Source organism: Mya arenaria, chromosome 1 (genome assembly GCF_026914265.1).
Source record: "Mya arenaria isolate MELC-2E11 chromosome 1, ASM2691426v1".
Classification (NCBI taxonomy): domain Eukaryota; kingdom Metazoa; phylum Mollusca; class Bivalvia; order Myida; family Myidae; genus Mya; species Mya arenaria.
Genome location: NC_069122.1, coordinates 20,359,036 through 20,419,983, shown reverse-complemented (window position 1 = coordinate 20,419,983; position 60,948 = coordinate 20,359,036). Strand labels below are relative to the sequence as shown.

Sequence of the window (60,948 nt, the reverse complement as noted above, 5' to 3'; positions counted from 1 at the left end):
CTGTACTTGTAATTTGCCATAGTCGTACAAAAATACAATGAAAAAACAACAACATCTGGCTGGAAAAAATAATAGGGATTGAAAAGTCTTTGATATAGGGGTTAAAAAGGTCAAAGAGATAGGAGTTGAAAGGTCTTTAAAATAGGGGTCGAAAAGTCTTCGTTTTGAGAAGGGGTTGAAGTCTTGGGGTTGAAAAATCCTGCTCCCAGTGTGCCGAGGTCCCTTTGAAATTTTGATGGAACGTTAAAGATGGCAGTCGTCGGCGTAGAGGTGTTAAAAAATATATAATCATTTTAGAGAAAAAAGATGAAGGGTACCAGTTTAGGAATCAATCGAACGTTGCGAAACCGTTTTATCCGAAGACCGTTATTGCTAAATGTTTTTGTACTTCCGGGTGACCTAGTTATTTTACTCGCCATATTTGTAGGATTGGGCATATTGTGAGTCATTTTATGGTAAACAAAGACATAATTGTGGATATTTTCAGGTGCAATAAGTTGGAATATTTATTCATATAACTGATTATTGTATTTTTTTTAAAAACTGTACAATTGTATACTGTTTCTTGTCGATTTACAGAGGTACTGGTAGGTAGCTTTGTTAGTCCAAATAATTGTACGTTTACGTTTTTTTTTAAAGATTTTTGGTATGGCAAATCCTTCACGTACAAATTGTTAAGTATCAAAAGTGGGTAGTTATTCCGATCGAGATTCTGGGTTAAAGCATTTAGCATCTAAAAAATATCACATAAACAATAAATGTTACCAGATTACGTTATTTTATATCAGTTCTAGGGATTATTCTAGAGCGAAATAGCGGGGCGCTCCGCCCTGCCCTATTTCCGGTCCCCCACGCTGCCCCTATTCAACCTAATTAGCGCCACGCTGTTTTAATCCCATCAACTGCCTTGATTGACACTCGATAATCAGCAATTATGCACAGCATGTGTCTGTCACTGGCTTGTTTACAACTAGCGCGTGTAAAAAATCGATACACACAGCACGCTATATGCTTTAAGCGTGGTTCCCGGTGTTAATGCTGTACTAATAGCGTATAGCGGTATAAGTGTGAACAACATGTCGGCATATATTGTTTGATGCCGTAGACAGAATTAAGAAGTTAGGAAAGTAATTATCGAAGCGGTATTTAATGATAGAGCTGGGGAGAGATGAAATAGATTTATAATGAGGTTAAATAACGATAATTAGACCGAATTACCTCGGCTACTTTTTAATGTTTTTAAATTACTTACACTCGCTAAAAGACGAAAATGGAGTTGAGGAAAGGTATAAGGAAAAGGTAAGAAAATGTGAATTACTGTCCCATATATTGGATTTAAGTCTGATAGATAACACTACTTGTACGTACGTAATACGATATTAAGTTCTAGTGATGCCTTCCTCTAAACGGAACCTTGTGCAAAAAGATCGTGATCTATCTAAAATAGCTAGGAATAATCGTTCGATTTCGGACTTTGTGAACAATGTGAACAATGTAGACTATGTTTTTCATAATTTTTAGTACATGTCTCAGTCAGTACAATTATATCCCACATTTTCACATAAAACACTACAGGCATGAATATTATGGGAATATATATATACTTGAAGGGCACCTGCAAGGCTTCAGTGAAAAAAGGGTGATGTTAAAATTTAAGTTAAACCGAAAAATTTCTTTTAGAGGCTGTCATACCGACTGACACTTTTTTTTAACTTTCTGATGTCTGTTTTAAAAACTTGATTTCATTATATGTAAGTATCGAATATTTAAAGTCAGCTACTCTACTGATATTGCTTTGCCTTGCAGTTTGCATGGTTTATATTATGGTTACCAGGTAAGATTCAGCCAGACAGCTCAGTCAAACCAAATATGTTGCACAGACTACGGACCACAGTCTATGCAATAGACTTCAGAATATTTTTTTTATGAAAAAGATGTTATTAGCCATATAAGAGATTTCAAAGCATTTTCAAAAAGCTTTTCGTTTACTTGCTTTCGTCAGTCCAGTGCTCCAGCTAGGCCTAAATAGCAGGGTGGGGCACCCCGCTGCCCTTTTCCAGCACCCTGCTGCCCTTTACTTCACCCTGCTGTGCCCTTTTGTTTGACAGGGTCAATTTTCAGAAATAAGTATGAAAATGATAAACATAAATAGTTTTGACACTAAATTAAAGAAAACAGCTAAGGTATTCATAACTAACTATTAGGATTGAAAGTATTTACAACAAATACACAATAAGAATCCAACATTGGCCCTTGCAAGTGCTTGATCAAGGCTCATTGAAAGTGCCCTTTTTAACCTAGCACCCTGCCCTTTTCAAATCCTGGCTGGAGCACTGTCAGTCCTGCTTATTTTTTGCTGCCTGACCAGCGAACCAATGGTATTGTAATCAGAATGCTTGGTATCAGCCTATCGGCCGAATAAAATGTAGGGCCTCTCAGTGTTTTTCGTTTACTTGCTTTCGTCAGTCCTGCTTATTTTTTACTGTCATGCATACATGTGATAACGTCCCGGACGTCCCGGATTGTCCCGGAAATCGTATCTCTGTCACGGAGTCACGGAGGGTGCATGTTTGTCCCGGAAAGTCATAAAAAAAACGAAAAAAAATAATAATCTTGGAATCTGAATCGATTATCTTAATTTTACCAATGTAAGTCAGCTATTTTGCCTGTCCGGGACACTGGTCGTAAAACACAGGACATGTTGACACTAATCCGTTAATTGGTACGTGTGTCGTCGAGGTCATCGTCAATCACCCGATAATTGATCTATCGGCCTATTGTTGTGCTTAACGAGTGGGGGAGGGTTCTTGTATACAAATTCATTGTTTTCATATGGATTTGTTTGGTCTTATGAATGATAGCTTTTAATTAATGAATTGATATTTTTCACACATTTTACCAACAAACGAGCATGAAGGTAAGTTCAAAGAAAGTGACAAAATGAGTAAAAAAAACAAAATTAAAACACGGAAAACATCCCATATTCCTTTCAAATTTCAAAGTCGATACGTCATTATACTTTTAACAACTTATGCGTCCATAAGGAATTTTAGTGTTTTGACCTTTTTTCCGAACTATCGTGTGTATTTTTACGCCGAAATAAAACTGACGATATGGGGTTTACAGGTGGTTATATAGAGTGCTTTAATCACGTGACCATGGTAAGTCACGTGATCGCTTTATACAGCCGATTGTTGACACGTCTCTATCAAAATTATATGCATCTCCAAACGGAAAAAAGCTCATCGACTGGAAAATCTTCTTTATCGTCTGAAAAATATTGTGTGTCATAAATTGCAAACGTTTTAAATGTGATGAAAAGATAAATATTTTGTAACGCATGTTCTCAAAAGCGCGGGAAAACAGGTGCCCGTATAGTTGTTTATTTCCTGTTTTGATGAAACCGAAAGTAGACTGCATATCCTCCTGGTTAGCACTTCATTTAAAGCCTGGGAAAATATCTGGTGGTTTTATTTTTTCAAGAAAATGCAGAAAAAAAAACAACCATGTCAAGTAAAAAATACGTCTTGGAAGTCAAAATAGGTACATTCTCCCGACGTTAAAAACGACTAAAATAGCCCCAGATATGCTATAGAATGCACCACAGACGTTCCCCATTTAAAAAAATTTTCGGGGGGGCATGCCCCCGGACCGCCCTAGTGTGCGTTGACATTACGATGGGTGTCCCGGAATCGACCCAAGAAATTATCACATGTATGGTCATGACCAGCAAACAAATGGTTTTTATTTAGGGTGTCTGGTATCAGCAGATCAGCCAAATAAAAGTGCAAGCGACTCTCAGTGTTTTTCAAAGGTTTTGACAAGTTACAGGGTACAGAAGGGCAATTCAGGGATACAATAACTGCCCTTTGTTTTTCCAATATTTTCCATATGTAGTCAGGGGAGATTAGTGCCCAGTGTTAGACACTCGCTGTTTTGAAGCAGGGGTATCCCACTTAGAAATGATAGGAGACCATGTCCATATCAAGGAGTCCAGTGCATAAAGAAAAATTCATTGTCCTAGAAAAATAGAGAAGTACATGTATAAGCTTCAAAACAATATAAGAAAGTATAGCTATATATAATATATATAGAAATATATAGAAAGTTTTCAGAAACTCCCAAGAATACTTATATAGATCTTCCATCATTTGTACATTGTGCATTGAAGCTTAAGATAAATATACAACTTTGGAAACTGTTTTGGGGCATATATGATTTATCTAACATAATCAAACAGTCAAGCAATATTCAGGAGTAATAATTACCAGCTGTTTAGATCCAAATCGCAGTCATTGTTACTGTCTTCAGAGTCTGATGGACTCCTGAACTTCAAAATCTGACAGAGCCAACATTTTGGTGTCACAGACACCTCCCCCACTGGAAAAAAACAACAACAAAAATAATTCAAAAACATTTTAAATGATTAAAAAAAGGTAACTGGTTGGATTTGATTGTTTCTGTATGTGTTGTAAGTATTGACAATCTCCCATTTGCTTCAAGTATAAAGGGCTTCTTAAAGCAAGTGCTTTGCCCCTTTGAATGATGACCAATGGGGGGCCTAAAGCGCCCCCAAATCCCCTCTCTGAAATGTTATGAGCCCTTTAGCTGCCTGGTCTATCAGAATGAGGTTTTTCAGAGATTAGCAATTTTGACAGACTCAGAACAATGGAATTACTCAGATACTGTAACAGTGTACACCTAATATGGTAATATTTTATATTACACCTGAAATTACATACGTGATGGTCATGTGCATATAATTTATTTTCAGTTGAAATGTGGAAGCTTAAAGGAGCAGTTGTAGTTCTACTGGTGGTTGTATACATCACACATGGACAAGGTGAGTTAGCTGTGTCTGTGTGGGTCAGAATTATGAATATATAGTGCTTTTCTGCTGTCCAATTTGAGTCAATACTATGCCTTTTCCCAAGGGTTAAAGCAGTGAAAGCATACTTTTTCCCAATTCAAAAAAAAAATCTTTGATTTTATGTTTAAATTTTTTTTTTTATAAAAATGGACCTGACCACTTTTGTATGGGAGATTTGGTGTTTTCTGAACAGACATTATAATTTTATTTTTTGTGTGTTTGTTTAAGTATGTAGTTTAAAACCTTTTTAGAAGTACAGAAGATTACTTTATCACAATTTGCCAATGATGACAATAATGTTCTTACATAAAGCCTATTAATAATAAAAACAGACTATGGTGAGTACTTATCCTACCTGTTTTTGAAAAGGATGTAACCCTAACCAAACCATTTTTCTTTGGCCAAAGGGACATATTTTGACACAAAAATCTAAATGTCCATTTATATGGGATGAAAATAATACACAATGTCATGTAAACACATGTCACACTGTATGACAATTGAAAGCCTAGTCTGGTTTAAAGTACTGACTTTGTTCATGAAGTTTATATTAAACCCTGGTTTAATGCTGCTTAGAGTTTCTAATTTCAGTGCCCCAATGTCAGTATGGGTCATTAATTTACCATTGAAGAAAGCAAAAGTATTTTACCATAAAACAACACAAGGAGTTAAATGGGGGGGGGGGGGGAGCATGGGTTACTCATGGTTTCCTGTTTCAGCTTCATTTAGATTTTATTTTGAAAAATGTAGAATGGAATCATTGTCATTTTCTCGAATTTGCTGTTTCACTTCTCTTGGCTGAAATATTGTGAATATACTTAAGTCAAATCTCAATCACAGTTTCAATTTGTTTTTGTCACATTGCATCAACATGTATTGAAAAAAGTATATGTTAAAGTTTTTAAACCTTTTAAAAACACATATATCTTTTAATATGATGATTAAAATGTTTGGTCTAGATTTTACGGAGAAAATAAATATACTTGTGTACAATTCATTGTTTTTTAACAACTACTCAAGTTTATTTTTTTGTACTAGAATTTTAAGTTTTCTTTGAAATATTGACAACATCTTTTATTAACACATTCCATGAAAGAATGTTTTTGAAAAGTACAAAATAGATTTTTAATAATTATATGCTTTTTGTAGGTAAATTTTATTGCAATTGAGATTTGACTTAACTATTTTTGACTCACAAAGAGCTTGAAACCCAGAAGTTTTTAAGCGTCTCTGGCAGTCATATTAATATTAATTTTATTTCATAACAAAATAAAGGATACAGAGGTAAAATATAAGCCTACTGGCATACCCATACTTAAAATTGTATCCGGTAATGCCTAACAAAAACTATAAGTTGTGGCCTTAGAATCTAAGCTTTCTTGCATCAAGCTTTGACAAACAGTTGAACTTTCAAGTTTTTTTCTTAAAGCTGTTCTCTTACAGATTAACCGTTTTGACAACTTATTTATATTTTGTCTTGGAAAGAGCCAATTTTTGCGTACCGGGTAAATGTTTGAAAACCAGTGAAACAAGTCATCTTTACGTTCGAAAATTTATGATTCATGGCGAAAAGCGTTACTAATGCCTTATGAATAATGATTTTTTTTTGGCAGTTTTTCAAACAACTGAGATCTGTTCTTTTGTGAGTTATCTTACATGTATATGACTTAATTGAAGGCTGTGCTACCAAAACCAGCTGATTCTTAGACAAAAGAAAAATAATGCCAACACTCAATCTGTGAGAGTGCAGCTTTAAGCCAGTTTGTTGGGACTTCCTAGGGAGAAATAACCTGGATTGTAATGCAACTTGATAGGGGTATCACATCACTGTTCAGCATTATATTAACCCAAAAAGTAAACTGAAATAGATTATAAATGTATGTACTTGAAGTCAACTATTTGTAGTGGGTGAGATTTGAATTTCTGGCTTTATTAATGTGCTTTACAAATTAACGACTTGATTATAGAGGTGATTTGCATTGATGTCGAAAATGCTTCATATTATAATTTAGGAAAACAAAAAACATTCCTAATGATGCCAACTTTATCCAAAACAGTGGCTACTGGCTAGTGTGAATATATATACTTTGAGATGGCTCATTGACAGCCAGATGGGCATATCAGCTGTCTCACCATGCCTGTCCATTATGCTTCACTGAAAGTCTGACTGCTTTGTCTTGAAGCAATTCCCTTCTTAATATTATTTTCATAAAACATTAGGTGAAAGGTTGATTTATTCTATTACACAGTAAGTCCTAATGTCCTATTTTCAAGATGCATCATGTACAGAGGTTTGGGAAACAAAGAGCAGTATTGTGTTCAGCTATTTACTATTACATGAAGATGGTGTTATGTACCTTGATGTACAATTTCCAAGTAGTTAGATCCTGTACAAGGCGTAATTGTATGATAAAATTTAATGGAAAAGTATTACAACTTTCACATTAACCAAAAGTTTATGTCATTAAATATGATATTTAAAAAAGAATAAAATAATATAATAATATAATAAAATCAAAATATATATATAATATATATATATATATATATATAAAAGTAAATATTATTAAAAAATTCACCATCTATTTCTCGGACCGCTACTGCCTTTAGGCTGAATGATAACCTACGAAAATAGTTATTATAGTCTTTTGGATGATTTTTTTGGTGTGTGCTTGTTTTAATATGTAGTTTAAAAAGCTTAATAATTTTGGATAAATACTGATTACTGATTATTACTTTCACACCATTCACCAATGGTGACAACATCATTCTTACATAAAGCCTTATAAAAAAAGCCTGCCTTCCTTACCAGTGTGGCCTTATTGCAAATAAAGTCACCTTAATGAGAAATATAAAGATGAATACTTATAAATTGTTGGCTTCAGACAATGGAAACTGAGAAATCTGGTACGCAATGAGAAATACTCTCACTCCTAAGATTTCTCATTGAGCTTGAATAATTTTCTTTTTCTCTCCAGGTAACCCTGGCAGTGTTATATCAAATATAAAGATTACAATGCATAACTTCTTCTTACCAGATACCAGACAGTCATTGTCTTTGTGATTGACTGTAATATGCAGTATCATAGCAAAATTAGTGTATTAATTACAATGCAATTAAAGATGGGTGGTGAGGTCTGTTAAATGTCTAGTAACTCTAGTTACAAAAAATGTTATAAGGGTTTTAGCCTGGTTTTGAAAAGTACAGGGTGCTGCAGAAAAGGGACAGGGTTCTAAGGGAGGAAAGGGCACATTTTGTCAGGCTGTGAACAATTTGAACATGATGAATTTCACAGAAAATTTTAGGAATTGTGCTTTTTAGTAATATAAGTTTGTAACTGTCAATGTTGTTCGAACTTATAATCATAATTTAAGTTTTTTTAAAGCAAAATAATTGTTTGATGATCTGAAGCATTAAACTCGATAAAGGCAGAAGGGTGCCCATGCAGGTCTCCATAAGGGCCGAAGGGTGCTTCAAGAAAAAGCGCAGTTGCAGTACCTCTCCATAACTCTTGAGCTAAAACCAGAGTCATCTTTTGTGTACTAACAGATTAAAAGAAACCTTCTGTTTCTTATTAGCCATATTTACACTGTACAGTACTTTATGGAGACATCTCTATAGTTGATAACATTTAGATTGAATTTGGTGAATGCATATTAATGTCTTTAACACAAATTTCATTAGGGTTCTTAGCCTTTTTACACAGTTTTTTGCCTGAGTCCCTCATACTGGCAATAAATTTACAGGATTTGCAGGATTGATTTTTTCAATCTGTAGCCATTTCTGGTCTTATCATCTTGTTAAACATATATTTTCTCTGTTTTCAGTGAGCGAGCAAGTAAGCAATCCCTGTGTGGTGGCAAAGTCATGTGGGGAGTGTATAGCGATATCGCCGAAATGCGGCTGGTGCGCGGACACGGGGTACGATAACACATACAAGGACAGATGTGACCTCCTCACCAACTTTAAGGAAGAAGGATGCTCAGCGGCCAATATTTCAAACCCACAAAATAAGCTTACGTTCCTTAAGGTATTGTTTTTATGTCACAATGGCAGACATATAGTACATCTTTAGGGTTTTAGCCAGGTTTTAAAATTGTCAGGGCACTGCAGAAAAGGGACAGGGTGCTGAGGGACAAAAGGGCAGTGAATAATGAAAGCTATACAATTTTCATAGAAAGTGGTTTTTAGTGTGTTTTTTTTTCATGTAATGTTAGGTTTCAACTACCAAATATGTAATGTTTGTTTGTATTCATGATAACATTTCAAGTTTTAATCAAAACAAATAAAACATTTGATTTTATTAAGCATTTAATTCATTGAAGTTATGAGGGTGCCCATTCTGGTCTCCATGAGGGCTGAAGAGTGCCACCAAAAAGGACAGGGTGCAGCCCTCTCTCATTACCCTTTAGCTAAAACCCTAATATGAGATATTATCCTTCAATGTTGTCATCTGTGTGGACCCATTTTCATGAACGCTCTCCAACAAATATCCAGCCCTCCCAAACCTGGTCACAATGTTGATTATCATTATAATATCTTGACCAAAATTGATGAACAGTCTGGTGACGCTATTCATTCTTAAGTTATGACCTTGGATTGTCTTAATTCTATGAAATTTACGTAGTCTGCTACATGTACCTTACTTAGGCATTTCTAATCCATTTTTACCAAACTTGGTCACAACGTTTATTTGCATAAAACCTCAACTGATTTTTATCACCAGTCATATGCCATTATTAAATTAATTATTGTGCTTGTTAATCAGACATCAATTCACTTAAATTGTTTATTTCTCTCAGCAATTATTATAAACTTTGACTTCTGTAATTACAAATCTTTTAACAGTACAATTACCATGTTCTTTTTACTGGAGTCAAACCATAGCCTCTTGCATTTAGAGCAGTTATTTATGTACAAAATAAAGCTCTGAAGCAACTTCCTTGCTAGTTAATGTATAAATGTTTAATATAGAGAACAAACGTTTATATGTTAACATATATATTTCTAGGATGACCCTGTTCAGGATGGCCAGAGAGTCGGAGATGCCGTCCAAATACAGCCACAGTCTATTAACATCAAGATACGACCAAGTGGGTGGCTTCTTTACTATTGAATTTATAATTTTTATGCCTGTTTGGTGTGTTAATTTCACTGGAATTTAACAAGATTTTCATATTGCTTGTTACCTAAGGTAGCACACCCTAATGAAATCCTCCACTTGAAACTCTTCTATTTTAATGGTTTAGCCTATGTTGTTAAGCACAGGACTTTAAATCCTTAAGGGTTTCATGGTAGAAGGTTATTAGGGTTTTACTATCTTAAAAATGTTTTGTGCACTGTGAAAAACAAATACATGGAACTGAAAAGGTTCTAGTGTGAAATATGCAAATTCCACAACTTTCATACAATTTGATGAAATAGAGCACAGGAGACATACTGAAGTCCATTAGATTAGTTAAAACCCTCCTTGAATGCTTTCTGCTCCATATTTCAGATACTCCGGAGACGTTGACACTGACCTTCCGTCTAGCTGAAAACTACCCTGTAGACCTCTACTACCTTATGGATTTGTCGAACTCTATGAAGGATGACAAAGACAACCTTGCTTCTCTCGGAAATAAGATTGGTAAGATCTAATTACAGTTGTAACAGTGACAAATACAGACTGGTTAGTTCTATTTCAGTAGGTTGCTGGTTAGTTCTAGCTACAGTGGTAACAATTGAATGTTCAGAAAGCTGGTAAGTTCTTGCTACGGTGATAAAAATTGAATGTACAGAAGGCTGGTTAGTTCTATCTACAGTGGTAACAATTGAATGGTCAGACTGCTGGTTAGTTCTATCTATAGTGGTAACAATTGAATGTACAGAAGGCTGGTTAGTTCTATCTACAGTGGTAACAATTGAATGGTCAGACTGCTGGTTAGTTCTATCTATAGTGGTAACAATTGAATGTACAGAAGGCTGGTTAGTTCTATCTACAGTGGTAACAATTGAATGTACAGAAGGCTGGTTAGTTCTATCTACAGCAGTAACAATTGTATGTACAGAAGGTTGGTTAGTTCTATCTACAGTGGTAACGCTTGAAAATCAGATCCTTGACTATATTATTAACTCATATACAGTACACTCAACGAGTTAGACCCACTTTCCGTTTCCCTCCGCGGAGTTTTGCTATCGCGGCCAACACAATGATTTTATCGACTGTCCGCGTTCCTCGGAGTTTGAATTTAAGGCACTCGGAGAAGATCAGTCGACCGAAGAATAACGAACTCGGCGTTCCTCGGAGGGGTTAACTCTGCGAAACTCTGCGGACACTTGATAAGAATCTACGCTAAAGTTATTTAATTTTATTAAAATTTTCAACCGATTACCACGGCTCCAGTAAATTGCTATTTTTTTTTTTCCTCTGCCCGTTTTGCATGAAATTAGCTTACCACAAGAATGCAGATGTATTTCACTAGTTGCACATGCATCTTATAAACGTGTTTTTGCTAAGGTAATGATAAACACATTTCATCCGAGAAATTCTAGGTTACACATTTTCGGAAAATCAGGAGGTCAAACACGCGTTCAAAGTTCACAGCGCATGGTTTTGAAGGCCTTCTTGTCTCGTTTTCTGTGGAAAATTCCATTAAACGTCATAGCTATTTTTAACCACCAATAATAAATAGTATATTCTACATTGTATTGATCACGCGCTTGACGTAAGAAGTCATGGTTCAGAATCGTGTAAATAGTTGGCTGCTTTATGATGCAATAAAATAGTGGCAATACATTAATGATTCAATGGTTATTATTCAAGACAATATTCAATTGGCGTTTAAAAATTAAACGTTGGTACATGTAAGAATCTTTTACGCTTAACAATGTGCATAAGCATGAAAATAAATAACTTCTAAACAAGAATGATTTCTTGCTTATCTGATTAGACTCGGAGTTCCCCCGCACTATAAAATCGGATGATTCTCAACGCTATGGTTCATATTAAACTTGGCGGTAAGCCAGCCACTCGAAGGAACTCGGGGGGGGGGGGGATTTTTACGAGGGCAACAGTTTTACCCTCGGAGGAAACCTGCGATCATGGACTTGATCCCTCGGAGTGAGCGAGGAAAGTGGGTCTAACTCGTTGAGTGTACTGTAACTTAGAATTGCGACAATAAGAAAACTTCCTGTAGACCTTTATTTCCTTATGAATTTATGGAGAGGCACTAGACATAAATTCTTCGAAAATAAAAACAATGGCAATTGTAGTAAAATTGCACATGGCAAAGACTCTTAAAATATCATTTTTAACTGCCATTTGCGATATGATAATTATTTAAAGTAGGAACTGACTTTAACTACCGTAAATGACTGGGTATTAGACGCACTTTTTTCCCTCAGATTTTGATGCAAAAAAATGCCTGCGTATAATACCCAGTAACAATTTTTGGAACTTTTTTTCTGAGGTCAATTTTTAAGCCGAGAGTTTGTTTAGATTTATGTAGAAAGGGATGTTACTCGCGTCATATTGATCGAGTATATACGGGTTAAAACGGCAGTTGAAGATCGGGATACGGTATATCGTAAGACGTTTATAATTTCAACAAAAAATATTTTTCGATTAATGTTACCGTAATTCACCTAAGAGTTCGGACACTCTAAATATTTGGACACCCATAATTGTTTCCCAAAATAATTTATGTTGCGTACCTAATTTTCGGACACCCAAAGGACATCAATCATAACTTTCATAGTTACCAAGTTTGACAGACGAAGATTATTGATTTTTATCTTTACAATGCCTGGCTAGATTACCTAACCGTATACACCACTGTGACAATTTAATTAGTTACTACCCATCCTAAACGATGTATTGCCTGTTGAAAAGGAAGTGTGATATATTTATTTGAGGATTAAACAAACAACAAGGGCAATCAAGGGATTAAGAAAACATCGACATGGCATGTTTGTAAAACGATCTGCCAATAAGCTTTCAAACTTGTACCACACTTATAGACTATATGAAGCAATAATCGTACAGTTATACATTAATCCTGCATAGCAATGTCTATGCTCTCCACGAGATCCTCGTGGGTATAACTGTAAGTTATGTGACGTCACACAGTGTGACTCTTTGATCTGAAGCCGATAGAATGTGTTTATTCAGTTCAGTGCATGGTGTTTTAATTAACTTCATGAAGGATTTACACTTATAGGCGTAATAAATAAGTTTATGACCATTGATTACTACGGATAAATTAATAAGTGGTAAAAAAGCAAACATGAAGAAAAAAGGCAGGTTAAACAAACATGTAAATAAAACGTAAAAATGATAATTTTCTATGTATTCTGAGAGCGAAAAAAAAATTAATTTATGGTGTCCGAACTCTTGTGAATTACTGTATTCAATGTTATTTTGAATAATAAATTGAATTAAACAATAATCAAACTTACATATAAAAAAGCAAAGTTGGGCACTGTCAAAATATTTTTTGCATAACATAGCTTTTCATTCTCGACAGTATGGTTTTATGGTTTTAAAGATAACCATCGCCATTTTCACGAAAAAAAAATATTTGTCACTGTCAACAAACATGGTGGCTGAAAATGCCGGACGATTTTGACATTTTTTCTATGCGTCTTTTAACCAAAAACATAGATTAAAAGTTTTTTTCTCGGATTTTTCACAGTTTTTTCCCCTGCGTCTAATACCCCCTATCGTCTTATACCCAGTCATTTACGGTAGTCTGTTTTCCAAAAAATAATATTGAGATATTGTCATATATCCTTCATGTCATCTGCATAATTATGCAAACTTGGTGCACATATTCAAACTTGGTGCGCTTGTTCAACTAAAACTCATTTGCATTAATGTTTTTAGCCCCGCATTCAGGCAATATTTTTTATTACTGTAGGTTGGGTACATTTTGCATAGGTTTAATATTTGGGATTTTCACTAATGGATCAGTTCACGAATGTCCAAGTTGCATACTTTATGATAACTCTGAAGCTCGCCCAAAACATTTACGTGAGTAAAAGAGGATCTCGAATAATTATAGTATATACCAGTATACAGTATGTGAATTTAACCTTCCAGCTGCGGAGATGTCCAACATTACCAAGAATTTTCGTCTTGGTTTCGGCTCGTTCGTGGACAAGGTGGTGATGCCTTATGTTTCAACGGTTCCTTCCAAGTATGTACGGGCAAACAGACAGGAATCTTGAGATATTATAAAAAAAGACTGAAAAAAATAACTGCGATTATTGTAAAAAAAATAGCAATTGTGATTGTACAAATGGCATATCTCAAATATGGACTTAGTTTATTGGTCATTTATAGTTGTATTAATGAAAAAAACGAAAACAATAACTAATATACATGCATTCAAGTGAGGTTATCATATCATTTGAGGAAATTAAATAACCGTAAGAAATGATGACACATCACTGTATATTAGTTTCATATTAACATTGTTCACTTAAACTATTGGTTACTGTTACACTGTTATAAGTTTGGGGTATTTACCCTTATCAGCTTTGTACTGCAGAAAAGTGAAATATTTACATAAAATTACATACATTTACATAACATTGACCTTTTACATAGATAGCTGTAGTGTAAAATGTATATGCTATGCACAGACTAGTGGAGCCTTGTCCGGGTTGTGAGCCACCCTACAGCTTCAAGAACCAACTACGTCTAGATACAAACACAGACTTGTTTGAGGTAGGCGTGGGTGTACACTCACCCACACTGGAGTCCCTTGACCCCCACCCTTTCACTCCCACTGCCTCCCCCGCAACCACTGCTTCCCACACCCTCCGTTGTCCTACTATACACATACATGTACAAACAATTCCAGTTGCCACTCTGAGTCATGTGTGAAATACAAAGCTTCAGAAACCTTAGCCACCACTTGAAGAGCACTTACACACACACACACACACACATGGACACATGTCATCTACCCCACTGTTTCCTGTTCTGTAACACCCCAAACGTACTTCTGTCTTCTTTTTGAAGGCTGCAGAGACTTGCATCATCAGAAGCATGTACACAAATATTTCTTCCACCCTCTTCCCTCTTGAACACACACAGCAAAAAAGAAGCTTTTGTTCTTTGTAACATATAAATGTAACCTCCTTCTAATCCCCAGCTGTTCGCTGCCATGTTGCCCAAGTCTACCCCCTTGAAACAATCTTGGCCGCTTTGTCTGACATGTACACAGCATGATTACACTTATAAAAAACAACTCTCCATCCTCACTTCAATGACAATCCCCAAACAACCTGTCCCTTGTCTGTCTCACCTATACACTGTATGTCCTTGTTTGCAGGTTTCAAGGGTCTTGCCTTCCATGCCGTCCTTCCCTATCCCTACCCCCCCCCCCCCCCCCCCCCCCCCCCCCCCCCAGCCAAACAGCCTTTGTCCTCTGTCTTATGTGTACACCGCATGTCTTTGTTTGCAGGTTTCAAGAGCTCCACCTTCCATGCTGTCCTTCCCTATCCCCACCCCCAGCCAAACAGCCTTTGTCCTTTGTCTCTGTCTTATGTGTACACCGCATGTCTTTGTTGGCAGGTTTCAAGAGCCCCACCTTCCATGCTGTCCTTCCCTATCCCCACCCCCAGCCAAACAGCCTTTGTCCTTTGTCTCTGTCTTATGTGTACACCGCATGTCTTTGTTTTCAGGTTTCAAGAGCCCCACCTTCCATGCTGTCCTTCCCTATCCCCACCCCCAGCCAAACAGCCTTTGTCCTTTGTCTCTGTCTTATGTGTACAACGCATGTTCTTGTTTTCAGGCTTCAAGGCCTTCCCTCCATGCTGCCCATTTTTATCCCCCCCCCCCCCCCCCCCCCCCCCCCCCCCCCCCCCCAGCCAAACAGCCGTTGTCCTTTGTCTCTGTGTTATGTGTACACCGCATGTTCTTGTTTGCAGGCTTCAAGAACCGTGTCTCGGCTGTGAGCCCCCGTATAGCTTTAAGAACCAACTGCGACTTGACACTAACACTGACTTGTTTGAGGTACCAGCACTTCTTATGTTTTATTCACTCACGCATCTTAGACTGTCCATCAAACTAACTAAAATTTGTCCGTTGATTGGCAAAAATTTCACCGTATCTAATGTCTTTGGGGACCAAAAAATAATAAAATTTATATTTTATTTGTCATACCCTTTGACCCCTTTTAGGGGGACTAAAGCACCCCAAAACACTTTGCCGAAAATATAAATAAACACATGCCCTTATGCCCATGTGCCCTTCTAAGGCGTTTGTAAAACTTGCTCAAAATTTTAACACTGAAGCACAACTAGCTTAAGTATCTTATTTCAGTTAACAAAGTTACATAATTTATGTAATCATGATTTCTAAATATAAAGAATAGTTTATCAAGATTTTCATGCGGACAATTTTCTTGAAAAGTTTCAGAACTCTTATAATAATTAAGGGGAATATCACACAAATTATACCAAATCTGAACTAGTGTGCTTTCTTTACAGGACCTTTGTCATAACTACATTAATCTGTATAAATGCCACAAATGGAACCAAGCTGACTTTTTTTAAATCTTCAACTTTATTATTTTGCTCTAGAAATGGTTTTCTTTGAAATATTGTCAAAATCTTTTATCAACACGTTTTATGATTTATTTTTTTAAAAGAAGTATAAAAGACATACAATCATATTATGCTTTGAGATTTGACATGAGTATTTTTGCGAAATTTGGGCCAGGTCTTGTTACTTTAATTAACCCTTTCCCTGATACATACGCCATTCTACTCCTCTATTGATAGCCTGATAGATACGCTTTTCTACTCCTCTATCGATAGCCTCATACATACGCTATTCTACGCTCTATCGATAACCCTATAGATACGCGATTCTACGCCTCTCATTTTCAATTGTCAACATAAACATCATCAATGATCAAAAACGCCTATTAAATGTTACTTATATCACTAATGATACAAAATAAAGTGAATTATGCAATAAAATAACATTATGTAAAGTTGTTGAATAAATTAATCCATTCGCGACATGAGTAAAATCCATACAACAGCACTAAAACATCGATGTTTTCTTCCATTGTTCCAAAATGTGCCATGCTTATTTACGGTCATTTAATAACATATATGTTGCTTATTTTTTCTCAACAAATACATTTTTGTGTTATATAAAGATGGATAATTATATAAATAACAATGAAAAAAGATGATGTTACTATTCAAGATTAATAGAGCAAAAATAATCCATACAGACTTGTTGATGCGAATGTCCAAATGATAAATTTCTCGACTTCCACAGTTGCTCTTCCCTTATGTTCTGTTTACATCCAAGATCCTCAACAATAGAATAAGATGGACAGTCTAACTCATTTTTCACTTTCATTTCAGAAAACGTTGAACACCGTCATGCCTCGTTTTTGTATCACCCTATCATTTCCTTTGTTATATGACAGTGTTTTGTTTATGTATCTTCATGTCTGTTTTGCATCCATCTTGTCATGCTTTATATCCCATACTTTCCTCATTTTGCATGTCACAAACCTTAAAGATTCTCACTAATTTACATTTGTTTAATCTCTAGACTCAAACTTTTGATTTGTGACTCATCGATTTTTCAATTTTTTATATAAAATAAAAAGTATGGACTCATGGTTTATCTCAAAATCACCATTTGAACTCATACTTACCACTCTGGCTTATCACATTAATGCTGCACTCTCACAGATTGACCATTTCGACAACATTTTTTATTTTTTGTCTTGTAATGAACCATATTTTGCGTAAATCTCTTAGAACCAGTGTTATAATACTGGTGATACCTAGATATTTCACCAACAAACACTTTCATGAAGTTTGGTGGAAATTGGATGAGAAATGTTCAAGTTAGAGAGCGGACAAAGCTAAAATGGCCAATTTTGACAAATTCAGGGGGCCATAACTCTGGAGTGCCTAAAGCGATTTGGCTGGTTATTGAACTTGACCGAGATATTTCACCAACAAACACTTTCATGAAGTTTGGTGGAAATTGGATGAGAAATGATCAAGTTAGAGAGCGGACAAAGCTAAAATGGCCAATTTTGACAAATTCAGGGGGCCATAACTCTGGAGTGCCTAAAGCGATTTGGCTGGTTATCGAACTTGACCTAGATATTTCACCAACAAACACTTTCATGAAGTTTGGTGGAAATTGGATGAGAAATGTTCAAGTTAGAGAGCGGACAACATTGTGGAGACACCTGCCCGCCCGCCGCCCGCCCGCCATGGGTGTTCCCATAATGCGGCCATCGTAAGATGGGCGTATAAAATCAGATCAAAGATTTTAACAATTGCGTCGAAAATTGAAGTTTTATGGATAAAATGCTTTAAGAATAATGAGTTTTTCAGCATAAAACAAATTTTTGAACATAAAATGAAAAGCTGCGATCTGATCTTTTGTCAGCAGTCTTATTTCACTGGTTTCCAGACCTTTATGCAAAATTTTGCTCATTCTTAAAAAAAATAAAAAAAAGTGTCAAAACGGTCCATATCTTTGAGAGTGCAGCTTAAGTTTTGATTACAAGCATTCATGGCCTATACGCAAATTTTTCATGTTCATTGATAGTATGAGCTTAAACATCACAGCAAAATCAGTTGATTTCATGAATGTATACATTATAATCTTCTTTACACTTTTGTCATATGCATGTTATAGGAATATGTGAAGAAAGCACGTGTGTCTGGTAACCTTGACGCCCCAGAAGGAGGCTTCGATGCTATCATGCAAGCTGTTCAGTGCAAGGTACGATTTCTATTGTTTTGGTTCCTATTTTCCTCTGAAATGGTAAATATCATGACTGTCTCTATTCTACTGTTTACCTGACGAAGACTTGATTAAGTAAAAACCCTTAGTCAAAAATTGGATTTTTGTTCTTATTTGTAATAGCTATCCCTAAATATTGTGCCATTTTTAATCAGTGTCAATTTGGTAAAATTGTCACAGTCCTTTGATGTATCTGGGTAAATTATAAAATATGAGTAAAAACATTTTCCATATAATGGCAGTTTAATTGTATGAACTTATATTTGTGTCCTTTTATTCATTATTTTATGTTTTTACCAGTACTCACTTTTTACTTTCAGCTTTGCACACGCTTTTCAATTTTATTATCTGATAGTTTTGTGGAAATAATGACACTTTGAACTTTGCAGTGCAGCCTATGTATGATACTATGTGGCTGTGTTGATCTCATTAGTTGAAGCTTACAATACATTTACATTTTCACCATATGTAGGAAAACATAGGTTGGCGCAATGTGTCCAGAAAGCTGCTTCTATTTTCAACTGATGCGGGCTTTCATTTTGCTGGTGATGGAAAGGTCTGTTTAAGCCCAAAGACCCATGTACCGGAATGCCTTGTGTCTTGTGCCCCAAAATTATTCCAGCATCTAAACACGAATGTGCTTGATTCTTCTTACACCACTGGTCGTTTAACTGAGGACAGTTTGCTCACACTCTTGTGACCAGAGGTGTATAGCACTAACTATACACAAGAATGCTCGCTTCTACTCTAAATTCTACACCACTGGCCATTTTACTGAGGACAAAGCTTTATTTACATTTGTTTGGCCATCATCCAGTGACCATAGGTGTATAATATGACTATACACAATAATTCTTGCTTTTACTTTAAACTCTACACCACTGGCCATTTTACTGAGGACAAAGCTTTATTCACATTTGTTTGACCAGAAGTTAACCTCGTTGATATGTATACCAGAATGTGCTTGAACCTACCTACACCAATGGTCACTTAACTCAGGACAAAGCTTGTTCACACTGATCTGGCCAAAGTGAATCTTTTTACACCAATGGTCACTTTACTATGGACAATGCTTGTTCACACTGATCTGGCCAAAGTGTATCTTATTACACCAATGGTCACTTAACTATGGACAAAGCTTGTTCACACTGATCTGGCCAGAGTGTATCTGATTATTATGTACACTAGAATGTCCTCAATTATGCTGTCATGTTGAACATTTACCAATGCTGATAAATGCTTCTGTGAAATCATTTGTTTCTGGTTTATCCGAGATACACCAAAGCAAGTGTTTTGTTCACATCTCAGTGTTTTATTCGATCGTTTGTATGTAGCTTGCAACTAAACAACTTCAATACCGCTAGTATAAATAGAGATTTTTTCTGTCTTATACTTGTAACTTTCAATGATTGTTTGATTTTATTGGTATAACCAAAGTTGCATACATGAAAAAAAACAACAACAGAAAATGATGCAAAGCAAAAGATATCTAATAACAATTTAATGTAGTTAGTACCAGAAGCCATGATCTCACAGAAGAATGAGAATGTGTATAACCCTGAAATGTGCTTGCAAGATTACCCACTCCTATAGAAACCTTGCTAGAACATCTTAAGGCGTTTATTGGGCATAACTAAGTTACTACCAGTACTTTCAGAAACTATTTAATCTTACTGTTAGATATAAATCTATGAACAAATTGAAAGAGTTAAGTCTGTCTTGCTCCAAGCCATTGACAGCCACATTTAGGTACTTGAAATTTATGAAATTCATATTTGATTGTATTTATTGTTTGAATATTATTTTGAGTATCTGGTATTTGTGATATCTTGAATTGCCGATCTAGCAATTTTATTAATTATGGTGAAAGAATGAGTAGACTGCATCTTAAACTTGCTTGATTCACTTGAGGTCACTTCACATTTAAACATAATTATTATGGATTGTGTTAACTCAGAATTCACTCGATTTGATTAAGAAATCATTTGAATTTTAGCCCAGTTTATGTCATGAGAAAATTTGTAAGGTTGCAGATAACTGATGAGATGTGCTCCAGATCGATGTTGCTTTTTCTTGAAATGTTTGTGTCATTGTTGGCCACTGTTATAGCTTTTACTTGCCAGTCTAATATACTGCTACAGTAAGGTAGAAAATATGTAAAAAAATCACATTTTTTTATCAAATGATGAAAAATTCAAGCAAAGAACACCACACAAAAGTCTTGAATGATAGTTTAAGTGACAGAAAATGGTCTGAAATGGTTGTTATGTTCATTAAATTTTCAAGTACTCAAATATTTTTGATGAAACATATTTTCTATCAACTGCTGTTATGCATTTCCTTTTCAGCGCTTATGAAACTCCTATACTTGCTTTGTGTGTTCTGAAAAACATGGTTCTATATGGCACATGTTTATGTGACCTCGACATAGTCCTTTAACACATGTGGATTTTTGCCATGCAATTTACTAAAGCATAGAAGTTCTGATTTAATACAATAATTTACTTATGAGCTGTGAAACATGCTGTCATACGGACCAAAAATCATTATTGACCCGAGGCATAAGCTAAATAATTCTCCCCTTGACCATGACTGTTGACCTTGATAGCTGAGAAACTGTCATAAATAGTCTGTCCTTTCAACATGACCTATGACATTATATAGACATTTTTACAAATGAATCCCTAGAATTCTTGTCTAATATAAGAGCAAATCATGTTTACACTCATGTCAAGGTCACACTCATGTGCTATTTTCTAACCTCTGCTTTGTACATGTGTTATATTATAAAATGTCTTGTGCAATATGCATGCTGAAAGATTGCTAGAAGTTATCCCAAATTCATACTAAGATGGTACTCCAAGATTTCATACTTGTTTGAATTTAGTGCAAAATAAATAGTAAAGCAGTAATGTAAACTGAACAATTGATATACTTTGCGAAATAAACAAATGTTTCATGGCAAATGCTGAAATCTTGGAAAATATCCATCCTGTATGAATTTAAGACCTTGGCTAGTATTCATAAAACATCTTATTATAGTAGGTCATTTCTTATCTTAAGTCTGTTTTTCTAATTTAAATATCTCATTGGTCAGTTTGATATAATTTCTTAAAAATGTAAAAAAAGGTTTATTTTTAGTCTTTAATCAAAACTTCATACCTTTATTTCAAAAACTCTAATTTGCGTCAGCATCTTTTGAGTATGATACTTTTCGGAATTTGACTAAAGTTATGAAATGACTTGGATGTTTTATGAATTTATTACCTGAAATCCTACCAAGAGGCAAGATACTCTCATCATGGTCCCATACTCCAGTACATGTCCCAGAATCCTCTGTATGTTGCATGTCTCTACCATCTGTGTCGCCTATGGTTACAGGATCAAATTGGCTGGCGAAGCCAGTCACGAAAAATGTTGCTGTTCTCTACAGATGCCGGGTTTCATTTCGCGGGTGACGGAAAGGTAGTATAAAGGCCACTTAAGTCTGAGAGACGAAGGAGATTTTTACTATTTTCATGTCAGTAAACAGTTGATTAAACTGAATAAGCGTTGCAAAAAATTGTACTGTGTCCAAGAAATAAAATTGAATGCAAATGATTTGAATTATTACAACTAAATGGAATGGTTTGAGTCAATGACCTTATCTGAAATATGTCCTAGTAACCAGTAACATGCATGGCTGCCTAGATAAATGTATTTGGAACTCTTCCAAGATTAACCAAACTATGTGTCTAGTCCAGAACGTTCTTTTCATATCAGCCATTACTGAACCCATACATGTTTAAAATTTGTAAAAGATTTATATAAAATGTATGTTTTATTTTTGTAAAACAAGTATATGTTTTCAAGTTTTATTAATAATATTTAAGTGAATTAAAACGATTATTTACATACACATCGATAATAAAAGATAAGAATTATTTTGAGATTTAGCCAGATAATGATGTTTATGTAATATCAATCTTTTCTTACCAGTACTCTTAAGTTGCTGCTGAGGACCAACTTCAATTAAATGAATTCAAGTTTTTCCAGTTTTCGTTTAAATTTAATACATTTTCAATTTAATAAAAAAAATGTTTAGTTTTCAATTGAAATTGAAAATAAGTTTAATTTTTAATTGGAATTAAACACGTTTTTCAAGTTTTGAATTTTTAAATCAAACATTTTTTTCCATTTTCAATTAGAATATTTTTTTTTAGTAACTATGATATTAAAAATAATGAAAATTTAGCATATAATGCCGATTTTAACCTTTAACCTTATACAGATAAATTGATAACAGCACTATTGCTATACATATAAACCATTAAGTATTTGTGTTCATGTATATTTTAGCTGGGCGGTATTGTGAAACCCAATGACGGTGACTGTCACTTGGACCCTGCTGGCCGATACTCCGAGGCCGAAAATCAGGTCAGTATACCTTGGAGGCTGGTATAGTAATTCATTGGGGTAACTATTGGAAAATATTCTGAAGGCGAAATGCATATGGGGCGTCTTCTGGAAAACATTCTGAAGGCGAAATGCATATGGGGTATCTTCTGGAAAATATTCTGAAGGCGAAATGCATATGGGGCGTCTTCTGGAAAATATTTTGAAGGCGAAATGCATATGGGGTATCTTCTGGAAAATATTCTGAAGGCGAAATGCATATTGGGCATCTTCTGGAAAATTTTCTGAAGGCGAAATGCATATGGGGCATCTTTTGGAAAATATTCTGAAGGCGAAATGCATATTGGGCATCTTCTGGAAAATATTCTGAAGGCGAAATGCATATTGGGCATCTTCTGGAAAATATTCTGAAGGCGAAATGCATATTGGGCATCTTTTGGAAAATATTCTGAAGGCGAAATGCATATTGGGCATCTTCTGGAAAATATTCTGAAGGTGAAATGCATATTGGGCATATTCTGGAAAATATTCTGAAGGTGTAAGGCATAGGTTTATTCTGGAAAATATTCTGAAGGTGTAAGGCATAGGTATCTTCTGGAAAATATTCTGAAGGTGTAAGGCATAGGTATCTTCTGGAAAATATTCTGAAGGTGTAAGGCATAGAGGATATTTGTTTATTTCAGTGTAAGATCGTATTTTATTTCACGAGTGTCATAGAAAAACATATTTTCACGAGTGGCGAAGCCACGAGTGAAAATGTAGTTTTTTTATGATCACGAGTGAAATTAAATACGATCTTACACTGAAATAAACAAATTTTCTGTTTCTTTTATGCTTATTTTCGGAGTTTTATTTGTTTTTTATTTATTTCTGAATTACCCCCTTTTTTGAAAAGGGTGGGCTTTACGCCGCTACCCGTGGGGCGCCCCTTATGCATAATTATAGCCGTCAACTTTTCTACTTTCGGTTTGCTGAGAAATAGTTCTTTGCTATTCATTCTTATAGCTTAATATTCGCTCGTTTTTTATTGCAAAGCTTTATGAACAGTAAAAAATGAAGTATTATAAGTGCACAAATGTTCCAAAAAATAATGAAAACACTTTTTATTTTAACCAAATTACTACGCCGCTATTTATAGAATGAAAATTTGGAAGGTCAAATGTGTTAGCAAAACAAATGGATACTCATTGGATTTTAACCATTCTTCTTAGTTTAACTAAGACTGCATATACGCGTGTTTTTATAGTAAGTTAATATTCAGTCATCTTACTGTCAGAGACCAGTCTGTTTCGCTTTAAAATGTTTTAGCAGAAGAGTAAATGCCACGCTAGTTTGTTGACACATTTTGAGATGTGGGTGGGGTAAAAAATATCGGATCTATCTGTAAATTGTTGTGTGAATTCTCCAGGAAGCTCATTTTACGTACTACAACGGTTAACAGTTCAAAATACATTTGAACGATGCTATAAAATTTTATTTATGTTCGAACAGTTGTTTTTGTCTGTAATTTGTTTGGAATGAAAGCAAATGTTCGAACATTCAGCTTCAAAGATCAGTAAAATGTTTGATAAACGGGATAACCGGTAATAAACGGTAAGTTGTTAATTTCCAATTATATATTTATTTAAATTTATAAAATATTTCTTTATTTTTTTTAACATTTTTTGACATAATTTACTGAAGTCCAGTGTTCTGTTTTGACCAAGGCAAGAACATGTAACAACAAAGGATTTTAAAAGTAGTTCTGAAAATTGATATTTTCACTCCTTATTTTGCAGTGAAAATATCAAATTGATATTTTCACTGTTGTTATTTCACTGTTAAAACCCCATATTTCATCGTAAAGCATGAAAGAAATAGGTATATTCTGGAAAATATTCTGAAGGTGTAAGGCATAGGTATCTTCTGGAAAATATTCTTAAGGTGTAAGGCATTTTGGGTATCTTCTGGAAAATATTCTGAGGTTGAAATGCATATGGGGTATATTCTGAAAAATATTCTGAAGAAGTAAGGCATATGGATTCAATTTTCTATCTCATCATATTATATATATTTATATATATATCGTCAAACTTGATAGTAAAAAAAATCAAATATTATACAAACCTTGACAAGAGACGTAATTTTCATTTTCAGGATTATCCATCTGTGAGCCAGATATCCACAAAGATTCGGGAGAACAGCGTGAATGTTATCTTTGCTGTGACGGAAGATCAGTTGCCCGTGTATAACAAACTGTCGCAGTATATCGAAGGATCGGAGGCAACTAAACTTGCCGCGGACTCGTCAAACATTGTAACCGTCATCAAGAACAACTACCAGGTATGGCAGAGGGTTAAAGTGAATCTTCGAGATATGTTGCGTTGTCATAGTGATGTGACATGGGTCATATATAAAATACATATTGTAATCATGAAAAATTAATGCATATTCTTCGCATGAAATCACATGCATAGCAAATCTTGTAACAAGGGTTGAAAAGACGGTTAGTTCAATAATTAGCATGATGCCGAACCACAATTATAGAATATACATACATATTTACAACCAATGGAGAGATTTACAAGTCATATGATAACCAAATGCAAGAGGACTTGGCTACTAAATATTGTTTTGTTGAAACACAGTTGGTGGTTATTGAGAACACTCTTCATCTGATATACTGCATGTCAATTGATATGAACAGACGTGCGTTGCGCTCAACTCTCAATGCTCTTGTTAAAAACACAAGGTTGTCACATACACAGTCGTGTATTGACGGTATTTATATGATGTAATTGAATGATTATGTATCAAGTATATCCATGAGATAAAACAAAACATTGCATTGATTCGTAAATGTTCATGACTTTCTGTTTAATAAAAAAATATGCTCTTTATATTATAGCAAACAATATTTTTTTCCAATTTGAAAATTTAAATTAATATCAATATGTGTATTTATAAAAAAACATATTTTCTGATTACAGAGAATCACATCGAAGGTTGAGATGAACACTCAGTTCGCAGAGAACATCACGGTCAAGTTCAAGAGCAGCTGTAAATCTGGGTAAGAATGATTGATGATTGGGATGTACATTTTTTTTATGGTGTCTTTGGAAAAATCTATGGGTGTCGGCCCCAGAGAGAGTAGTAGTGTTGTTAGGTTGTGTGTAAGTGCACTGAAGAAGTAACCCTGATTCGCCAACCAAGTTCTGACGGATTGCACTGACTCACACAGGACACCTTTTTAACATTCCTTTCGCAGGACAGTTAGTATTTTCAGTGTATTTCATGATGTCACCAAAACAACTCGGTCTCAGAGAGAGTATTAGTGTTGTTAGGTTGAGTGTAAGACAAAGTGCACAGACGAAGTAACCCTGATAAGAGCCAACCAACTTAGTTCTGGTATATTGCACTGACTCACACAGGACATAGTGCAGTGCACAGACGAAGTAACCCTGATAAGAGCCAACCAACCTAGTTCTGGTATATTGCACTGACTCACACAGGACATAGTGCAGTGCACAGACAAAGTAACCCTGATAAGAGCCAACCAACCTAGTTCTGGTATATTGCACTGACTCACACAGGACATAGTGCAGTGCACAGACAAAGTAACCCTGATAAGAGCCAACCAACCTAGTTCTGGTATATTGCACTGACTCACACAGGACATAGTGCAGTGCACAGACGAAGTAACCCTGATAAGAGCCAACCAACCTAGTTCTGGTATATTGCACTGACTCACACAGGACATAGTGCAGTGCACAGACAAAGTAACCCTGATAAGAGCCAACCAACCTAGTTCTGGTATATTGCACTGACTCACACAGGACATAGTGCAGTGCACAGACAAAGTAACCCTGATAAGAGCCAACCAACCTAGTTCTGGTATATTGCACTGACTCACACAGGACATAGTGCAGTGCACAGACGAAGTAACCCTGATAAGAGCCAACCAACCTAGTTCTGGTATATTGCACTGACTCACACAGGGCCCTTATATAACATCCCTTTCGCAGGAGAGTTATAGGGTTTTAGATGTAGAGATATGGAAGGATGCTGCACCCTGTCCTTTTTCAGTTGCATCCATCTTCCCTCATGGAGACCAGCACCCTTGTGCCTTCATAGAATTAAATGCACAAACTGTCAAATATTTCGTTTGTCTTGTTTAATACTTTAATATGTAATAAAAACATACACACTTTACATATATTGCAGATGAAACCTAATATTACTTCAATCTAACACAATTTCTAACATTTTCTGTCAAATTCATAATGTTCAAGTTCTTCATAGCCCAATTCAATATGCCCTTTTTACCCTGAGCACCCTGTCCTTCTTTTGCAGCACCCTGTCCCTCTTTTGCAGCACCCTGTCCTTCTTTTGCAGCACCTGTCCTTCTTTTTCAGCACCCTGTCCCTCTTTTGCAGCACCCTGTCCCTCTTCAGCACCCTGTCCCTCTTTTGCAGCACCCTGTCCCTCTTTTGCAGCACCCTGTCCCTCTTTTGCAGCACCCAATCCCTCTTTTGCAGCACCCTGTCCCTCTTTTGCACCACCCTGTCCCTCTTTTGCACCACCCTGTCCTTTTGCAGCACCCTGTCCCTCTTTTGCAGTTTTGCAGCACCCTGTCCCTCTTTTGCAGCACCCTGTCCCTCTTTTGCAGCACTCTGTCCTTCTTTTGCAGCACCCTGTCCCTTTTTTTGCAGCACCCTGTCCTTTTTAAATCCTGGCTAAAACCCTTAGTATTTTCAGTGGTGAGCTGGGTATCAATCTTGCAACCCCTGGGTTGACAGTCAAGTGTTATACGACTAGATCATATATGACTAGATCATGGGTTTCCCACAGATGATGATCTCTTAAAGCTACACTCTCACAGATTGACCGTTTTGATAACTTTTTTTAATATTTTTTTTGTCTTGGAATGAGCCAATTTTTCCTTAATGTCTGGAAACCAATCATATAAGACTGCTACCTAAAAAATTAGATTGCAATTTTTCATAATTACATTTGAAAATGGAATATATATTTATTTTTTAATAGGAAAATTAAAAAAAATATTAAAATGGTCATTCTGTGAGAGTGCAGCTTTAAAGGGCCAATGATGTAGAATTTTAAGAATTCATTTGCCTTCATAACTTGTGACAGAATTATCTGGCTTCATTTTAAACTAAATATATCTAATCAATGATCCAAACAACAGGTCATATGTATCAAAACGCATGAATTCTTATAGATTGGCATGCATTTTGGCCATTAAAGTCGTAAAAAAAAACTTCCCTTGTAGGGAGAAATTTGTAGGCTTGTATTGGCATACATGCGAGGCTGTTTTCAATGGAAATGGCCGAGGTGTTAAAAATGAGAAATCATTGCTTTAAATATAATTAATTTACTTTGATACACTCTGTTGAAATATTCTTTTTTTGTAATTACTCTTTTTTGCATTTGTATAAATACTCTTCCAAACAAAATGAAGATGTTACATTCTCTTTGAAAACAATTATCTGGGTGTTAAACCCATTTTATCCGAAAGCTTATCTTGAGCTCTTTACTAAGTACCTTGTATAAAGCATTACAATATCTGCCCATCAAATTACAGAGGTGAGATGCAGGAAACAAAGGTCTGTGAGGGTCTGTCAATCGGTGACAGCGTAACATTCGAGGTGTCCGTCATGGTGACAGATTGTCCGACAGAGCCAAGCAAAAGGAGTCGAACATTCTCCATCTACCCCATTGGTCTCTCAGAGTCCCTTGACATCAGCCTCGATCTGATTTGTGAATGTGACTGTGAAAAACCGGAGAAGGAGGTATGGAGGAGTTACTTCCAATGACCTTGGATAAAATTTAAATAACATTTATTTATTGCCATTCTTCAACAAGATTTTGTTTTAGTTTACAGTAACTGACAAAAACAAAAATAGATGCAAAATGACATTTATAAGTCTTTCTTTGCATGAGCTGGCAGTCTGACATTTAAGAGTCATAGATTACTGGCAACAATTTTTCGGACATACTATTCAAATTTTGTTATGGTAAACATAGTGTATTTATCTCATTTTAAATAGTTTCGTGACCAGTGTTTTTTTTCTATCGGATCAATTTGGGGCCGAAGTGTGATGCTAAAACATATGGACACAGGTTTTTTTCTCAAATGTTAATATTAAATTCCCAATATTTGCCTCGAAAAAAAAAACCAAATGCAAAAAAATCTTTTTTAAATTTGTTTCAGAAAAAAATGGGAAGAATTGTTGTATTCCTAAAATTTTGTTCATTCTTTTATCTTACCTGTTTTTGTTTTAAAGCATTCTAGTTCACTCCCTGTATTGTCAGTATCTTTAGGGATATGTGATCCATTTATGTGTCATCTGTTCTCAGACCCCTTGTAATAATATGTTCAATGATATTTACTCTTGGACTGGAATGTATATCTGTATCTTCCAAGGTTTCTTTGGTCATAACATGACTGTAATTTACCAAAAATAAGATAAGTGAACTTTTTTCCTGCAGATTGCAAACAGCGACCAGTGTAACAAAATGGGAACGTTCGAGTGTGGCCAGTGTACATGTGATAAGGACCGATACGGGAACAAATGTGAATGTGACGGCACGCAGAGTACTAGCGAGGAATCCCTGGCAAAATGCAGGAAGTAAGAAGTATATTAGAAACGTCAACAAAATAAATCACAATGATTGCACTATGACATTAGTGTTTGTATACAATGTGATAAATTGCGTCATAAATGCTATGTCTGAAGGCAAGTTAACTTCATGCACCAGTCAATTGTAACCACGCCCCCCCCCCCCCCCCCCCCCCCCAGGTCCGGGGGGATAGCCGGGGAAATGGGCCGTGTTTTTACCTTTCAGGTGGCCTCGCAGTGCTGGGTGATAAGGTGGTTTTGTCTTCGCTTTAAATATAGCCGGGAAAGGGCCTAACGTAGGGTCCCTGGGGTTGCGGGGGCATTTGGCAGGGTTTTTTTACCATCTGTTCGTCCTGGCAGGGCGGGGATTTTAGGCGGGGTTGGATGGCCCGAAAGTCGAAGTCCCCGCTATTCCCCGGACCTGGGGGAGCAGTGGTTACAATTGACTGGTGCATTACTATTTCTTCACCATTTTAAATGAGACATAGGGCATTTTCTGGCGCCTACAGAGCCTGCATTCGGTGTTTTACCTGAGTTTGATTGAGAGTTTAGTTTCTGAGAACACTCTGACAAACCTTTTCACAAAACTGCTGTCTGATGTAGTCAAAATATTTAGTATTGGAAACAGGTTTGTCAAAGTGTTTGGGGTAACTTATCACCTAATCAAACTCTGGTAATAAACAAACGTGGGGCTCTTTAAGCGGCATGGACTGCCCTTTGTTTCATTTGAAATGGTGAAGAAAAAGAAAAGTAATCTTTGTTTTAAGTCTTCTTTTTGAGCTCAATGTTGCCTTCCGATGTAGCATATATGACATCATTTATCAGTGGTAAACACACACTGTATAAGCAAGATTGTTCTGTTGGTAGGAAATCATGCCAGCATGCAATCAGTGAATGTTTTTGTCGCTGACATTTTTGGTGTGGTTCCCAGCTTGCAATGTATGCAGTACTATGCAAATGGAATACAAAACAAAACAGTTTGCTAATGTAAGCTAGTGTAAGCTAATGTACATTAATGTAAGCAATTGAAGCATTTACTTTACTAGTGTGAGTTTGGAATATTAAACATAGGTGGAGGTGGAGAGACATTTCACTGGGCAGCAGCCAACAACAGCTTGAACAGGAAGCAAATGTAGGTTTTGAAGCAAGTCAAACATAACAAAACATGTTCTCCATCTCGGTATTCCTACTTTCTTCCTAATATATTCCACCATTATCTTCATTTCAGCCCAAACTCGACCAGCCAGGTTGTATGTTCAGGTCGTGGCGAGTGTGTGTGTGGAGGGTGTGACTGTAAACCCAGAAGGGCTCACTCCACTCAGAAATACAGTGGAATGTACTGCAATTGCGATGACTATGCGTGCAGTTACCATGACAACCAGCTATGTGGAGGTCAGTATGAATTTGCAACCGTGGTAAACTATCCCAAATTGAGTGCTTGGAAGTACAATAACTTCCATGATTTTATAGAAAACTGCCCAAGAATAAAGGGCTTGGAAGTTAAATATCAAAACCTGGCTTCAATGTTACTTTTATGGACTCATTTTCAATCAGTCTTTAAGTAAAGTAAATTACTTAAGTAAGAGTAGGCAAGTTATAGTAACAAATTATCTATTTTTAGCTCTACTGGCCAAAGGCCAGAAGGGCTCATGCGATGGTAATGTGTATGTAGTATGTGCGTCTGTAAACAATTCCATGTAAACACGATACAGCCTTCAGTTTTGATTGTATCTCGATGAAACTTGTACAGTATCTACATATCCATTAGAGCTTGGTTCCTTTCGAAAACCAGCCAGATCCGCCCATGCATGCCTTGATTATGGGCCTTGATTATATAAAAAATCAATGAGTCTGTAAACAGTTCCTTGTTTACACGATACAGTCTTCAGTTTTGATTGTATCTAGATAAAACTTGTACAGTATTTGGATATCCATTAGAGCTCGGTTCCTTTTGAAAACCAGCTAGATCTGCCCATGCATGCCTAGATTATGGGCCTTGAAATGATTAGATTATGGGCCTTGATAGTATAAAAAAGTGCTATTGTGTAATAAATGCTTGCGAACATGATACAGTCTTCAACAGTGGAACAAATTGTAGTTTTGGAGAGACATAAACTTCTAAACCTGATAGCAAGGAAGTTCATACTTCCAGTTTCAAAGTTTTAATGGAAGCCCCGAAACTATCTTTTTGCTAGATACGATTATGTTTTGTGCGCTCTCTTAAAAATGGACTAGTTTTACACAATTGATCTTAGACTACTTTGTTTAACAAAATATTATTTTGAATCAAAGCCAGAATGTATTTGCTTGACCAGGGTTGTCATTTGTCCAGTTCTTATCTCACAGTTATAAATATTTATATCAGGGTGGTTTGGTTTCATGTCAATTATCATCTGTGTTTCAGGCAACGGACGCTGCGAATGTGGTACTTGCAAATGTAACCCAGGCTTTACCGGCGATGCTTGTAACTGCCCTACATCAGACGATACATGCATAACGGCTAAGGGACTGGTGAGTCTACAAATACATGTAAACCTCCACATGAAAGTTTACACCAGTTATATTACAGCAGTAACATTACACCACTAACATTACACCACTAACCTGTATATGGAGGTAAAAAGTATGATACAGTGACACATGTTAATTTCATTCGGCTATATGAGTGACACCTGTAAGTGCCGTACCTCAGACAATGCTTGTATGACGGCTAAGGGACTAGCATGTGTACAAACACATCTACATGTAGGTTTACACCACTAACTTGTATATGAATGAAAGAAGAATAATACTGTGGCTCACATAGAGGTTTGATGTGTTTCTAAAGATGCCTGTAACTCACCTACCTAAAATGATATTTGTATGACTTCCAGGGGTATGTTTTGTACTGCGATCCCTATAGATATTATGAATAAGGGTGTAAATTGTCATCAATCATACTACTATATTGTGGAAAGCATATGCAGTAAATTAACTAGGGTCTGCATTTTAAATGCTTTTGTACATTATGAAACAGTTTTAGTTTTGGGGTCGTGTTTCCACCTATCACCCAGATTGTTTCTAGTATAAACCCCAACAGGTGCATGTTCACTTGTCTGTCCACTCTCAACAAGACCAAACTAATGGGACCAAATTCACCAATATCCTGAGTCTGAGTTTCAGACTAGGGCTCAGAAAACCGAATTCTGAAATGTTTTAAAATATCTATGATATAACTTATTTTGACATAAGACATGCGCCTGATTGTTAAACAGATTATTTGTAACACATACACAAGTTTTTTTACCATCTTTGCTCCTTTAAAAACATTTTTACAACAAAATCAGATTTTGTTTTTTCTATGTCTCAGGACATTAGTGAAAACGGGCCGTGGTGTCAGCAAAGGACATTTATTCAGAACAGATTCATATAAACTTATTGCTGTATTCACAATGAAGCTAAAAACATACATAAGTATTCAGCTGAATCTTGTCTCTTTTTCAGCTGTGCAATGGTGTTGGAGAATGTGAATGTGGCGTGTGCAAGTGTAACGCCACTACTGACTACAAGGGACCAACTTGTGAGGAATGCCCTGTACGTATCACCTCTGCATTCTTCCAGTTTTTTTTTCTGCAGTTGAGCTGAAATAAATTAGTATAAGCTTAGAACAACTTTGTTCTTGTATTTCTTGGGCCTTATTCAATAAGCAACTTAATTACGATTATACATAAATTTAAGATTAGAAACTAAGTGTTTTGATTGGCCTGAATAATTAGCTGACCAATAGGCTGAATGGAATCACTGAGGCATGTCTAAAGATAAGGATACGATCAATTTTGATGCTTTCCCTGTTTTAAGGTTTTTTTTAAGACCAATTTTTATGATGTCTTATTTTCTGATGTTTCCAGACCTGCCCTGGCAAGTGTGAGGAAAACAAGCACTGTGCGCTATGTATGGGCTTCCAGACGGGAAAATATGGGTCAGATGAGTGTAAACAGAAGTGCCAACACGTGACACTCGTAGATGAAATTGACGAGGAGGAAGTAAAAAGTGAGTGCACATTTTTTAACTTTAGGTAATCCTGTGTGAATGGAGATGAAGTCATTTCCACCCAGTAGTTACTTCCCTTTTTCTGTACAGTAATCACTGCCATCTCGAATGTCACATGGATGATCAAAATCAACTGTTTTCAAAATCCTTTTTTTATGCCCCCACTTTTGGTATATTAAATACAATAATTTTTTAAGATATTACTACTTATGGTGTCAGATTTAAAATCCTGAGTGAAAACAGACTGGCATTGGTGTACCTCTGTGGTGTTTTGGGTTGTCTATGTGTCAATTAAAGGCGTACACTATAGTTTGATTAAAAAAAATATATTTTAATGGATTACTAGCCTTTTAAAAAAAAATAACACTGCACAGCAACAAGTTCACCAAAATATCACTATTTTTTTAATTATCATTATTTTATTGTTTTCAAATTATAGTTTTTTTATGTTTTGATCTTTAAAGTGAAATCAGTTAAACATGATATTGCATTTTAATTAGAATAAATATATAAACATATATTGTGCCCCTTTAACATCCTCAGTGTTAACAATTGCATCTTTTTACATTCAGAGCGTGAAGACCTTCATCTGTGCCAGTTTAACGATGATGAGGACGACTGTCGCTACTTCTTCACATACAAATACGTGGAAAACAATGATGTAGAAGTGGAGGTCCAGAAAACTAAAGGTTTATATTTTTTACTTAGTAATTATTGTTGGAGGATTTGGCCTAACAAACTAGTTAAAGCTACAAGTGGACTTGGGATCCAGTGATCTCACGTTTCACCGACCGTTAGAGACGTTAATCTCATCATTTATCGGTAAAGCTATTTTAATGAGTGTGTGGTCTGTCTGTGGTGTTTGTACCTGTATTTGTGTCTGTGGTGTTTGTACCGGTATTTGTGTCTGTGGTGTTTGTACCTGTATTTGTGTCTGTGGTGTTCGTACCGGTATTTGTATCTGTGGTGTTTGTACCTGTATTTGTGTCTGTGGTGTTCGTACCGGTATTTGTGTCTGTGATGTTTGGACCGGTATTTGTGTCTGTGGTGTTCGTACCGGTATTTGTGTCTGTGGTGTTTGTACCGGCATTTGTGTCTGTGGTGTTTGTACCGGTATTTGTGTCTGTGGTGTTTGTACCGGTATTTGTGTCTGTGGTGTTTGTACCGGTATTTGTGTCTGTGGTGTTTGTACCGGTATTTGTGTCTGTGGTGTTTGTACCGGTATTTGTGTCTGTGGTGTTCGTACCGGTATTTGTGTCTGTGGTGTTTGTACCGGTATTTGTGTCTGTGGTGTTCGTACCGGTATTTGTGTCTGTGGTGTTCGTACCGGTTTTTGTGTCTGTGGTGTTCGTACCGGTATTTGTGTCTGTGGTGTTCGTACCGGTTTTTGTGTCTGTGGTGTTCGTACCGGTTTTTGTGTCTGTGGTGTTCGTACCGGTATTTGTGTCTGTGGTGTTCGTACCGGTATTTGTGTCTGTGGTGTTCGTACCGGTATTTGTGTCTGTGGTGTTCGTACCGGTATTTGTGTCTGTGGTGTTCGTACCGGTATTTGTGTCTGTGGTGTTCGTACCGGTATTTGTGTCTGTGGTGTTCGTACCGGTATTTGTGTCTGTGGTGTTTGTACCGGTATTTGTGTCTGTGGTGTTCGTACCGGTATTTGTGTCTGTGGTGTTCGTACCGGTATTTGTGTCTGTGGTGTTCGTACCGGTATTTGTGTCTGTGGTGTTCGTACCGGTATTTGTGTCTGTGGTGTTCGTACCGGTATTTGTGTCTGTGGTGTTCGTACCGGTTTTTGTGTCTGTGGTGTTCGTACCGGTATTTGTGTCTGTGGTGTTCGTACCGGTATTTGTGTCTGTGGTGTTCGTACCGGTATTTGTGTCTGTGGTGTTCGTACCGGTATTTGTGTCTGTGGTGTTCGTACCGGTATTTGTGTCTGTGGTGTTCGTACCGGTATTTGTGTCTGTGGTGTTCGTACCGGTATTTGTGTCTGTGGTGTTCGTACCGGTATTTGTGTCTGTGGTGTTTGTACCGGTATTTGTGTCTGTGGTGTTCGTACCGGTATTTGTGTATGTGGTGTCTGTGGTGTTCGTACCGGTATTTGTGTCTGTGGTGTTCGTACCGGTATTTGTGTCTGTGGTGTTTGTACTGGTATTTGTGTCTGTGGTGTTTGTACCGGTATTTGTGTCTGTGGTGTTTGTACCGGTATTTGTGTCTGTGGTGTTCGTACCGGTATTTGTGTCTGTGATGTTCGTACCGGTATTTGTGTCTGTGGTGTTTGTACCGGTATTTGTGTCTGTGGTGTTCGTACCGGTATTTGTGTCTGTGGTGTTTGTACCGGTATTTGTGTCTGTGGTGTTCGTACCGGTATTTGTGTCTGTGGTGTTTGTACCGGTATTTGTGTCTGTGGTGTTCGTACCGGTATTTGTGTCTGTGGTGTTTGTACCGGTATTTGTGTCTGTGGTGTTTGTACCGGTATTTGTGTATGTGGTATTAACAAGTTTGTGTCTCAACTCCAGTGTTGTTCAGACCCTTGTCTTGTGCCTCTAAACAGGGTAATTTTTGAATTTTCGACTACTTGGGTGTTTTCCTGTAGTTTTTATTGTAGCATTTAAATTTTCTGTTTTGGAATGAGGTCATTTTTGAGTAAATGTCAGGAAACCAGTGATGTATGACTACTGACAACAAATCCAACAGTTTTTCATATTTGTGCAGGAAAATTGATGTTTTATGGCTAAAAGTGTTACTAACGCTTCGAGAAAAATGAGTATTACAGCAGTTTTGCAACCAATTGAGATCTGTTCTTTTGTATTAAAGTTATCTTATTATATATGTTGTTTTGACTGCATTGAAGGCTTTAGTGCCAAAATCAGCTGATTCTGAGACAAAAATAAAAGTCAAAACTGTCAATTTGTGAGAGGGCTGCTTTCATACTTGAGAATTATTACCTTGCTGTATAACAATAATTTTCTCTTTGAGGAAACATATGAAAGTGTAGAACTGCATTTCTGACTGCAAAATGTTTGATTTTCAATTGTGTTCAAACAATATCTTTGGTTTTTCAAAACCATGAAATTTAAAACCAGATATAAAAAATTACCATTCTGTACATAGATTTCTGCTTTGAAAAATGTAGAAATATTCATGTATTTCCAGTGTGTCCCGAGTCTGTGAACATCCTAGCCATCGTTCTGGGAACAATCGGAGGAATCGTGTTCGCCGGTCTGGTGTTCCTCGTTATTTGGAAAATCTGGACGACCATTCACGATCGACGAGAGTTTGCTAAATTTGAAAAGGAAACGCAGAATGCTAAGTGGGACACTGTAAGTGTGATATGGTGTCTTTGAATGAATAATAGTTACCTATTAGGAAATGTTTAATTTTGTTGTTGTTTAGTCGATACAAACTTTTGCTCTGTTTTGGTTGGTGAAAGCTGATATAATCATTTACAATTTGTTCCCTGGATCAATGCCAGTGTAGTTTTGTCATTATTTTAGGGATTGCATGCTTTTTTACATTTTCTTTGTGTTTGTTTTTTGGGGGGGAGGCGTGATGTTATGTTTATAAGCTTGCCAGAAATTGAAGAAAGATGATATATATAAAGCTTCAAAATTAGGCACTGCTTTACCCATGACAGAAAATGTGTCTGACAATTGTCACTTTAAGGATTTTCTTGAACAAGCCCGAATAAAATATGTTCACATAGTTGTAAGATATTCTTGGAAAAGCCTGAATACGTAATTATTAATAGAACCCAATTTTTGTATAAGCCTGGGCTGGATTCAGGCTTTTGCTTATTTCGCTCAATGGTCTGATGGTTATATATTAATTTTTATCTTGTATCTAAGTTTAGGACATAATTATAAGCTTGAAAGAGATTTAATGCTGTATTTGTTTTTTAAGATCGTTGAATCTGACAGAGCTATTGTGTCAAAGTAAAGATCATAATTATAATATCCTACGCATTGTTCTAATAATCACAATTTAAGATGTAACATTTCTTAAAACAAGAACATTTGCTGTTTTGTTCCTGGATGAATAATGAATCAAATAGGAAAAACATCATTTAATGAAAGCTATTAAAGTATCATGTGCATTGTTTTTTTAATCACAATTTACAGGGATGTGATTTGTCGGTAATTTTTTCGTGGATTTCTGCAGATCTAATGGATTTATAAAAAAATGTTTTAAAAGCCAGTTTTGCTAATGTAGCAGGGTGCTTCACCCCCTTTGACCCCATAGGGGGTCTGGGGTACCCCCATAAACCCATCGCTGTAATGGTTTCAGCCCTTCAACTGCCCGGTCAATCACCACATCTCTGATTTAGGATTTTAATGCTTGATGATTAATAGGTCCAATACGAGAACCATCATTTAATTGATTTTTTTTTTTTTATATTACTGGAAGGAACTGAACCATTTGATTTATGTCTTACATAAAAAATGAGCCACAACGTTAATCCACTTACCCAATGCAAACCACTGATACCTTTCATGTTTGTTGAAGAAAAACATCAACTTAAAAATGATATCATTGGGATTGGATGTTATTTAGAAATATTGTCTGTTTGTCATGAGGCGTTTTTTTTATAGGTAATAAAATGGTCTGCACTACATGAACTAAGCTGGTCTTCCAACAAAATAATTAAGTTGTGTATTGTTATTCTCTGAGGGAAAGGCACCTGCCCAAGAATGACGAGGGATTACCAAGAATTTCTCAGAATGATGAAAACATTACTTAGAAAAACTTCAAACGCACCTATTCAATATGGCGAACCGTTTTACCTTTATGTACTAAAAAAATTTCAATACACTTCAGAGAAACAGTTTGCTGCATAATGTTTGAATTAATGCTTTGGTGCTCAGGTGGTTGAAATCGGCAGGCATGTTTCAGATTGTTTTTAGAAAATGAAAGGGTTTTTTTAAAGATTTTTTTTTATAAATTGCAGGATAATTTCAGTATACATGTAATGCATACTGAAATGAACTGGAACTTTTAAAACATGAAGAATCAATGAGAGAATCACAAGACAACATACTCACATTATGTATTGAAGTTTTGTATGCATTGCACAAAATTAATGAAACTTTAATTTGCTTTGGAAGAAACAAAATATGCATGTTTTTGGCAAAATATTTTTGAGTTTTACCATTTGAAACTGTTTTAGCCTTTAAAACAATACTTTTATTTACATGTATTAGAATAATAAAGATAGCTTATCAGCATGAAGGTAGCTGACATAGTTTAGGCCATTGTTCTTACTGTATTATACTGTGTATAGGACGCTAGCATAGATAGGACGCAGGCAAAGAAATTTGTGAAAAATCTGGTAAAAAACCTTAATAACATAGATTGGACTCAATGATCAATACAATATCGGAACTGTATTTTTTTGTTCTCGTCTGCTGATGGTAACCATACCAGATTTTCCTCTGCCGATATAACTAAATTCATCTGCTGATGTGAGTAACGTCCCTTTAAAGTTACTAATGTAAACAAACACATCCTTCCTTCTCTCTTTAAGAAAATTTGGCCAGAAATGCACTCCGAAAAAAGTCAGATTATAATACTATAGATAGGATGCAGGCATTTTTTAATTTGAATTTCAGGTAAAAAAGTGAGTCCTTTACACAGTATAATACAGTATTTTTAGACTGCATTTTAAATGCTTCAGCTTGGCCAAACTCGATTTTGTTATCTTAAATTGTGTAAGAAGTTAAGTACATTTTACCCATGCTTAATATAACTTTTCCGTACAACCAGGAGGGTAACCCCTTGTACAACCCTGCGACCTCCACGTTTGTTAACCCCGCCTTTGATGAAGCAGATCGGGCTGCTCAAAAGCCCCAACAATACTAGGCTAGCGTAGGTCTAAAACTCTGGCAATGCAATTAAAACAGTCTGAAATTTCATATTCAACGTTTGCGGCATGTCCTCTTTCCGTGCAAAATTATTGGTTCCTATTTGGAGATGTTTGTAAATGATATATTTGAGAAGTTTCTACCCATTTGTGAACATCACTCTTTTGATGTAGGGCCAATCCTTTTGTGAACATCTCTCTTGCAATGTAGGGCCAATCCTTTTGTGAACATCTCTCTTGCAATGAAGGGCCAATCCTTTTGTGAACTTTTCTCTTGCAATGTAGGTCTAATCCTCTTGTGAACATCTGTCTAGCAATGTAGGGCCAACCATTTTGCTAGCAAAGAATTTTGTGATGCATTTAATAAGTCTGTGAATGATAAAATGATTACTAAGTTTAAAGCATGCAAATCAAAAATTAAAATGTTTGAAGCATGACTAGTTCTCAGTATTGCTATATCCATTCATGTTCTTTCAATATCTTAGAATGAGATGTTTTTTGTTCATCCTATTTGAAGCATGGTTAAGGATCGAACTTTGTTACTTTTTTTTAGGGATTTAGCCAGATTTTAGAAAGTTCAGGATGCATAGGGGAAAAAGGATATATTGTATCAGGCTACGAAAAACGTGAAAATAATGAATTAGACAGAAAATGTTAGCAATCATGTTTAATTGAATTAATATAAGGTTTCAAATGCCAAACTTGTAAAGTGTGTTTATATTAATAATCAAAATATAAGTTTACATTAAAAGAGAATAATAATTTGACAGTCCTAAGCGTTTCATCATGTGAAAGCAGGAGGGAACCCATGCTGGTCTCCATGAAGAAGGGCTCTTCCAAAACAGGACAGGGTGCAACACCCTCACATAACTTTTTTTCTTGATAATTCTATTTTGTCTTTACTCTTGGATTTGAAACAAGGTCACTGTAGTGGACAGAGATCCTTTTAATGAAACCATTTAATCTTCTTCACATCATCTTTCTAAAAGAGAAACTTTTTGAAGCATTTTGAATGCCTCAATCAGTCTGTAAACAAGTAAAAGAGTTTAAGTGGTTTGCCTAAGATGGACACAACTCCATAAAACAGAGTAATCTACGACTTCTGCTGTCAATATATACCTGTTTTTCAGAATCATCTTCATAGCTACCTATGTACACTGGTAGCAACCAATCTTATATGTCAATGTTGAGATAGATATAAATTGTCTTTTTCGAAGTTTCTTTTATTCTCATGAAATGGACAATAATTAACATTCCTCTAAAGAAATCCTACATCTTTGCGATGAAATATTTTCTTTTTCTCCTCAAATATTTTCAGTATACTACAAAATTTAATTGCTTGAAATTGTGTATGTTCTTAGACAACTGTGGTGGGTATTTCTAGTCCAAGATAAGAGATTATTAAAACATTTGAAAGTTTACATGTATATATAATGTTTGTCAGGTTCTTTTTAAGTTTATTTACATTGACATTGATTTTTAGTGTTTATTCATAACCCACCATGTTAAAAATATAACTATACTTTTGGAAGGAAAGTAAAAAATATTCTCCTTCTGCCGATACTCCGTGCTGACCCTTGATTAATCTTTTTATCTTTCTGATTTTCAGGGAGAGAATCCAATTTACCAACAAGCCACATCAACTTTCAAGAATCCAACATACGCTGGAAAGTAGATTGGTCAATCTATTTAATACTATCCAATCAGACTGCTGTACCCCACCCGCCATATTTCGCTCTGTAGACTGGTTTACATTATTATATAAAAAGCGGTATACTTGACTTGACTGGTATCTACCACTTTAATGGAGTAATGGAATACAATTATTATGTATGGTGTGCTTTGGTATAACCATGAAGTAAGATTGACATAGAGATTGTAATTCTTTCAACAATTTTTTACATACCATCATGAAGTCAGTAAATTTCAAGGTGTGATAGTAAAAGTTTGTAGGGGGGGGGGGGGAGCGGGGGAGTAGTTGCAAGAGATAAGTTTCTAATCAGTTCCTGTATCGTAGTTATGGAGTTCTTGCTTCATAAATAAATGAGATTTATTAACGAAAAAAAACAAAGGCCTCAGTATCACAATGCCTTGACTAGTATTTCCTGTGCTCGATAATCACGTGCCTGATTATGGGGCTCATTTTATGGCTAAAGACGAATTCTTGAAGCCGAATGTAAGCCAACATATGTCTTACTTTCGTTCAGGCTTAGTTAAGATTGGAGGCCCATTTAATCAAGAACAGTGAATGTGTATGGGCATTTAAACATCGGGGTCTGGGTTTTGAATCTCATGCGTGTCACATTTAAGAATTATTTATATTAAGAATGGCATCGAAACATGATTAGTATCACCGAATATCTTAACAAATCTGTGTTCACTTTATTTTCTCAGTTTGTTAAAATTGAAATTTTATCCCAAAAAATAGTAAATCAAATTGATGGACTTGAATCAGTCAAGACAAACATTTACTTTGATTAATATATGCTGTATGCAATTTTCTCTAAGCCTTATAGTGCTTGTGATATTTATCTTATGTATGTTTTGTATCATTTTTACCAATTTTATGATTGAAGAGCTTTTTTTTTACGCTTTTATAAATGCATTTTTCATTAGAGCTTATTTTGAATTTTATTTAAAGTTGATATTGGCAAGACAAGAATATCAAATGAATTTTTTTGGACTGCATACATGTAAACTTTTTATTTCAAATATAAGAAAACGACCTTCGTTAAATTTAAATAAGTCAAATATTAATCATGTTCAACTAATTTTCATCAAATTTTGTACATCGATGATGAGACAACCCCATTTTTTTTACTTGACATTCATTAACACTGTGTACATACAGCCATACTATATTTTGTACAGGTATAATTAAAAACCTAATGCTTATAGTTTTTGTAACCCCCCAAGAGTTACCTTGTAGCTATTATTAAACAAGTATGACATTCTTTGTGAATGATTCACAGTTTCAATTAATTTCTGAAATGATTTGCATGGTACTTAACAGATAACGATAATTATCAGCTGTCTTAGTATTTAACAAGGTGCTACGTCATTATCCATATTCTATAACTGATATTGAAAGGTTGTCAGCAAAAACGCGCTAAATTATGATACTCTATTTGAGTGAATTGGGTGCCAGAATGCCTCATACATATATTAAATGAAAGGCATGTAAAGCTCTTCTGATTGTGATGTTACTGTTTTTCTACAAGTGTTTATTGAAGGGTAAACATTTGTAAGACACTTAGCTATGAGGCTTCGTTCAGATGTTCAGATCGTAACAATTCTTCAGTTAATGAAATGATTACTAAAATAACTCACTAACTTATGAAGTAAAACGACCAATAAAGATCGTGTTAATGTGAATTATCGTTTTTTACTACTGATACTAATTAAATGGAAATCTCTTTCCACTTAATTATGGATCTTCAGTCAATTAATAACACCTGTTCAATGAATAATTGCCAAAATAGCTGACTGTCTATGAAGTAAAATGTTGAAAACCTGTTCGTTTGAATGCTATTATGCAATTTTCCTGTTGCAGGAGCAGCGTTTCATTGGTTAGAATTAGGTTTGTTGCATTTGATAATCCACATTGCTCTGTATTAACGATCTAAGGCTTGACATAGTAATTTGTTGTGTTCAAAGATAAGTTGTATGACGTCATCCTGCGGTTTACCTTCTCGAGTTATTCTGAAGTAATGTGGCGATACACTTACCATATATTATTTTCTAAATCAACCTACATATAACAATGTGTGTATACCACGTGTCAATTTATGTCATAAATGCTATGTCGGAAGGCAATATTTTGCTTTAAATGGAGACTTTAAACAAAAATAACCACTATTTATTCACCATTCTAAATGAAAATGGCACAGTCTAGAGTTTGAGGAAACTAATCACCTAATCAAACTCCGATATTAAAAGGAAGACAGGGTTTTTTTAAGCGACACAGACTGCCCTTCATTTAAAATGGTGAAGAAAAAGAAAAGTTGTCTTTGTTTTAAGTCATCATTTGAATCAAAATGTTGCATGAAGACGTAGCATTTATGACGTAATTGATCACGTGGTATATACACACTGTATAATAGATTTGATTTGGCAATATAATTGTAATAACTTGCTTCGAAATTGCTATGAAATAAATAAGTTATGACTCAATTCCATCCTTATGATTCTAAAACTGAGATCAAATATTTCTTTATAATTTTCTTTCTATTGTCTGATTTGACTTTTCCATTGCCAAACTATGTATACGTCTGTAGTATAAATGGTGCATTTCATAATCAACTCATATGAACATCTGCTTACACATGTAAATGTACATTAAATTACATATCCATTTTGTTTTACTTTCTTAGTCATTGCAATTTTTTCTGTATTTATTGTATTAGTTACTGCTTAGCTAAATTCTTAATAAAATTAGGATGAACTCTTTTTTGTAATTGTAATTTGTGTTTGTAATAAGTTGTGCCTTGACTGATTTTTAGCTTTTTATACTGTTTCTTTTGCATTGATTATAAAGAAAGCAGCTCTGAACCAGAAATGCTGAAATATTTGTTTTAAGTAAGTTGATTTCATCCTAGTGCTGTTTTGTTGAATTGATGTACGTAAAGAGGTTGCGAACTCACAATGTGTACATGTAAAAGTTGAATATGAGTTTAAAACTTATGAACAAATTTCTCCTTAAACGTGTTTGTGTAGATTTGCTGAAAGTGCTTCACTTGCTAACACACATGATATTCTGAATGCGGCAGTGATTTTTTTTTATTATACTCACCAACTGTTTTGTCCAAATTGGGATTTTTCAATTTGGGAAAAATACAAAGTCATGCTAAAATAGCAAATATACATGTTTTTACTTAAATTCATACATTAGTCTTATCAAGATTTTGTTGATTTTTTAAGAAATTCATTTGTTTTTTTACTAATTTGCTGAATCTGCATTTAATTAATTGGGAAATTATCATCAAATCTTGGAAAAAATGAAAAAAATTTCACACGGGAAACAGCTTTCAAAAGGCAGTAAATTGCACCCCCAAAAAATCATTGAGATGTGTGCACTTTCCACATACCTGGTTGATGACAGCACAAAATGTCTACACCTACACCTACCCGTACAAGAAGTGATGCGCAACTTCTCCATTAAATAGCAAAGCTTGTCCTGAGTACTGTCTGAGTAGTTTTGTGGTTAAAAATAGCTATTTTGTTGATGTATATATACTTGAGTTAGTATTTAAAGCGTATTTTAGTTCTTCACATTAAGTGCCAAGTGTATAGTATATTGTTGTTATTAAGAGTGAAATATAGCAATTGTACAAGTGTAGACCAATATGTTTGTTTTACTTTGAATTAAAGAGCACGTGTAGATAGAGCACTTAAGTTTGTGGGAAAAAATGGTATAACCTTGCAATTTTTGACTCTTAGAAAAACCATGATATTATGTTTGCCTACTTGGATGATAAATGTTTGTACATTGAAGTTGTGATTGTATAAAGTGGTTGTTTTTGCCTGCAGACTGATTCATGAATTAGTGTATTTTTTGTGTCTTCTTTCAAAGCTGCACTCTCACTGATTGACTATTTTGACATTTCTTTTTAGTTACTGTGTCTCAGAATCAGCTAATTTCAATAGCAATGCCTTTAAATCAGTCATACAAGATAAATCATAATAGAATAGATCTCAATTATTCAGAAAACTGCCAAAAAAAATAATTTTCTTAATGCAATATAATGCAGTTATTAAACGTCAATTTTTCGAACATAAATATGAAAAATTGCAATCTGATCTTTTGTCAACAGTCTTGTATCACTGGTTTCCAGACATTGCCATGTTCCAAGACAAAAAATAAAAAAAAGTTGTCAAAACGTTCAATTTGTGAGAGTGCAGCTTTAAAACACTTGTTTGTGGTAGCATCACTAAATTCATATATTGGATAAAAATAAACATTGTTACTAAGATTACAGAATGAAATGATAATGTTTTTAATATTAATTGTAGTAGCCAAGCATTTGTATGGTATATTTTTTATACAACTTGGTTCACCACATTTCACTTTTTCAGTACTTTTCCAGAAAATGAAAAGAGACATAGATTGTAATACATGTAAATTAAAAGATTGAAATAAAACAGCTGCTTGAACTATTTACTTTATTTGTTACTATTAATTAGTATCTATTATTTACATACATTATGTACCTTTGCTTTGTAAGAATGGAGCTTTGACTGCGAGTCAGTGTACTTTGTATTTTATATTTTCATTTACTGTTACTTGTAATCATTTATTGAAGGTTTTATAATAAAATATACTGAAACTGTCATTGTGTTAGTATTATTCTATATCTCATAGTTTTGATCCCAGGGGCAGTATTTGAGCAGTTTTGGTAAAAGGCCACTACTTGGTGCTACATACCATATATCAAAGGTCTGGTCAAAGCGATGTCAGGAGACGATTTCCAAATTTTACTATATAAGAATATTGTGATACGTAACATGCTAGGAGTCCTTCGATAGTATTTTATTGATTAGCTCAACTTGTCCCTGTCCCTCGTATATGCTGAGGACTGAACTTGTACAGGAAAAATCACGAGGAGATCATTTTCAAAGAATGCGAGGCCATTTAAAAATAAAGCTTGAGGTAATAATACCAAATACTAACATGTTTTGATATGGTTAGAACAAGTGTCCACACAGACTGAAGAATCAAACGTTAGAAATACTCCACATACGGGTATATTGTACGGGTGGATTTCTTTGTTTGCACTATGTCATCAAGGTGTGTGTACATTGTATTCGTCTTTGAACGTGAAAACAATTTTGTCAATGAAATGGCATTTAACGGAATGACAATTATTCTCCCATCAGCTGATGTTTGCTAACTAACGTCTCACTGGTTGCCAAGTTAGCGCAGTGGTTAGCGCATTCGCTTCTTACCAAGGCGACCCGTGTTCGATTCCCGGCCCGGGCGCATGTGAGTTTGGTTTGTGGTCACCAAGCCGGACAAGTGGGTTTTCTCCTGGTACTCCGGTTCCCCCCTCAACAGAAGACCAAACTCTCGCTTAACATAGTGCCAACGAGAGTGATTGATATACTGTTGTAGTAACTTGCTTCACAATCGTTGTAGAACAAATAAGTTTAAACTAACTAGTGTTACAGTATTCTTTAACTCGCCAGATTTTCATTGCAGATAGGAACAGAGTATTTTAGTGTGTCAAGTATTTTCTCTATACTCGCTGATTAAGATGTGTCTTGGTGCAACTGAATATTTCGATTCAGACGTCCTCTTTAAATCATTAAAATAAATACTCTCGTTAAAAGCTTATTTATGAAATCATTTGTTTTTGTATGTAACAATAAACTGAAGTGGATGCTACCAAAATGCAATCGTTTTGTTTTTTCATTATTTATTCAAAGAATGACAGGCGCGTTAAATTTTCATCATTTTTCAAGGACGTGAAACACGACTTCGAGAAATCAATTACTATTTTAAAGGGTATGAAGACCTACTTCGATAGAGTGTGTGTGTGGTCTTCAGTAGTAAAACAAACAAATGGTTTTGCATGGGATGAATTTTACGAATATTCGTTATTGAACAAACTTAAGAACAAAAGCTTTGCAACAGAATACATTAGGAAAATATAACTGATGGTGGTTTATTCAGAGATGTATGGCGTCCAACAAGGTCTTGAACATGTTCTCCTGTTTTGGAATACCCATCCTTTTCTTATTTTTGGGGGGAAGTTTACCGACTATGCATGAAAACGTTACGAAAATGCAAGACACCAGGGTTCTTAGGCTGAATAGACCGAACAAAGTTAATAGACGAGTGTTTTAAAACAGCTCGTGAACTCTTCGTATGGCGTTATTTTGAAAGATCTTCACACAAGAAAGACCATTCATGATAATTGAATACGAAGTTACTTATCGGTCTTGTAGTTGTTTTTGAAAATTTTGATATACAAAAGAAAATAACAACATAATGATTATTATTTTAATTTGTGTAATATTCTCAGAAGGTTCTTCCACATTGTGCCTAAAATGAAACTCTTAAGCAACACAAACTTACAATAACAGCCAATATACAAAACCAGTGTCGAATTACAATATGAAATATATACTGAACGGTTTAGTTCTAAGTGTTTCTTATTAAAACTCATTTATTATATAATAATGTAACTTGTAATAACATGACAAAGCTCATACATTATTTAGTATTTGTAAATGAAAAATAGCACGAGTAAATAAGCTATTACTGATTTGACATTGGGAGGCAAGCTTAATCAATTTCTGTTTGTTATTTGTTCACATTAAATCTTTGAGGTTAACAGAATCAGGATTTATACAGTAATACCTTGAAATCCATTTTTCTAACATTACCAAATAAGAACATTGAAAGAATGTAAATGCGTTTTAGAACATTGCATGTGTTACCAGCGTCTATGAAAAACAGACGAGTAATGGCATACCTCTGCGCTGTTATTGGTTGTCCATGTGTGAAACATATAATTGACGCTTTTTTCAGTGTATTTTTATGTATTCCAATAAATTTATCTTTTAAAAATGTTAAACTGTGATGGAGACACTCGTCTTTGACTATTTTGCCTAGGCCCCTACATACATTTCTGCTTTTAAAAACGTGAAAATATCATATATCTGCCGTGTGTTTTTTTCTGGGGACAATCGGAGGAATCGTGCTCTGTTGATGGGAGATTGCTTAATTAAAAAAAACGTAGACTGCTAATTTGGATATTGTACGTGGTAAATGGTGACTTTGAATAAATAATTTTGTTGTTGTTTTGTTAATACAAACTTTCGTATTGGTTGATGGTGATGACAACTGATATATACATGTTCTAATCTGTGTCCTGAGTACCAGTACTAAATGATATTTTGCCATTAGATTAGAGTTTGTCCTTGTTTGTTTTAAGGTTTTTTATGAGCTTGTCATTTTCTACAGGTGGGACTATAGTTAATTTACTGTCCAGAACTGGAAGATAATAAGGGATTATAAAGTGAAGGGTTAAACCTAAAATCAGAATGAGAGCACTTAATATTAGATTGCTTTAAAGTGGTTATTCGCTGGACTTTTGTGTACTAAATAATAAGAAATACATTGTATTTTGATATAAATGTAGCTGGCTTTTTACCAATATTGACCTGTTGACTTGAACATAATTTTAAGCCCTGCGCAGGGCCTGAACAACTTATACTAAACCAATCTTTCAGAATTATGATGTTAGGTTTGTAATGATTCCTGAAGAATGTTCAAGTTGTCTTGAACATGCATGACTACTAAATTTACGCACAGTTGTAAAGTTTATAAAACCGCTCATATATTTTAACATTAACTGAACCCATTTTTTACATGGCTGGACTCGATTCTGGCTTTCGGGCTTTTGTTAGTTTTACGATCACTGGATTGATGGTTATGAATTCATTGTTGTTCTGTAGTAGGTCAAGACATAACAATATAAGCATGGAATTCATTAAATGCTGTATTTGGTTTTCAAGATCGCTGAATTTGACAGAACTATTGCTGCAAAGTGGAGATCACAATTATTAGAATACCCTAATGTATTTGTCGTATTATCACAATTAAGGACTTCAACATTTCGTAAAAGAGGAATATTTGCTATGCGTTCTTTGACGAACAATTTATCAAGTAGGAAAACCACCAAAAGTTTAAGTAATGCATTTCTTGTTCCATTTTACTCGAACGAACCATTTGCTTATAATAATCGTTTACATACACTAAAGCAAAGAAAACGGATGTATAATCATTGACCTACGCACATTAATGATACCTTTCATGTTAAGAATTATTGACTTAGAAATAACAAAAGGATTGGATGCTGTTTATAAATATTGTCAGTTTGTCAGGAGGTGCTATTTTTTATTGGTTCTAATGTTCTTTACTACGAACACTGGGTTGGTCTTGCTACAAAACAATTAAGTTGTGTATTGTTACTCTCTGAAGGAAAGTCACATGCCCACGAATGACAAAGGAGTTACAAGAATTTATAGAAATGGTGACAGTATTACCAAAAATATCATTAAACGCACCTGTTTTATGTGGCAACTGTTTCACCTAACTGTACTTTAAATACTTTATAGTTATTTCCTTAAAAGCTGTTTACATTTAACTGACCGTTCCAAGGCGGTACCTTGATAAACACACCTAGTGTTTATGTAGCATATATGCACTGTGTTGTTTGTGGAGTTTTGTGAGGTTGTTCCATGTTTCTTGTTTGTGATTTGTTTTGTTTTTGTGTTCTATGTGTTTGGCGTTTACCCTGTGCCATAAAAAGAGGTTTATGTTTTAAATTTTTGCTACTGAGCTTGTTTCTGTAGTTTTTCATTTAACTTTATAAAAGCATGAAGGTAGCTTATATTGTTTAGACATTTCTTTTCATATACTGACTGTGATTTAAATGCTTCAGGTTTGCCGAACAAATTGTTAATTAAAATTGTGTAAGAAGCTAGTACAATGTACCAATACTTAAGATCACTTTTGCGTACAACCAGGAAAGTAATCCCATGTACAAACCCGAGATCTCCAGAATTGTTTACCCCGCTTTTGATGATGTCGATAAGGCCACTCATTATTTTCTGAGCAATACTAGGCTAGCGTAGGTCTAGCTCCTCGGTGTTACAATTAATGAAGTCTTAAATTTCATTTTCAACATTTGTTCTGCCCAAAAGTATTGGTCCCACTTTGGAGATGTTTGTAAATGATGGCGCACGGTACAAAACATATTACCCCAAATAAATTGCATAGACTTGAATCAACATTGAATTCATAAGCGAACGCTGTATGCGTTTTAATGTTGGTAACCTTTCTAAGCCTTATAGAGCTTGTGAGATTTACTCACGTTCTTTTGTATTATTTGTACCAATGATATGAATCAAACGCCTTTTACAACGTTTTTATAAATGCTTGAACATTTTCCATCCATGTGTAGTAGCAAAGTAGCAGGATAAAAAGAAAGGTTTTGACTGCATACATGAACACTTTTTTATTTTGAATATAAAAACAACCTTTGTATTAAATGAAAAGAACTCAGATATTAGTCATGCTCAATTGTTTTTCATCATTTTTTTGTATATTCAAGGATGAGACATGCCCATACACTTTATGTTTTAATTGACAATCGTCGAAACATGTGTTCCAATAGCCATACCAAATTTTAAACATTTTTTTCAGATGTTTTTGGAGCGCAATAATCCCGTAAGTGTAACGCTTAATTCTATTATTTTACACGTAGAGGATTCATTGTGAATGATAACATTTTTAAAAGGTCATTTTAAGGTCGGGACTTATTATAGTTTCACTTGCTGCGTACGGGCGGGCCAGCTTTATTCATATCATATCGTTACAGTTCCTCAGATAATGCAATGCTTTCTAAAATAACTCACTTATATCATATTAAGTAAGAACAATGTGTTAATGTGATTTTTTTTATTTTATACTGATATTAATTAAACGGAAATCTGCTTCTACTGCATTATGCCTTTTCAGTTAAGTCATATCGGCTGTTCAAGGAATGAATGCCAAAATATCTAACTTTCTAGGTAAATCTCTTTTTTGGAATGTTATTCTGCATTTTTCTTGTTATTAAAGCTGCTTTTGATTGGTAGGAAATAGGTCTGTTGCAATTCACGATCCAAAATGGAATGTATTTACGATCAAAGATAAGTTGTATGACGTCATTTTGTGGTTTTATTCTGAAGAAGTACGTAGATATAATAACCACACACTATTTAATAAATCTAGCCCATGTGTGATGGAGAATTATGTGTTGCAATATATTTGTAAAAACTAGTTTCAAACGTGCTATTAAATCAATAAGTAATGGCTTAGTTATTATTATGGCTTGAATAGTTATTGAAATTTACTTATTTTCTCATTTTTTTATTTGACTTTTCCATTGTCAAACTATGTAAACGTCTGTAATATAAATGGTGCATTTTCCTTAGCAATTCATATAAACATCTGCCTACACCCATATATGTACGCTGAATTTCATATCCACTTAAGTCATCGAAATGTTCTTTTGCCTTAATAAAACAGAAGAAGTATTGCAATTCAGCAAATTGATTTCATCCTCGTATTGAAGACCAACGCATAATGTTCAACGGTTAAGTTGAATTGATGTCATCAATAATCAAAGCTTGTTTGAGTGTTTTTGTATTTTTGTAATTTTTTTTTTATGTATATGTGCTTTAGTTAGTAATTTAAGCATATTGTAGTTTTTCATATAAAGGGTCATGTGTACACCAATATGTTTTGTTTTGTTTGAATAATAGAGCACATGCAATAGAGCACTTTTGATTTGTGGCAAAAGGGTAACTGCCTTACAAATTTTCCCACTTAGAAAAAAACCCCACACGATATTAATATTTTCGACATGGTTGAAACAAATGATTATTAAAATATGTGAATGTATGAAATGGTTGTTTCTGATTGCAAACTGATTGATGAAGAAGTGCCAATTTCAAGAAAATTTTAATTTTATGGGAAAGTGTTTCAACATAAATTTACATTGAAGGACCAATGTTCTTGTTAAGTATCTAAACTTGGAACATTTTGGTTTAAATATTTCAGTATAAAAATGACAAAGCAGCATACTTTGTTGTAAATGAAATATTTGAATAAAGCCATTGTTTGAATTTTAAAGTTTGTTTACTTGTTAATATTTATTAGTATCTTCTATTAAAATACATTTTCTTCGTAAAAATGAGGCTTTGGTTGCGGTCAGTGTTTTTTTTTTCATTTACTGTTTCTTGTAATCATTTATTGAAAGTTAAATAATGAAATATGCTGACATTTACATTGTGTATATATTGTTCGATACAGCACTCCTTTGTGATATGTCTCTTGCTATGCGACCTTTGGCGTTGTTTTATTGATATTACTCAATTTGTACGTGTAATTCATGTTGACTACGAAATGTACATAACTATTCATAGATGGACCGTTTACAAAAGAAAACGCGGGACCTTTTTTAAATACAGGTTAAGGAACTAACACCAGTTGCAGACCCTTTTATGAATCGTAAGAATAACACTCATATTACAGACACGTGTACGTGTGGACTTATTTTTTATGCTCTACATCTTCAAGGTATGTGTGCATTGTATTCGTCTCGGGACATACAATCAATCTTGTTATTGAAATGGCACACAACATAATAATATAATTTAGTATACCAGCTGCCAGTGTTTGCCTATTAACATCGCAATATTCCATAGCTCGCAAGATTTTCATTGCGAAAAGAAACCGAGTATTTTTTGTGTTGCAAGTATTTTCTCGATAAACGCTGATCAAGATATGTCTGGTGCAATTGACTATAAAGCTCCAGACGTCCTTGTAAAAGCGTTAACAGACACACTCTTGTTAAAAACATATTCATGAATACATTTATGCACCAATAAACTGAAGTGGATGATTCTAAAAGGCAATCGTTTTGAGTTTTTATATGCTTTCAATGCATGCCATGAAAATTCTTAGAGGCACGGTGAAGACAGAAATGGAAACTGATTGACTATTCAAGGGGGTGAATTACGACTACCAACTATTTGTTAATACTTTCATGGATCTAAATACCTTTGTTCAGGCGGTATGTGTCCTTCAGGAATGAAAAAACAGATCATTAATCAAAATTAGATCATGCAAATAATAAACTGGTAAGTAAAAATGGCCTCGTAACTATAAAAATATTGGAAAAGATCCTTTTACTGATGGTCGTTGATTCTGTTAATTTGAATCCTTACAAGTTAATTTCGTAATTTTCATTTGAAAAGGAAAGCTGAATGGTTAAAGACTAAATGAAAAGGAACGCATATGTCTCCGTGGTTATTTTAAAATTGCAGGTAAGCTCTTTGTATGTTATCATTTTGAAAGCCCTTGACACAAGAATGATCATTCAGTGTTGATATACATCTCTTTTAACTAAACGAACATCCCAACATCACGCCTGTTCTGTTAAAGATGCAATCTTACTCCCAAATAAGATTTACCACAATTAATACTATTGTTTTGATATACCAAAAAGAATGAATAAATGTCGAAAACAATGGATCTTAAGAAGGATACAAAGTTAAATTTAAAGAAGGTGCAGAAAACATGGTAATTCTACTTTAAAAGACTATAGTAGATCACAGTAAATCTTTTAGCACCCCCCCCCCCCCAATCATTTATTATTTTTGCGTTTTCAGCTATTTGATACACGGTTACTATCTTATTATGAGTAATTAATATTTTCCATAAATGCTTTATTAAGTAAGTAGTTCAAGGCATATCACCCAAGATAAATGCTTGTTATACATTTGTGTGCATTGATTTTGAATAAGAGTGTCACTTTAAGTTGTGTAATATGCTTAGAAGTCACTTCCATGTGATACCTTGATGTAAACTGAACTAAAAGAGTTAAAGATTTTATTTCTTATCATGACGTAGCTTTTTGCGTAACTGTTGCTCCTACTTGATTCATTCGTTTGCAGGTGATGTCTGTATACTGTCGCTGAGTACTTGAATTTTTAGACACAAGGAATATCAAGGCTATTACATAAAGCTACCAAGATAAAACCATTTAAATAAATTGTCGCCTCGGTCACCAGGGGGCGCTGCTGACCTTTGTCCTGATCTCTAAATAATTAGGATGGTATGTTGTACTTGTGTGCCAAGTAAGAGGCTTCAACCCAAAGTGTACGGTTTTTATTATTAGCCGCCCGCTGTTTAAATAAATTGCTAATATACTAACGTAGACTGTAATGACATGACAAAGCTGACACATTATTCAGTATTCGTAAATGAAAATGATGATAAGCTAGTGATTGAAGTGATCTGACATAATTTTACAGCGGGATGCAAGCTTAACCATTTTCAGTTAAGTTTCCTCAAGTTAATGCATACTTTGATAAGATTTACCTTTTGCGTTTTATCTTTATTTAGGATTGTTGGGATAAGAGTGAGGTTTGTGCACTTGAACTGGTTTGAACGCCCAGTAAATTTACATTTTACTGACCGTTCCAAGGCGGTACCTAACAATGCTTGATAAACATACCTAGTTTTTTTTAATATATAGTATGTATGCACTGTGCTGCTTGTGGAGTTTTGTGCTGTTCTACCATGTTTCTTGTTTGTGATTTTATGTTATATGTCTTTGGCGTTTACCCAGTGCCATTAAACCGGGTTTATGTTTAAACTTTTTGGTACTGAGCTTTTTTCTGTAGCTTTTTGCATAAATATTGTTACTTGTACTTGTACGCATTAATCCTTGACAGTTATTATAGCCATTCATTGTTAATCCTTAAAAAGTGGCCGGGGTTCTGTTTGAATATGAGGAGTTTAGATTAGGTTACAGCGGCTTAGAACCCTTTCAAAATTGTTTCGAAGTAATCTATATTCATTTCAGGTACTTCCTACTGGACTGATTACAAATCTCCAAGCAGAACAATCTTACCATAGTCTTAAATGTAAAAGCTTGGAATAGTGATTTCATGTTTATCCTGTTTATCTTTAGAACCCCTCATTACAAGTGATCATTTTAACTTGAAACAACGCAAATAATAGAATTTAGATGCTTATTGTGTTCTTTTAAACAACAAGTAGTTACGAAAGTAGAACAAAAACAAACAATATTTTGGCCACTTACATGAACACATGGTCACTGTCTGTGAATTGTTAGATTTGCAAGAACAATAATGTATATATTTGGTATCACTTGAAAGGGTAATCCTTGCTATTTCTTATTGTAAAACATATATGACCGAGACTACAGATAAAGTTATGGCAGTTTGTGTTCATGTTCTTTTATTCAAATGAAATCGGATTCGGAATGACTATCTTGCAATCTTTAATGACCAAACATGCTTGTCTGATCAATATGTGATAATAGTTTACAAGATTCAATTTTTCATTACAGATGGATTTGACTTTTTCTACCCCCAAGAAGATGGTGGAGCTTCATTCGTCCGTTGTATCCTGCAAGTAACACTTTCCAAGCTTCTCGTATACAGCATTTTTTTATTATAGTGAGCTAATAAAGCAAAATATGTTTATATGTATCTTCCAGCCTGTTTTATTGTCTGTTGTGAAGCATGGCGGAAACGTAGGACTTACTTTGTCCGGCATTGCTGTCGTCTTTTCTTTTGTCAGCGTCACACTTTCTTTTCCGATTAATTACTTTCTTTTCCGACTGTTTTGTAGTCTTGAACTTGGTGTGCGCATTGTTCGTTGTCAGTAGAAATGCATAGACATGTTCAGTATATGTACCCTTTTGATATTGGGATTAGTTGGACAAAGGTCAAGGTCATGGTGACATTTACTAGCAAAGTGATGGGTGTTTCCGACAAGCGATTCGCAGAAAAATTTTCTTGCTTTATATAGAAAGTGTCGTTTATCTAAACAGGTGCATTTTCCCTCTGTTATTGAGAAATAAGGGTCATTTTGGGTTCTACCCGGTTAATTCACTTGTGAATATATTGGAAATTTATTTAGATGTCTAGAACCTATATGAAGGAAATTTTATCAGCTAACTTATATGTGGATATGAGACTATTTGCACCACAGTATATTTATACAAATTATTATATATTTCTGTGGAAATGACTTCAATTAAACATGTATACATTTATATATTATATATATATATATATATATATATATATATATATATATATATATATATATATATATATATATATATACATGTGTATTAAATATGTGATAACACTGAATGTTATCCTTATGCGTTTGCATTGGAAACTGTGTTAATGAGATTGAATAAGTCCGCGTCCCGGCCAACACTTTTTGGAAGTCCATTATCAATCAATAAAAAAATACTTAGATCGTACTAAGACTTTACATGTTGACGTAGACTAGATTTGTATGGAAGGCCAAATCTAAAAAAACTCTTCAACTTATTAGAGATCTAGAAGAATTGAATACTTCTCCAAATCAGTCGAAAACCTCTTTGAATGATTTAAAAACATCTCTTATCATTTGTTCCTTTCATTGAATAATCATTGTTAGCAACTATTCATTTGCAATTGGTGTATTTGAAACAACGCAATATATAATGAAATTGATTTGGAGATGTCTCCAAAGCATTTAGAGATATACCTCCACTATGAAAAGTTTACAATTTGTTAACAATTATTTCATTTTTTTTGATGCCAAACAACAAGTCACAATTGTTATTATCGGAATGTATTAATATAATTTACATATCTGTAATATAAAAGATATCATATTTTGAGGATACAACATTAACATTCTCAGATGAGAAATGGGTATTATTTGTACGATCTATCAAGATAATGTGCATTACGTGATGCACATGGCAAAAATTAGTTAAACATCCCTCTTATATAACCAATATTTTCAGGTCTCTGCTTCCAGTGCTAGCATAGTCGTGAGGTTACTTCGTTATAAAAACCTTGTAGGATTTTCTGCAGGTTCAAATCCTGTGAACACCTCTGACGCAATCTAGCATTTTTAAAAAAAAATCATTTTGTCTCCTTTGTTTTGCATTTTGGGACCCATAGGTTAAAGTCAGCCTTGTTATTTTAAGTTTTGTAAAACCGAAGCCAAAATATGTATAAGAGCTGTTTTCTTTGAGTTCATACAAGACTTGTTTATTACAAGGATGAATATTAAATTGATAAACATCGTGATCTTGATATAAAAGGTAAAGAAACAAATAAATAAGAATAAGCCCATTCGACATAAGCCGCATCAAAAGAATAGTATTTGGAGATAAAAAGCAATGCTTATTCATAGCTATGTTAGTGAGGTTTGAAAAGGTGACCTTTTGGTATTAATTTTGGAGGCCGCAGGGTCAGCAAAACCTTGTGCACCAATGTGGAAGTATTTTGTTTCCAATCATAATGAAACTTAGTGACAGTGTTTGTGCGCAATGTGACTCAGTACCACAATAACTATAGAGTAATGCACCTTAAACAGAAACACAAGCATGTTTGTATCTTGTGTGGACATTATTTTAGCAAAATAAAACATGATGAGAGTGTTTGTGAGCAAGATGTCTCAATCCAGTTTGAATGTAGGATCAGTAGCCTTGGTAACTCCAGAGTTTGCCCCAATAAAACAGTATGTTTTTATCTTGTGCAGGTAATTATGAGAGTATTAACAACACAATGAGGATGAAACTTGGTGACAGTGTTAGTTCGCGTAACGTCTGAGTAAAGGTCAATTTTGAGATAAATCGCCATAGTAACTGTAGAATTATACCACTTAGTGATGTTTATTTATATAATCAGTTAAAAAGTTCTTCATTTACTTCATTTACTATTCATTTTCATGAAATTCGGACATAATATAATGTCTCTAGAGTGTTCCAAAGACTTTTCTAAGATTTGACCGTGGTCCCTAGTTTTTGACCCCATGTGACCCACCTTTACGACAAATCTAAATTTAATTTAACATTCTGATTTAGTTTGGACATTATCTGACTTATCCCTATAGGTCAAAACAGTGTGTCGGACGTACGGAATTACGGACGAACGAACAGCGCCAAAATAATAACCCCTCCCGAAACCTTCGATTTGACGGGGGATTACTTAGACAATCGAAGCTCTTCCGATTATGATGTAATTGTTTTATTATCAGTGTTAATTGAAGGGTGGTCAAAGTTAAGTAATGACGCTTCGTTCAGATCGAAAAAGTTCTTCAGTTATTGGAAAGATTTCTAAAAATAACTCACTATTATCATAAGAAGTAAAAAGACCAATACAAATTGTGTGAATGCCATCTGGCTGCACTAGACTATGGATATTCAGAAAGGTCATATTCCATGTTCAATGAGTGGTTGCCAAAACATCTCACTTTCAGTAAAGAAAAAAATAGGTATAACTTCTAAATTTAATTAAATTTCGAAATGTTTTTGATATTGAAGCTACTTTTGATTTGTAATGAATAGGTTTGTTGTTATTTATGACCGTTTTTATAATAAAAGGTTTGAAATATAAATATGCAAGTCTCAAGTATAAGTTGTATGACGTCATCTTGTTGTTTTTTCCTCAGTATTCTGAAGTTCCATGGAGCTATACAAACCATATATTAATTAATAATTTAAGCGTGTATTTGAGAATTATCATTGTAATAACTTGCTTCAAATTTGCTATGGTATCAATAAGTTATAACAAGATTTCTTCTTCGTGATTCAATATATTTTGGTTTTTACAATACTTACTTTCTTAAATGATACATTTTAAGGATTACACACAGTTAAAGTATAACCAATGATACAGGATTAACTTTAGTAATAATACAGGAAATATGAAAAATTGATTTATAATACAAAATAATCCAGACAAAATGGGATTGAAGATTGTTAGATTGTGCTATGCCTCACTCTTTCTTTGGAATATGTGAACGGTGAATGACAAATGCATTGAGATGTAGTTGGTAAAATGCGTTGGAAGTATGGAAGTAGCCAAAGAGGGCGAAACGTAAAGAAACGGGAAGATGGGCGAGGACATGGATAGGTCAGGTAGGTGGTAGAATCAAGATTGTTCTAATTTATATTAAGATGATCAAAAACGTTTAGTTTGGCGATTGTGGTGCTGAACCTGATTGAATATCGTTGAATATGTCAGATCCGTGGATTATGTTTTTTCAAACAGAAGTATTTTTAGTGACAAGGGCCTTATAGCAGACTATTGGTCGAATAGGTGATGCTCTTGTGCATAATATATGGGACAGGTGACATTGGCGGTTGATAATGTTTTTAGAGAACAAATGTTCATTTAGATTACTACAGTGCTCAATTTGCGTTCGCCCTCATAGTAGAATCGAGAAACTGATTGTTTATTCATGTAAAGATTTCACTTGAAGGAGGTCAAGTGGAGAGGAACGAACTATTTCCGGAAGTGCATTTCATGAGAATGTTGCAGTTGGCAGAATATTACGAAGATTAACAGAATTCGAATATTATAAGAGGTTGTATCACCAACTCGGGATGTAATAAGTGAAGTGAGATAGGCTGGCGTTAGAGAATGAAACGTCTTGTAGAAAAGAGTGAGTCTATGTTTCCTTCAGAGATCAAAGTCCTGTTTCAAGATAAAGATTGGAAATGTCAACAAGTCGTTTTGTTGAGATGGTTCGCGCTGCAAAAGGACGTATAGGTGATTTTATTTTACGACTGGTATTATTTTTATAGAAATAGAAGAGTACGGGCCGACTAATTTTACCATGTGGAACTCCGGCAGATATTTAAACCGTATCAGCCATATAACCAGACAAAACACACTCTACTTTCTTTCACTAAGATAATCAGTAAACGGTAGAGTCCTTTGGAACAAAGCCTGACTAAAATAGGGTTACATTGTCGTTAGGCCGGAAGAAGTTGAACATGAATTTATGCCAAATTATTTCTAGTACCTTACTTACAAAACTCAACAGGGATACTGGACGGAAATTACCAACATCTTGGGGATCTGACTACTTAAGAGTCTCGCAGATATGAGCAAGTACCCATTGTTTCGGTTCTTTACCAGAACGATGAGATTAATTAAAAAGGTCTCGAAGGCAATTTCAGTTGCTATTTCCATTAAAACACAGCTGTTTACAGAGTCCGGTCCTATTTCTTTGCTAGTTTTCAGAACCTTTATTGAGTCAAGAACATCTTGACGGGAAATATTAAAGTCCTGTATGGATTGGACATCAGAGACAATCTGAAGAAGTATGTTAGGTATAGTTAGAAGGGTCTTTGACTGGAAAAAGTTATTCAGAAATTTTGCCTTTTCAATGTTCCATTCGTAGACGGTGCCAACGTAGATAAGAGGGGGAATGTTATTGAAAACCGATGAAGGACTTGTATTGATTTTTAAAACATTCAAAAGGTCTGGACTATTGAGGAGAAGGTATTTTCCCGAAGATTTGAAGCAATTTTTTCATACGGTGTTTGTTTGGCACTTCTAATGATATGGTGGGCAATATTGCTTATCGCCCTGTCAGTTTGCCAGTGATGTTTATTGTCCGAGCGGCTGGCTCTGTTGTATGCTCTTCGTCAAATATCGATATTTTCGTGAAAACTTGAATTCAAGTCAGTTCAAAGATGACACAAGCGTCGGAGTTTGGCATAACCCCCTTGTAACTTGTTTAAACCATTTGCTTAAAGGCCTAGTTTAAGCCTTCTATAAGTGGACCCCCCCCTACACACACACAACACACACACGCAAAAAAACCCGTGTATTTGTACACAACTTCAGGTTAATTGATCTTAATCTTATTGCCTAATTGGCTTATCAGATCTCCAATCTTAGTATCCTGCTGTGCAGTTTTCGATGTTTTATTATAAAAATGGACCCTAAATGGCCCTGAGCCAATAAACCAATACACAGGAAATTGGCCCC

General features: G+C 34.9%; 2 protein-coding genes across 11 annotated transcripts in view; both read left to right on the top strand.

The window, feature by feature from the left end:
- Positions 1-373: 373 nt before the first annotated feature.
- LOC128232290 (integrin beta-PS-like) lies at positions 374-45,888 on the top strand. Of its 10 annotated transcripts, none has more exons than XM_052946051.1 (22): positions 374-440; positions 4,775-4,843; positions 8,699-8,901; positions 9,883-9,964; positions 10,369-10,500; positions 13,954-14,050; positions 15,792-15,876; positions 18,550-18,636; positions 19,130-19,213; positions 22,996-23,073; positions 25,189-25,374; positions 26,022-26,101; positions 28,634-28,841; positions 29,542-29,681; positions 30,901-31,064; positions 32,077-32,183; positions 33,156-33,245; positions 33,560-33,701; positions 34,274-34,390; positions 36,855-37,021; positions 39,462-39,563; positions 41,168-45,888. In XM_052946051.1, exons 2-21 carry the CDS (start codon positions 4,780-4,782, stop codon positions 39,555-39,557), a joined length of 2,409 nt encoding a protein of 802 aa, XP_052802011.1. In that variant the 5' UTR covers positions 374-440; positions 4,775-4,779; the 3' UTR covers positions 39,558-39,563; positions 41,168-45,888. The 10 variants fall into 10 exon arrangements, with proteins under 10 accessions (XP_052802011.1, XP_052802494.1, XP_052802418.1 ...); XM_052945810.1 differs by lacking the exon at positions 19,130-19,213 and adding an exon at positions 22,039-22,122 and having other exon boundaries at positions 402-487; XM_052945970.1 differs by having other exon boundaries at positions 402-487.
- Positions 45,889-58,987: 13,099 nt separating this feature from the next.
- LOC128206521 (uncharacterized) overlaps positions 58,988-60,948 on the top strand; it is a 30,525-nt gene continuing 28,564 nt past the window's right edge. The window contains exon 1 of the mRNA XM_052909174.1: positions 58,988-59,084. The gene's annotated coding sequence lies outside the window, so the exon portion shown is untranslated. The remainder of the gene's footprint in view (positions 59,085-60,948) is intronic.

Excerpts from the sequence above, each read along its gene's own strand:
- LOC128232290 (XM_052946051.1), top strand. The coding sequence starts at position 4,780 with ATGTGGAAGCTTAAAGGAGCAGTTGTAGTTCTACTGGTGGTTGTATAC. Across the intron at positions 4,844-8,698 it reads ATACATCACACATGGACAAG|TGAGCGAGCAAGTAAGCAAT; the intron begins GTGAGTTAGCTG and ends CTCTGTTTTCAG. Across the intron at positions 37,022-39,461 it reads AGAATGCTAAGTGGGACACT|GAGGGTAACCCCTTGTACAA; the intron begins GTAAGTGTGATA and ends CCGTACAACCAG.